At 45.5% G+C, this 72089-nt stretch overlaps 4 protein-coding genes across 5 annotated transcripts; 1 reads left to right on the top strand and 3 right to left on the bottom strand.

Annotated features, from left to right (window-relative positions):
* The first annotated feature begins 27668 nt into the window (after window positions 1–27668).
* On the top strand, window positions 27669–28584 carry LOC136538099 (protein MIZU-KUSSEI 1-like). Its single transcript, XM_066530087.1, has one exon. It carries the CDS (start codon window positions 27731–27733, stop codon window positions 28412–28414), a length of 684 nt encoding a protein of 227 aa, XP_066386184.1. The 5' UTR covers window positions 27669–27730; the 3' UTR covers window positions 28415–28584.
* A 3559-nt stretch (window positions 28585–32143) lies between these two features.
* On the bottom strand, window positions 32144–33119 carry LOC136538098 (pathogenesis-related protein PRMS-like). The gene has a single exon (XM_066530086.1). It carries the CDS (start codon window positions 32985–32987, stop codon window positions 32358–32360), a length of 630 nt encoding a protein of 209 aa, XP_066386183.1. The 5' UTR covers window positions 32988–33119; the 3' UTR covers window positions 32144–32357.
* Window positions 33120–38229: 5110 nt separating this feature from the next.
* Window positions 38230–42736, bottom strand: LOC136519025 (zinc finger BED domain-containing protein RICESLEEPER 2-like). Of its 2 annotated transcripts, none has more exons than XM_066512708.1 (2): window positions 42521–42736; window positions 38230–40844 (listed from the first exon to the last, which is right to left on the bottom strand). In XM_066512708.1, the coding sequence occupies exon 2, from the start codon at window positions 40808–40810 to the stop codon at window positions 38513–38515; it is 2298 nt and encodes a 765-aa protein (XP_066368805.1). In that variant the 5' UTR covers window positions 40811–40844; window positions 42521–42736; the 3' UTR covers window positions 38230–38512. The 2 variants fall into 2 exon arrangements, with proteins under 2 accessions (XP_066368805.1, XP_066368801.1); XM_066512704.1 differs by having other exon boundaries at window positions 42525–42736.
* A 3534-nt stretch (window positions 42737–46270) lies between these two features.
* LOC136538097 (GRF-interacting factor 1) lies at window positions 46271–49768 on the bottom strand. Its single transcript, XM_066530085.1, has 4 exons — window positions 49389–49768; window positions 47797–47873; window positions 47133–47217; window positions 46271–47025 (listed from the first exon to the last, which is right to left on the bottom strand). Exons 1-4 carry the CDS (start codon window positions 49476–49478, stop codon window positions 46600–46602), a joined length of 678 nt encoding a protein of 225 aa, XP_066386182.1. The 5' UTR covers window positions 49479–49768; the 3' UTR covers window positions 46271–46599.
* Window positions 49769–72089: the final 22321 nt, after the last annotated feature.

Raw genomic sequence — 72089 nt, 5'->3', positions numbered from 1 at the left:
GGATTTCCTTACGCTGTGATCGTAGTTTTTATTTATAACTCTCACTAAATGTTTTATAGATAAAAGTTTATAATCTGTTGTTCTAGTTTATTTATCAATACTTCATCATGTCATAAATAGATGTTTAATTCTGTTGTAACTCTGTTCACATGTTTATATTCCGATGTTCAATTAAATTGTTCATAAACTCTGATAAGATGATTACATTCCGCTATTATACAATAACTACTATACTCTGATGTTGTATTAAAAGTGATGTAAGAAATGGTTAAGAATGATATAAGCTTTATTCTCTCATTTGTGATCCTGATGAAAAAATGTAGATTTTCGGGTTCTCCCCTAGGGTGTGCCCGACGGAACCGAGTAATTTGGTGTTCTCTCTTGAGTGCTTAGTGTCTAATGGAAGACGAGCACTCTCGGAAGGCATTAGCTTAGGCGGTTCTGCCACACGACGCGACTGCGGAAGGGACAGCATAGCACAGGCAGACAGCAGACAAAGGCAAAGCAAGGAGACGTGTGCGGGTTCACCACCAATTTCAAGCACGCCAAGGGAAACAGGATGGGACGACACATCGTGGCCAGTAGTGCCGAGCATAGGAAGGTGAGAGGACACGGCGTGAGTAGGGGCAGAACCACGTGCTCTCACAAAAATTCAGATACGACGCAAGTGAGGGAGAGAAGATAGGAGCGCAGGCAAACCAAGGCGCCGGGATGCAGAGCCATGGCGGAAGACGAGACGGTGCATAATTGCAAAGCAACGAGTACGCTATACGTCAGGAAAAATAAACGAAGCTGCTGCGCTCTTTCTCTAGTTAGTTCATGCTTATCAAAATAAACCATGAGTATTTATATATATATATATATTAATGGATTTTATTTTATTTATAAAAGTTGCTTTTCATGCTTAATCTAACAAAACAAACCGTTCGCTAGCATCGTCGTTCGACATTCCTAAATATCTTTACGCACTGAGTAATTTAACTTGAGCGTTTATTTGAGTCCATGAAACTAAGTCACAGGATTCGCTTATGGCCTCAAGTACGTTTTACACTAAAAACCTAAGAACTCATTTCAAAAATCTCTCTTAGGCCTAAATCGCGGAGCTAAACAAGCTCGTAACACCAGGGGTGTTACAACCAACCCCCTAAAAAAGAATCTCGTCTCAAGATTCAAAGCTAGAACTAGAAGAGGGAAAACGCGATCACATTCCGTAGATTAGGGATTACACTAAATATTACATGACTTCGAATACTGACCACATGGAGATTAGGAATACATGGTTAAGAGCAACCTCATACAATCGAGACTTAATCCAGAAGTTGAGATAGACGAGGACAATGGAGAAACAACAAGATAATAAGTATCCAAAACATGGCATAGGTCCAATAAATCCAGAAATAGGACTCCCAGAACTCGAACATCGTGAACCCTAAGGCCAAACTACCCAAGGGAACTTGAACCTCTTCAATGAACCGGATCCTTTATTCTTCTCAATTTACACCATCACCTCAGACTGACAAACCTAGCTCCACAATGGCGATTGGATTTCATAGCTCTACTCTGAATGCTAGAGAAATGGGGATGAAGAAGAAGAGCAAGGACCAAGGGTATTTTTATAGAGGTGAATGGCGGTGGGGCACCACACCCCAGGATTGGAGGCGGCGTGAATGGAATACACAGACAGTTCATGCTGTGAAGATAAACACGGCCAAGGTACGCTCACTGCAGAAGAGAGCGGATAGAAAATAAATGAGATGAGATAAGAGGATGCGCTCGACGAGGGAGGCGTGCAGGCGACCATGTCCCCAAAAGAAGAAAGAAAGGAGAGGGAAGGGAGGGGGTCCAGTACGAGGGACGAGACGTGAGAGTCGAGAGCCGACTGGATGCTGGGGAAAAGGAAAAGTGCACAGTGCACAAGAACGGCGAGTGCAGCACGATGCCACGGCCACGCGAGAATGAGGAGCTAAGGGCCCGATACAGACAGCATTCGCAGGGCACGCAACGAAATGACCCAGCATGCGTAGCGTGGTCGACTAAACACAGGCTTGAGACATGACGTCCACTTAGACTTTTCCAAGCACTCCCTACTACCCGAGACTAACTTTCCTTACTACTCTTCTTTTTCTTTTCCTTCCTCGTCCACCATGTGTACCAACCTCTGTATGAACTGAGAGCATGACATACACAATTCCTCCAAAACCACGTTCTCTTGCTTTCTTTGAGAGAACACTATTTTATCAACCCGTTGTGGATTTCCCGTTTGAACACTTGAACATTTCCAAGGAAATTATTTGTAGCAAAAGTGGTATGACGATGTATCTTGGTAAAGGTACTTGGTTAACAACCTTGATACTTGGTAAACGGTAACCTCACACCACTCGGTGCCATGCTCCTCATACTCGGGAGGATCTTTGACTCTGAGCTTTTGCAGGGTGGCATGCAGGATTCTAGGAAAACCCTCAATGTTCAGGCAGTAACTACTAATCCAGGCCCCTGCCATTTCTGGCGGTGGTTGTGAGGAAGGCTGAGCGAAAAGCTAGCTCAAAGGAAAAGCTAAGCGAGCTAAAGTGCGCCGAGTGGTGGTACCAATGGCTAAGCCAGGCTCTGCTTATAAAGGCGGAGCAGTCAGTGGTCCTAGCACGGCCCGCCAGGGTCCCTATGTGGAGTCACTATGAACGAATCGACCAAATCCTTCACGCGTTCGAGGCGAGCGACGTGCGATGCCATTACTGACTAGTACGACTACAGGGCTAGGGTTCGACAAGAGTGCAAAAAAGGGGTACAGGGAGACATGGGTCACGACAGGCGTGAACCATGGGCGAACATGGAGCACAAAGCCATAGTGTAGACCTAACTCTAGAATAGGAACGAGTCTGTCGTGCACCTAGGGATGACATATCTGCAAGCAATACGAATGCTACAATGCACAAATAGGATATGCATGAATGCATGTCCTATACCTTCTTCCACTATTGCCAACATATAGGGCAACCGTTCTTATATTTTTGGCACCTTGTTCTTTCCCTGTAACTAGTCGATACTATCGGACTATGCTTAGGGTTAGTGTACCTACAGAAAAATTGATTAAGTCTACCTAAGTCAGCAGAGTGCCATCTATCCTGGATACATAACTATAGTAGTAGGGCTACTTATATAACTCCGCATACAGATGTCCTATTCTTTGAAAAGAATTTGTTGTTAAATTTTATTTTAGAAAAGGTTTTCGAAGCTTTATTTCCTCATTTGAGCTCTGATACCACCTGTGGTAGAATCGCCTAATCTAATGTCTCCCAGGAGTGCTCGTCTTCCATTAGACACTAAACACTCAGGGGAGAACACTAAATTACTCGGTTCCGTCGGGCACACCCCAGGGGAGAACCCGAAAATCCACATTTTTGCCATCAGGATCACAAATGAGAGAATAAAGCTTACATCATTCTTAACTATTTCTTACATCACTTTTAATATGACATCAGAGTATAATATTTATTGTTATAACAATGGAATGTAAGCATATTATCAGAGTTACAAACAATTTAAGTTACAGCGAAATATAAACATGTTATCAGAATTACAGCGAAAATAAATATCTATTCATGACATGACGAAGCATTGATATATAAACTATGACAACAGATTATAAAACTTTCCTTTATAAAATATTTGGTGAGAGTTATAAATAAAGACTATGATCACAGCGTAAAGGAAATCCTCTTTGAGCCCACTAGGAGGAATCCATACATAAGAGTCAGCTCTAGCATCCACCTGTCACCTGCAACAGGGAGAAATAAAACCCTGAGTACTCAATTATACTCAGCAAGACTTACCCGACAGGAGGAAAGAAAAGACTCTAAGAATATGCAAGGCTATATGGCTTGTGGGTTTATTGCATTTGCAGGACGTATTACTAACCGTGCGTCCTTATATTCGATTTTTATTAATAGTCGCATTGGTTCATTAACTAACCATTCTATGTAAGCATCTGTGCTACTTTCAAGCAGGTGGTAAGCAATCATATTTCTTTTTTCCATCTTCCATCTTTCATCTTTAGTTCTTACTACGGTGCTAGGCATGAAACAAGTCGTACCGGATTGCACGGTGATTCATGAATCAATGCCCCAGCTGGGTACCCCGAAAACACACGTCCCGCTTGTACCAAAGGCACAAGTAGGATAAACCCATCACCCTCCTCTCCTAGGGTCCTAGGTCCCTGTCTAAACTAGGACTCCAAGCCCTCGCCCCTAAGTCTCGGACTCAGTGCGGTGCAAGGACCTCCTCCATAAAAAAACCATAATAATCGGTCCAGAAAGATCTGGAACCCACGACAAGAGAGCAATAAGTCTTCCAAGCACCTATACCCAAGTATGTGCTTGGGATAATAAGTTTGTGACTTGCCTCGATGGCTTATGCAATGACCGGTCCTTAACCGACACAGACAGGGAAAGCAGTGTAACTAAGCCATGCCCCGCGTCCACGGCGACACAATCTCTGACACCCACCAATACCTAAACCATATCCCTGCCCGATCACCATTTTCCTTTCTACCATTTATATTTTTCCAAGTGATAATAATACTGTAATATATTTCCTATCTTTCACGAGTGACAGCCAATCACTCGACTTCTATCGGAGTCCTGAAGCATAGCAATCTACATGACCCTATCATACTAGTAAAACTCATAGGATAAAGATATTTATGCTAGTGGGTTTCAACAAACACCTTAAAACTTAATGCACAATTATAATTTAAACTGCAAAAGGGTAGGGGTTATGCACCGGGGCTTGCCTAGATAAGATATATATTAAAAAGTTAGTATCTGCATCTTCAGATCATCCACCATCAACTGAATAGAAAGCCCATTGCATTATCTGCTAGAGAGAATACCATTACACCATCTTCGAATTCCCAATCATCCTTCAATTGATCCATTGATCCAACATCGTACCTATATGATATGCATTGATGCAAATGTATAGATGCAAATAATCGACGACAGCCGAAATGCTTAGAAATCTGATCACACCTCACAAGCTAACGAGATAGCTCTAACGCTGGTCTACGTATCCTTGTTATCGAATAAGGTGTTACTTCCCAACCAATATTTTAGTTATACAAACCCAAGTTGTTTCTTTATTCTATTCTATCAATTTAATCCTTATTCGTAATAGGGCATCATTATCTATTTAGCAAACTAATTATTCTAGAGCTACAAAAATTACAGTGAGTATCTAATATTGCTAGGAGCCTACTGTAAAAATTTTAGATCCAACACTATTACTAATTTATCACAACAATTCCTATAAGTTTATATTTTTACAATATTAAGTACCTTAATTTAATTATATAGCTTCCAAGAATATTATAAAACTATATGAACAAAATATACTAACAAGTAGATCATGATTTTAGAAGACTAACAAAATTGGTTTTATCATTTTTGGACAACTACATAAATTTATATTGATTTTACAAGTTTCAGTCATTTAAACACAAACTAGAAAAAGAGATGGGCACTCGGGCCAGCCTCAGCCAGCGCGGCCCACGCGGGCGGCCAAGAGGCCTAGGCACCCGTAGCCTAGCCAACCAAGCAAACGGCCCACCGGCGCGCATGCGGCAGCGGCCCGTGGTCGGCTGCAGCCCACGACGCACGGCGCAGCGGCCCAGGCGTGGCGTGGAGCAAGCCGCTGTCGCGTAGTGCAGGGCGAGCGGCCCAACAGGCCCACCCCAGCAGCACTAGTGGCCTAGGCGGCAACGCAGGCTGGCCTAGGCGTGCAGGTGGCGTGGCCCATTTGCGAAGCAGCCCCTGTACTTTCCTTAAATTAACAAAGCCCTTATTTGTAGACCTATGAGTCTAGCGTTTTTACGAAATAAACCCGGTAAAGAATCCTATTTGCGCTTCCTCACCATTCTCACCTTGTCCTCTTCACAAAAGCAGAGCACCACAGGGGAATCCGGGCGGTGGCCAAATCTGGCCGTGAGGTCGTCGACGGCGGTGAGGAGGCGGCGTCGTGGCTCGACCGCTGCCGGGCGCACCTGCTGGTGGACACGGCTCATCCAGAGCTAGAGCATGGAGCTCCGGTGGCGAGGTGGTGGTGCGGGGTGACGCGGGATGGCCACTGCAGTGACGCGGCCATGGCGAGGACGGCGAACGACGCAGAGGAGGCTACGGCGGCTCTAGAGGGGCAGCGCCATGGGCTTCGGTCCAGTGCATCCGCAGGGGCAGGGCAACGGTAGACGCGAAACGCTGCGACGACGGCGCGGATGCGATGAAGACGCGGCGCGGGGAGGAAGAGGAAGGGGACTCGGACGCTGCACACAGAGGAGACAACACCATGGAGCGCAGCGGCTCGGACGTGCTCGAAAAGTGCCTTGGCGGCGACGAGGGCGTTGGCGCGTGGCCACGGGAGGAGCCTCGATGCGAGGAGGAAGGCGAAGCCCCACAGCAGTAGCAGCAGCAAGCCAGGCCAGGAGGCTCGCCCGCGTAGCGAGCCAGCCAAGGCAGGGCACTATAGTGCTTCAGGCAGCGCAGTCAGCAGCGGGGTCGAGGGACGCGACCTAGCGCGGACCAGGGCTGGCGCGGCGGTTGTGCAGCGGTGGTGCGTGCACGCGAGGAAGGCGTGGCCAGGGCGGATGAGCAGCGCGCGCGGGACACGGGCAACGCAGTGGGACTACGGCGCAGGGAGGCACGCGGGACGGAAGGCGCTGCGATGGCGAGGTACAGCGGCAGCGTGGGACCATGGGGCAGCAACCAACAATGGCGGCTAGGTGCAGCGGCAGAGGCGGTGGTCGAGCAGGCGCATGAGAGGGATGGCGCCTAGGAGCCGCAGGCCTAGCGTGGACCCGAGGAACGTGGGCGCGCTCACACGCGGTTAGCAGCAGGGCACGGTGCTCACGCGCGCTGTGGCCGGGCGACGGCGTCTGGAAGGCAGGGGGAAAAGAAAGGGAATGAGGGACAGGTCTGGCACGGCTTGGCCTCATCATTGGCGCGACACGACTACGGAAGGGACAACATAGCACATGCAGACAAATTTCCTCCTGTGTTGTATAAGGTGAAAATAGTATACATAGGCCGTAATCTGCTTATGGTAAATTGGACTAGTGCATACACAGCATACGAACTATCGTTCAAGACTCCACTAAAAGTTCTCCTGAAGCTCCATCAGAGGGGAGAATTCAACAGAATTGAACCCAGAGGGGCAGAAGTTTATGAACAGGGAGCCAAACTGTTCTTTGTTTCATTAATTCTAGGAAGCAAATAATGGCCCCTGGCCACTATGCACCAGCCATGAGCCATCCATATTAGCCAGTCATAGTCGCCCACAGCCAAGCCAGCGGCGGCTCATGCTTGCAGCCTGTTCGTTTCGGCTGAAACGATCGTGGATCGTAAGCCAGAAGTATTGCTGGTTGGTTTGGTGTGAGAGAAAAATATTGTTGCAGCTTATAATTCATGATCTTATAAGCCGAAATGAACAGGCTGTTGGTCGGTTGCTAGCTGTGGCGGGTCATTGGTGCCTACAAGTGGTGGCTAGGAGGAGTCTAGGGTACTCTAGTGTTGGTCAAAGCTTTGTTTTCATTGTTCTACTACTGTTGGCAGTATGAGCATTCACAATTCGCTTGTGAAAAGAATAGCTGATTTATTACCGGACGATGATGACTATGGGGTGTTTGGTCCGTGGATGTTCGGATACTAATTATGAGGATTAAATATGAGTTGATTATAAAACTAATTGCACAGATAGAGGCTAATTTGCGAGACAAATCTATTAAGCCTAATTAATTCATTTTTGTAAAATCATTTCTGTTGGTCTAGCGCTGCATAGTTGTAGGAAACACGCAAGAAAACAAGGTGGTTCTATCCGTAGACATATTATCATATATCAAAATATACAAGGATGGCACGAAAGGATGTTTTAGGATTATTTGGCTAATGATCCTAAGTACGGTCTAGCTTTATTCCATCGGAGGTTCGCATGTGTTCAGTTCATCAATAGTACTATGTGATATTTTTATAATGTGGTTCTATTAATTTCATTTATGTCTTTGTAGGTTTAGGATGAGTAGTGGACTTTTCCTACGCATAATGCATGTTATAGAAGTCCATGATTACTACTATCGCATGATTTTTCGTCCAACAAGTAGATCGGTGTTTTGTGCTAGAAAAAAAATAAGGTAACATACGGGACACGGATTTATACTACTTTAGATACATAGTACCCTATGTCCAGTGGAGAAAACTTTCTATGCGACGTGCGCTCGGACTACAGGGACATTGATGGTGTTTGTGGAGGATTTATAGGATGGGTTTGTCGAAGATATGGTTGTGACCAGGGGCTCCCTACTCCTCCTTGTATGGTCCAAAAGATAGGGTTATAGATGGGAGGCCTAATCGTCCAGCAAATATGATTTGTCTAGTTTGTTACAAGAAAATCTAGTTGAATTTCAGTGGATCTTTTACAAGTTACTCGGCTTATAAGTATATCTAGCCTATGACTAGGGCTCGATATAATGACACAACTACTTTATGTAAAAGAGGAATGTTGCCTATGAACAATGTTGGATCATTATATGCTACTAGGTATAGGCTTTTCAGGGGCAGCTGAGGACCCTTTTTTAGGAGCAGTTGGGTGCATCTGTCCCTACTAATCTGTCTCTATAAATCAACGATTTCTATAGAAATTGTTTGCAGGGGCGGTTGTGTATTTGTTGGGGGCGGCTGAGCTGCCCCTATAAATCGTTTTTTTTTTCAGAAATCACAAATTTAGGCCTAAAATAACAATAAAAATAGCAATTTTTTTTATCCAAGGACATCTTAACTGGGTAGCCCCACACGTGTGCAGCCACAGGCGCTCGAACTCACGACCTCCGTCCTCATGTGTTCCTCCTCTAGACAATCCACTCATAAGACAATTGTGTCTATTTGGGATATTTGTCCGTCTCACTTTATCTTGAACCAATTTTAAACTAAGTATTTGGGACCCTAAATGGATTCAAATGAAAAATCCATCAACTACAAAGTTGTATAACTTTTCAAGATCTGCAACTTTTATTTTGATCATTTCTCCATCTGAGGTCATTTGAAAAATTCAAATTTCAAATCTAAGAACTTCAAACGTAATTTCCTATAGATAGATGATTAAAAAAAGTTATCAACTATAAAGTTGCATAACTTTTCGAGATCTACAACTTTCATTTTGGTCATTTCTCCATTTGAGGTCGTTTGCAAAATTCGAATTTCAAATGTGAAAACTTCAAACGTAATTTCGATAGATAGATGATTTCAAATAAAAAAGTTGTCAAGCACAAAGTTGCATAACGTTTTAAGGTTTACAACTTTTATTCTAGTCGTTTCTCCATTCGAGATTGTTTGCAAAATTTGAATTTCAAATGTGAAAACTTCAAACATAATTTTTCATGGATAAATGATTTCAAATATAAAAGTTGTCAACTACAGAGTTGTATAACTTTTCGAGATCTAAAACTTTTGTTTTGGTCATTTCTCCATATAAAATAGTTTTAAAAAATTAATTTTTAATATGTAATTCTGTTGTTCGGCGCATATTTATAGGGGCAGCTAGATCTAGAGTCGCCCCTACAACTAGGGTCATTTGTATGTATTTGTAGAGGCGGCTCATTTTAGGAACCATTTTAGAGATAGTTTTAGATTGAGCTACACCTAAAAAAAGAGGTATTGCTACAAATATTTTTTTAGTAGTGATAGTTGTTTGTAAGAATATGAGGCCTATATTTTGGGGGCAGATATTGTGGCAGAACCGCCTAATCTAATGCTTTCTAGGAGTGCTTGTCTTCCATTAGACACTAAGCACTCAGGGGAGAACACTAAATTACTCGGTTCCTTTGGGCACACCCCAGGGGAGAACCCGAAAATCCATATTTTTACAATCAGAATCACAAATGAGAGAATAAAGCTTACATCATTCTTAACCATTTCTTACATCACTTTTAATATAACATCAGAGTATAATATTTATTGTTATAACAGTGGAATGTAAGCATATTATCAGAGTTACGAATAATTTAAGTTACAGCAGAATATAAACATGTTATCAGAATTATAGCGGAAATAAATATCTATTTATGACATGATGAAGCATTGATATATAAACTATGACAACAGATTATAAAACTTTCCTTTATAAAATATTTGGTGAGAGTTATAAATAAAGACTATGATCGCAGCGTAAGGACCAACCCATCACCCTCCTGTCCTGGGGTCCTAGGTCCCTGTCCAAACTAGGACTCCAAGCCCCCGCCCCTGAGTCCCGGACTCAGTGCGGTGTAAGGATCTCCTCCACAAAAAAAAACCTAACAGTCGGTCCAAAAAGAGCCAAAACCCACGACAAGAGAGCAACAAGTCTTCCAAGCGCCCATACCCAAGTCCTTAACCGACACAACCTCTTATGCAACGATGGCTTATGCAACGACCGGTCCTTAACCGACACAGACAGGGAAAGCAGTGTAACCAAGCCATGCCCTGCGTCCACGGCGACACAACCTCTTACACCCACCAATATCCAAACTATATCCCTGTCCGGTCACCATTTTCCTTTCCACCATTTATATTTTTCCAAGTGATAATAATACTGTAATATATTTCCTATCTCTCGCAAGTGACAGGCAATCACTCGACTTCTATCGAAGTCTTGAAGCATACCAATCTACACAATCCTATCATACTAGTAAAACTCATAGGATAAAGATATTTATGTAAGTGGGTTTCAACCAACTCCTTAAAACTTAATGCACAATTATAATTTAAACTGCAGAAGAGTAGGGGTTATGCACCGGGGCTTGCCTGGGTAAGATATATATTAAAAAGTTAGTATCTGCATCTTTAGATCATCCACCATCAACTGAATAGAAATCCCATTGCATTATCTGCTTGAGAGAATACCATTACACCATCTTCGAATTCTCAATCATCCTTCAATTGATCCATTGATCCATCATCGTACCTATATGATATGCATTGATGCAAATGCATAGATGTAAATAATCGACGATAGCCAAAATGCTTAGAAATCCGATCACACCTCATAAGCTAACGAGATAGCTCTAAGGCTGGTCTACGTATCCTTGTTGTCGAATAAGGCGTTACTTCCCAACCAACGTTTTAGTTATACAAACCCAAGTTGTTTCTTTATTCTATTCTATCAATTTAATCTTTATTCGCAATAGGACATCATTATCTATTTAGCAAACTAATTATTTCGGAGCTACAAAAATTACAGTAAGTACCTAATATTGCTAGGAGCCTACTGTAAAAATTTTAGATCCAACACTATTACCAATTTATCACAATAATTCCTACAAGTTTATATTTTTATAATATTAAGTACCTTAATTTAATTATATAGCTTCCAAGAATATTATAAAACTATGTGAACAAAATATACTAACAAGTATATCATGATTTTAGAAGACTAATAAAATTGGTTTCAAAATTTTTGGACAACTACACAAATTTATATTGATTTTACAAGTTTCAGTCATTTCAACACAAACTAGAAAAAGAAATGGGCACTCAGGCCGGCCTTGGCCAGCACGACCCACGCGGGCGGCCAAGAGGCCTAGGCACCCGCAGCCCAGCCAGGAAGGCAGACGGCCCATCGGCGCGCATGCGGCAGCGGCCCGTGGCCGGCTGCAGCCCACGGCGCACGGCGCAACGGCCTAGGCGCGGTGCGGAGCAGGCCGCTGTCGCGGAGTGTAGGGCGAGCGGCCCAACAGGCCCACACCAGCAGCACAGTGGCCTAGGCCACAACGTAGGTCGGCCCAGGCGGGCAGGTGGCATGGCACATTTGCGAAGCAGCCCCTGTACTTTCCTTAAATTAACGAAACCCTTATTTATAGACCTATGAGTCTAGTGTTTTTGCGAAATGAACCCGATAAAGAATCCTATTTGTGCTTCCTCGCCATTCTCACCTTCTCTTCACAAAAGTAGAGCACCGCAGGGGAATTCGGCCAGCGGCCAAATCCAGTCGTGAGGTCGTCGACGGCGGTGAGGAGGCGGCGTCGTGGCTCGATCGCTGCCGGGCGCACCCGCTGGTGGACATGGCTCATCCAGAGCTAGAGTGTGGAGCTCATGCGGTGAGGTGGTGGTGTGGGGTGACGCGGGATGGCCACTGTGGTGACGCGGCCAAGGCGAGGACGGTGGACGGCGCAGAGGAGGCTACGGTGGCTCCGAAGGTGCAGCGCCATGGGCTTCGGTCCAACACATCCGTAGGGGCAGGGTGATGGCAGGCGCGAGACGCTGCAATGGCGGCGCGAACACGATAGAGATGTGCCACGGGGAAGAAGAGGAAGGGGACTCCGACGCTGCACACGGAGGAGACAGCACCATGGAGCGCAGCGGCTCGGACACGCTCGGAAAGTGCCTTGGCGGCGGCGAGGGCATCGGCGTGCGGGCACAGGAGGCGCCGCGATGCAAGGAAGAAGGCGGAGCCATGGAGGCGGAGCCCCACGGCAGCAGCAGCAGCAAGCCAGGCTGGGAGGCTTACGCGTGCAGTAGGCTAGCCAAGGTAGGGCACTGCAGTGCTTTGGGCAGCGCGGTCAGCAGCGGGGTCGAGGGGCGCGGACCAGGGCGGGCGCGATGGTTGTGCAGCGGCGGCGTGCGCACGTGAGGAGGAAGGCATGACCGGGGCGGATGAGCAGCGCGCATGGTACACGAGCAACACAGTGGGACTACGGCACGGGGAGGCACGTAGGACGGAAGGTGCTATGACGGCGAGGTATGACAGTAGCACGAGACCATGGGGCAGCAACCGACAATGGTGGCCAGGTGCAGCGACAGAGGCGGTGGCTGAGCAGGCGCATGAAAGGGACAGCGCCTGAGAGCCACAGGCCCAACACGGACCTAAGGAACATGGGCGCACTTGCGCACGGTTAGCAGCAGGGCACGGTGCTCATGCGCGCTGTGGCCAGGCAACGGCGGCCGAAAGGCAGGGGAAAAAGGTAGGGAATGAGGGACAGGTCTGGCATGGCTTGGCCTCATCATTGGCGTGATGTGTAACACCTCTAGTGTTATGAGCTCATTTAGCACCGAGATTTAGACCTGGCAGGATTTTCGAAACAAGTTTTCTCGGATTTTAAAATTAAAAAAAATAGTTTCTTGCGTCCACAGCAAAAATCTGAAATTATATTTAAAAGTGTTGTTGTCCTTGCCGCACTGTTGTTCTGGACGTTTGAGTACAGTGGTGTGTCTCCCCTGCTCTGAATAAATCCATCATGTGAATTATTAAAGCCGCATCGTGTTGTCGGACCCCGTCGCCGTGTACGCGGGCTCGCTAGATATCGTCGATGGAGCAGTATCGATGTCTGCCTCCGTTGTCTCGTCGCGTTATTATGTTTATCATAGCATCGTTGCCTGCTTTCGCTATTATTATATTATCAGCATCAGCAGCATGTCGAGCGGCGACAGCTGCGATTGACGTGTCATCCGCCTTACAAAAACGCAGTGGCTCGTGAAGCTTTTAGTGCGTACATGCAACGCTTACCACTCATCAGGCTTAGCAGTACGGACATCTAGCCTTTAGCTACTGCAATGCCCAGTCTCTGTCTAGGCACATGATCGAGTTGCGCCGCGTTACGAGGCTGGTGGTGAACCACACGGCTCCTCGCGCTTGCTCTGTATTGTCTTCGTCCGCTCTCGTCCTTGCCTGCCTCAGTTGTCTGCCTTGGTGAGCAAAAACTACAAGTCATGGCGCGCCTTGGCAAGGGACAGGCCGGGTCACCTCTGTGTCGCTGCTGCTGCTCCCACTCTGTAGCATTGCCCTTCTTTTTCTTCCCCGCATAGCGTGCCTTGTCTGCAGCGTTGCCCATCGCCTCTTCCTCCCCCCACCCGCTCGCGATGCTTGTGCGCGCCCTCGGCCACATCCTGGGCCCACGTTGCCACGCTGTGTCACCACAGCCACCGTGTTCTGCCGGCGAACCACCCCTTCGCTCGGAGCCCTACACGCCCACACACCTTGGTCCCGCTGCTACCCGCAGTTGCGCGCCTAAAAGGTCCTAATATGGCTAGAGGAGGGGTGAATTGCCTATTTAAAAATCTACAAATCAACTAGAGCAATTTGATTAGTATGATAAATAGCGAAAAGCAAACTTGCTCTAGCTCTACAAGGGTCGCAAGCCACCTATCCAACAATTCTAGTTGCAATGATTCCTAGGCACACAACTTGCAAAGTTACTACTCACTAAGAGCTCTCAATCTTGCTACTCTAAAGAGCTCCACTAGATGAACTTAAAATAACAAAGCAAGCTCTAAATTCTAATTACACTAAAGAGCTCGCCACAACTAGTTTGCAAGAATATAAATGAGTGAGTAGGGTGATTATACCGCCGTGTAGAGGAGTGAACCAATCACAAGGTGAATATTAAATCAATCACCAGGAGAATACCAAATGGCAAGAGACAACCGATTTTCTCCCGAGGTTCACGTGCTTGCCAACACGCTACGTCCCCGTTGTGTCGACCAACAATTAGTGGTTCGGCGGCTAAGAGGTGTTGCACAAACCTCGTCCATACGATTGGACACCGCAAGAACCTACCCACAAGTGAGGTAACTCAATGACACGAGCAATCCACTAGAGTTACCTTTCGGCGCTCCACCGGGGAAGGTACAAATCCTCTCACAATCACCGGAGATGGCCACGAACAATCACCAACTCGTGCTAATCCTCCATCGCTGCACCAAGCCATCTAGGTGGTGGCAACCACCAAGAGCAACAAACGAAATCCGTAGCAAAACACGAACACCAAGTGCCTCTAGATGCAATCACTCAAGCAATGCACTTGGATCCTCTCCCAATCTCACAAAGATGATGAATCAATGATGAAGATGTGTGGGAGGGCTTTGGCTAAGCTCATAAGGTTGCTATGTCAATGCAAATGGCCAAGAGAGTGAGCTTGAGCCGTCCATGGGGCTTAAATAGAAGCCCCCACGAAATAGAGCCGTTGGGCTACTCACTGCACTGAACACGGGCCGACCGGACGCTCCAGTCAGATTGATCGGACGCTGGACCTTAGCGTCCGGTCATGCGATGTGCGCCACGTGTCATCGGCTTCAAACGCCGATCGCCCGATTACAACGGTCAATTGATGACTGGACACGTCAGTTAGAAAGTGACCGGATGCTAGACCTCAGCGTCCGGTTGTTTCTAGTAAGGTTCCAAACATGAATTTTCACGACCGGACACGTCCGGTCATGCTCGACCGGACTCACCCAGCGTCCGGTCACTCAATGTCTCCACTGTGCACCACACGTCTGCGTACGTCAGCATTGACCGGACGCACCCTACCAGCGTTCGGTCACTCTTCGCTCCAGCGTCCGGTCACAAGACTGAGATGCGTGCTCACTGCTGCTACTGATCAGACTCTGAACCCAGCGTCCGGTCACTACACCACCATCATCCGGTCACTCTGTGAACCCCTATCTTTTCTGTCTAGGGCACCGGTGGCACCGTCGAACTGTCCGCACTCTACGGGCGGACACTCCGCCGATAAAGTTTCTAACCCTTGCTCAAATGTGCCAACCACCAAGTGTATCACCTTGTGCACATGTGTTAGCTTATTTTCACAAACATTTTCAAGGCTGTTAGCACTCCACTAGATCCTAAATGCATATGCAATGAGTTAGAGCATCTAGTGGCACTTTGATAACCGCATTTCGATACGAGTTCCACCCCTCTTAATAGTACGGCTATCGATCCTAAATGTGATCACACTCGCTAAGTGTCTCGGTCACTAAAACAAAATGGCTCCTACAATTTTACCTTTGCCTTGAGCCTTTTGTTTTTCTCTTTCTTCTTTTCCAAGTTTAAGCATTTGATCATCACCATGCCATCACCATCATCATGGTCTTCGCCATTGCTTCATCACTTGGAGTAGTGCTACCTATCTCATAATCACTTTGATAAACTAGGTTAGCACTTAGGGTTTCATTAATTAACCAAAACCAAACTAGAGCTTTCAGCGCCGCACCACCACCACCGGGCTATCGTGCCACATCCGGTAGCCCACGCCCCATGTCCTGCTCACCCTTATCGCCTGTGCTGGTGCCATCCCTCCCCTATGCGAGTCCCCATGGTCGCCCACACCGGTGCTGCCCTCGCCTGGGACCCATGCCGCTCCACCACAGAGCACCATGCCGTTGTCGTGCCTCCCTCCACCGTCATGTGTGCGCGTGAGCGCATGGGCCCCTCGGTCACGCTGGGTCTCTATCTCCTCGGCGTTGCCCCTTTTTGTAGCGCCATGGCTGCTTCTACTGCCCCTACTATGCGTGAGCGCATCATGCTATCGATCCATCTCACCTCACCGGTCCGTCCACGTCGAGCTCGCCCACCACCTTGCCGCTACTCAGTCGCCCTGCTGCTGCTGCCGTCGTGGGCTATGCCTCCACGACACCATCGAACCAGGTGCGTGTTAGGTCCACTAGAGCCTAGGCACTTGCACCTCACCTCCCCGGTCCCCTCCGTCGCTACAGCGCCGCTGCCGCCTGTCGAGTCCACCTGCTACCGAGGTCGGGCCGCCACAGACTACTACAGACCGGATTAGGGTCGGGCGTGCGTGCGGTCGGTCACCGCCCTGCCGTGCGGCCAGCAAGCTCGCCCTCTCCGTCGTTGAACCGTGCATGGGCTGGCAGATTGCTCCGTGCTCTAGTTTTGGGAAGAGAGAGCAAGGTGAGAAATAGAAACAGGACTTTTCCTTGGATCCAGTTGCGCAACGCTAGACTCAAGTGAATAGTGCCAATGTCCTGTGGGTAGATTTAAGAAAAGTAAAGGCACCTTATCACAAATGTACCACTGGCCACGCGCCCGCCTGGGCCTCTGGCTGGCCTGCTTCCACGTGTTGGGCTCCCCCGCTGGGGCCAGCCGTTTCCAGCCTGTTGGCCCGTGCGCCCTTCGCATCCACGTCCTCGGCCTACTTGACACCAAGCCTGGGCGTTCCTGTGCGCGCCCCGCCTGGGCCGCCCTGGTTGCCGATGCACCGGGGCCGTGCTGAGCGCCTATGGGCCGGCGTGGTGCTGCACGCGTTGGGCCGCGCCTGCTGCACTTGGGCCGCTGGACCGAATGTGTGGCCGCTCGCCCTTTAGTCTTATAAAGCGATTGCTAATTTAGTCTCAGGAATAAAATTGTAAAATCAATATAAAATAGTATGGGGATCCAAAAATTATGAAACTAGTTTTGTTGAGTTCTTAAAATCATGATCTTTCTAGTAGTGTAATTAGTTCATCTAGTTTTAAAATGTTTCCAAGGTTGCTCTAATTATTTTTAACATGCTTAATATCGTTAAAATGTAAACCTGTAGGAATTTCAGTGATAAATCGGTGATAGTGTTGACTCTAAAACTTCACAGTAAATTACTAATGTTATTAGCTGCTCAAGGTAATTTCTGTAGCACCAGAATAATTAGTTTATTAGATAGATAATGGTGCCCTATGTCGAATAATGATTAAATCGATAGAATGGAATAAAGAAACAACTTAGGTTTGTATAACTAAAATAATTGTTGGCAAATAATGCTTTATTCGACGACATGGATACGTAGATAAGTACGGTTGTCGTTAGAACTAGCTCGTTGACTTGAGAGGCGTAAATCATATTGTACGAATCACGGTTGTAGTTGATTAATTACTTCTTGCATTGCATCACATTGCATATCATATAGGTACGATGATGGATCAATGGATCCATTGAAGGATGATTGGGAATTCGAAGATGGTGTAATGGTATTCTCTCTGGGAGATGATGCAATGGGTTTTCTATTCAATTGATGGTGGATGATCTGAAGATGCAGATACTAACTTTTGGTTATATGTTACCCAGGCAAGCCCCGGTGCATAACCCTACTTTTTTGCAGTTTAAATTATATTTGTGCATTAAGTTTTAAGGAGTTGAATGAAACCCACTTGCATATATATCTTATCCTATGAGTCTTACTAGTATGATAGGATCGTGTAGAATGCTATGCTACAGGACTTCGGTAGAAGTCGAGTGATTGCCTGTCACTCATGAGAGATAGGAAATATATTACCGCATTATTATCACTTGGAAAATATAAATGGCGGAAAGGAAAAATGGTGACTAGGCAGGGATATGGTTTGGGTATTGGTGGGTGTAAGAGGTTATGTCGCTATGGACGCGGGGCATGGCTTGGTTACACTACTTTCCCTGTCCGTGTCGGTTAAGGACCGGTCATTGCATAAGGCATTATGGGCAAGTCATGGATTTATTATCCCAAGCATATACTTGTGTATGGGCGCTTGGAAGACTTGTTGCTCTCTTGTCGTGGATCCGGCTCTTTTCGAACCGACTGTCAGGGCGGTTTTTGGGTTTGGAGGTCCTTGCACCGCACTGAGTCCGGTACTTAGGGGCGGGGGCTTGGAGTCCCAGTTTGAACGGGGACCTGGACACCCAAGATAGGAGGGTGATGGGTTGGTCCTGCTTGTGCTCGGGGTATAAGCAGGGCGTGTATTTTCGGGGTACCTAGCTGGGGGCATTGATTCGTGAATCGCCGGGTGATCCGGTACGGCTTGTTTCGTGTCTAGCATCGTAGTAAGAACTAAAAGATGAAAGATGGAATGGAAAAAGGAAATCTGATTGCTTACCACCTACTTGAAAGTAGCATAGGTGCTTACATAGGATGGTTAGTTAATGAACCAATGCGGCTATTAATAAAAATCGAATATAAGGACATACGCTTAGTAATGCTTCCTACAAATGCAATAAACCTATAAGCCAGATAGCCTTGTATATCTTTGGAGTCTTTTCTTTCCTCCTATCGGATAAGTCCTACTGAGTACAATTGAGTACTCATGGTTTTATTCCCCTAGTTGCAGGTGACAGGTGGATGATAGAGCTTACCCTTGTGTGCGGATTCCTCCTGGTGGGCTCAAAGAGGATTTCCTTACGCTGTGATCGTAGTTTTTATTTATAACTCTCACTAAATGTTTTATAGATAAAAGTTTATAATCTGTTGTTCTAGTTTATTTATCAATACTTCATCATGTCATAAATAGATGTTTAATTCTGTTGTAACTCTGTTCACATGTTTATATTCCGATGTTCAATTAAATTGTTCATAAACTCTGATAAGATGATTACATTCCGCTATTATACAATAACTACTATACTCTGATGTTGTATTAAAAGTGATGTAAGAAATGGTTAAGAATGATATAAGCTTTATTCTCTCATTTGTGATCCTGATGAAAAAATGTAGATTTTCGGGTTCTCCCCTAGGGTGTGCCCGACGGAACCGAGTAATTTGGTGTTCTCTCTTGAGTGCTTAGTGTCTAATGGAAGACGAGCACTCTCGGAAGGCATTAGCTTAGGCGGTTCTGCCACACGACGCGACTGCGGAAGGGACAGCATAGCACAGGCAGACAGCAGACAAAGGCAAAGCAAGGAGACGTGTGCGGGTTCACCACCAATTTCAAGCACGCCAAGGGAAACAGGATGGGACGACACATCGTGGCCAGTAGTGCCGAGCATAGGAAGGTGAGAGGACACGGCGTGAGTAGGGGCAGAACCACGTGCTCTCACAAAAATTCAGATACGACGCAAGTGAGGGAGAGAAGATAGGAGCGCAGGCAAACCAAGGCGCCGGGATGCAGAGCCATGGCGGAAGACGAGACGGTGCATAATTGCAAAGCAACGAGTACGCTATACGTCAGGAAAAATAAACGAAGCTGCTGCGCTCTTTCTCTAGTTAGTTCATGCTTATCAAAATAAACCATGAGTATTTATATATATATATATATTAATGGATTTTATTTTATTTATAAAAGTTGCTTTTCATGCTTAATCTAACAAAACAAACCGTTCGCTAGCATCGTCGTTCGACATTCCTAAATATCTTTACGCACTGAGTAATTTAACTTGAGCGTTTATTTGAGTCCATGAAACTAAGTCACAGGATTCGCTTATGGCCTCAAGTACGTTTTACACTAAAAACCTAAGAACTCATTTCAAAAATCTCTCTTAGGCCTAAATCGCGGAGCTAAACAAGCTCGTAACACCAGGGGTGTTACAACCAACCCCCTAAAAAAGAATCTCGTCTCAAGATTCAAAGCTAGAACTAGAAGAGGGAAAACGCGATCACATTCCGTAGATTAGGGATTACACTAAATATTACATGACTTCGAATACTGACCACATGGAGATTAGGAATACATGGTTAAGAGCAACCTCATACAATCGAGACTTAATCCAGAAGTTGAGATAGACGAGGACAATGGAGAAACAACAAGATAATAAGTATCCAAAACATGGCATAGGTCCAATAAATCCAGAAATAGGACTCCCAGAACTCGAACATCGTGAACCCTAAGGCCAAACTACCCAAGGGAACTTGAACCTCTTCAATGAACCGGATCCTTTATTCTTCTCAATTTACACCATCACCTCAGACTGACAAACCTAGCTCCACAATGGCGATTGGATTTCATAGCTCTACTCTGAATGCTAGAGAAATGGGGATGAAGAAGAAGAGCAAGGACCAAGGGTATTTTTATAGAGGTGAATGGCGGTGGGGCACCACACCCCAGGATTGGAGGCGGCGTGAATGGAATACACAGACAGTTCATGCTGTGAAGATAAACACGGCCAAGGTACGCTCACTGCAGAAGAGAGCGGATAGAAAATAAATGAGATGAGATAAGAGGATGCGCTCGACGAGGGAGGCGTGCAGGCGACCATGTCCCCAAAAGAAGAAAGAAAGGAGAGGGAAGGGAGGGGGTCCAGTACGAGGGACGAGACGTGAGAGTCGAGAGCCGACTGGATGCTGGGGAAAAGGAAAAGTGCACAGTGCACAAGAACGGCGAGTGCAGCACGATGCCACGGCCACGCGAGAATGAGGAGCTAAGGGCCCGATACAGACAGCATTCGCAGGGCACGCAACGAAATGACCCAGCATGCGTAGCGTGGTCGACTAAACACAGGCTTGAGACATGACGTCCACTTAGACTTTTCCAAGCACTCCCTACTACCCGAGACTAACTTTCCTTACTACTCTTCTTTTTCTTTTCCTTCCTCGTCCACCATGTGTACCAACCTCTGTATGAACTGAGAGCATGACATACACAATTCCTCCAAAACCACGTTCTCTTGCTTTCTTTGAGAGAACACTATTTTATCAACCCGTTGTGGATTTCCCGTTTGAACACTTGAACATTTCCAAGGAAATTATTTGTAGCAAAAGTGGTATGACGATGTATCTTGGTAAAGGTACTTGGTTAACAACCTTGATACTTGGTAAACGGTAACCTCACACCACTCGGTGCCATGCTCCTCATACTCGGGAGGATCTTTGACTCTGAGCTTTTGCAGGGTGGCATGCAGGATTCTAGGAAAACCCTCAATGTTCAGGCAGTAACTACTAATCCAGGCCCCTGCCATTTCTGGCGGTGGTTGTGAGGAAGGCTGAGCGAAAAGCTAGCTCAAAGGAAAAGCTAAGCGAGCTAAAGTGCGCCGAGTGGTGGTACCAATGGCTAAGCCAGGCTCTGCTTATAAAGGCGGAGCAGTCAGTGGTCCTAGCACGGCCCGCCAGGGTCCCTATGTGGAGTCACTATGAACGAATCGACCAAATCCTTCACGCGTTCGAGGCGAGCGACGTGCGATGCCATTACTGACTAGTACGACTACAGGGCTAGGGTTCGACAAGAGTGCAAAAAAGGGGTACAGGGAGACATGGGTCACGACAGGCGTGAACCATGGGCGAACATGGAGCACAAAGCCATAGTGTAGACCTAACTCTAGAATAGGAACGAGTCTGTCGTGCACCTAGGGATGACATATCTGCAAGCAATACGAATGCTACAATGCACAAATAGGATATGCATGAATGCATGTCCTATACCTTCTTCCACTATTGCCAACATATAGGGCAACCGTTCTTATATTTTTGGCACCTTGTTCTTTCCCTGTAACTAGTCGATACTATCGGACTATGCTTAGGGTTAGTGTACCTACAGAAAAATTGATTAAGTCTACCTAAGTCAGCAGAGTGCCATCTATCCTGGATACATAACTATAGTAGTAGGGCTACTTATATAACTCCGCATACAGATGTCCTATTCTTTGAAAAGAATTTGTTGTTAAATTTTATTTTAGAAAAGGTTTTCGAAGCTTTATTTCCTCATTTGAGCTCTGATACCACCTGTGGTAGAATCGCCTAATCTAATGTCTCCCAGGAGTGCTCGTCTTCCATTAGACACTAAACACTCAGGGGAGAACACTAAATTACTCGGTTCCGTCGGGCACACCCCAGGGGAGAACCCGAAAATCCACATTTTTGCCATCAGGATCACAAATGAGAGAATAAAGCTTACATCATTCTTAACTATTTCTTACATCACTTTTAATATGACATCAGAGTATAATATTTATTGTTATAACAATGGAATGTAAGCATATTATCAGAGTTACAAACAATTTAAGTTACAGCGAAATATAAACATGTTATCAGAATTACAGCGAAAATAAATATCTATTCATGACATGACGAAGCATTGATATATAAACTATGACAACAGATTATAAAACTTTCCTTTATAAAATATTTGGTGAGAGTTATAAATAAAGACTATGATCACAGCGTAAAGGAAATCCTCTTTGAGCCCACTAGGAGGAATCCATACATAAGAGTCAGCTCTAGCATCCACCTGTCACCTGCAACAGGGAGAAATAAAACCCTGAGTACTCAATTATACTCAGCAAGACTTACCCGACAGGAGGAAAGAAAAGACTCTAAGAATATGCAAGGCTATATGGCTTGTGGGTTTATTGCATTTGCAGGACGTATTACTAACCGTGCGTCCTTATATTCGATTTTTATTAATAGTCGCATTGGTTCATTAACTAACCATTCTATGTAAGCATCTGTGCTACTTTCAAGCAGGTGGTAAGCAATCATATTTCTTTTTTCCATCTTCCATCTTTCATCTTTAGTTCTTACTACGGTGCTAGGCATGAAACAAGTCGTACCGGATTGCACGGTGATTCATGAATCAATGCCCCAGCTGGGTACCCCGAAAACACACGTCCCGCTTGTACCAAAGGCACAAGTAGGATAAACCCATCACCCTCCTCTCCTAGGGTCCTAGGTCCCTGTCTAAACTAGGACTCCAAGCCCTCGCCCCTAAGTCTCGGACTCAGTGCGGTGCAAGGACCTCCTCCATAAAAAAACCATAATAATCGGTCCAGAAAGATCTGGAACCCACGACAAGAGAGCAATAAGTCTTCCAAGCACCTATACCCAAGTATGTGCTTGGGATAATAAGTTTGTGACTTGCCTCGATGGCTTATGCAATGACCGGTCCTTAACCGACACAGACAGGGAAAGCAGTGTAACTAAGCCATGCCCCGCGTCCACGGCGACACAATCTCTGACACCCACCAATACCTAAACCATATCCCTGCCCGATCACCATTTTCCTTTCTACCATTTATATTTTTCCAAGTGATAATAATACTGTAATATATTTCCTATCTTTCACGAGTGACAGCCAATCACTCGACTTCTATCGGAGTCCTGAAGCATAGCAATCTACATGACCCTATCATACTAGTAAAACTCATAGGATAAAGATATTTATGCTAGTGGGTTTCAACAAACACCTTAAAACTTAATGCACAATTATAATTTAAACTGCAAAAGGGTAGGGGTTATGCACCGGGGCTTGCCTAGATAAGATATATATTAAAAAGTTAGTATCTGCATCTTCAGATCATCCACCATCAACTGAATAGAAAGCCCATTGCATTATCTGCTAGAGAGAATACCATTACACCATCTTCGAATTCCCAATCATCCTTCAATTGATCCATTGATCCAACATCGTACCTATATGATATGCATTGATGCAAATGTATAGATGCAAATAATCGACGACAGCCGAAATGCTTAGAAATCTGATCACACCTCACAAGCTAACGAGATAGCTCTAACGCTGGTCTACGTATCCTTGTTATCGAATAAGGTGTTACTTCCCAACCAATATTTTAGTTATACAAACCCAAGTTGTTTCTTTATTCTATTCTATCAATTTAATCCTTATTCGTAATAGGGCATCATTATCTATTTAGCAAACTAATTATTCTAGAGCTACAAAAATTACAGTGAGTATCTAATATTGCTAGGAGCCTACTGTAAAAATTTTAGATCCAACACTATTACTAATTTATCACAACAATTCCTATAAGTTTATATTTTTACAATATTAAGTACCTTAATTTAATTATATAGCTTCCAAGAATATTATAAAACTATATGAACAAAATATACTAACAAGTAGATCATGATTTTAGAAGACTAACAAAATTGGTTTTATCATTTTTGGACAACTACATAAATTTATATTGATTTTACAAGTTTCAGTCATTTAAACACAAACTAGAAAAAGAGATGGGCACTCGGGCCAGCCTCAGCCAGCGCGGCCCACGCGGGCGGCCAAGAGGCCTAGGCACCCGTAGCCTAGCCAACCAAGCAAACGGCCCACCGGCGCGCATGCGGCAGCGGCCCGTGGTCGGCTGCAGCCCACGACGCACGGCGCAGCGGCCCAGGCGTGGCGTGGAGCAAGCCGCTGTCGCGTAGTGCAGGGCGAGCGGCCCAACAGGCCCACCCCAGCAGCACTAGTGGCCTAGGCGGCAACGCAGGCTGGCCTAGGCGTGCAGGTGGCGTGGCCCATTTGCGAAGCAGCCCCTGTACTTTCCTTAAATTAACAAAGCCCTTATTTGTAGACCTATGAGTCTAGCGTTTTTACGAAATAAACCCGGTAAAGAATCCTATTTGCGCTTCCTCACCATTCTCACCTTGTCCTCTTCACAAAAGCAGAGCACCACAGGGGAATCCGGGCGGTGGCCAAATCTGGCCGTGAGGTCGTCGACGGCGGTGAGGAGGCGGCGTCGTGGCTCGACCGCTGCCGGGCGCACCTGCTGGTGGACACGGCTCATCCAGAGCTAGAGCATGGAGCTCCGGTGGCGAGGTGGTGGTGCGGGGTGACGCGGGATGGCCACTGCAGTGACGCGGCCATGGCGAGGACGGCGAACGACGCAGAGGAGGCTACGGCGGCTCTAGAGGGGCAGCGCCATGGGCTTCGGTCCAGTGCATCCGCAGGGGCAGGGCAACGGTAGACGCGAAACGCTGCGACGACGGCGCGGATGCGATGAAGACGCGGCGCGGGGAGGAAGAGGAAGGGGACTCGGACGCTGCACACAGAGGAGACAACACCATGGAGCGCAGCGGCTCGGACGTGCTCGAAAAGTGCCTTGGCGGCGACGAGGGCGTTGGCGCGTGGCCACGGGAGGAGCCTCGATGCGAGGAGGAAGGCGAAGCCCCACAGCAGTAGCAGCAGCAAGCCAGGCCAGGAGGCTCGCCCGCGTAGCGAGCCAGCCAAGGCAGGGCACTATAGTGCTTCAGGCAGCGCAGTCAGCAGCGGGGTCGAGGGACGCGACCTAGCGCGGACCAGGGCTGGCGCGGCGGTTGTGCAGCGGTGGTGCGTGCACGCGAGGAAGGCGTGGCCAGGGCGGATGAGCAGCGCGCGCGGGACACGGGCAACGCAGTGGGACTACGGCGCAGGGAGGCACGCGGGACGGAAGGCGCTGCGATGGCGAGGTACAGCGGCAGCGTGGGACCATGGGGCAGCAACCAACAATGGCGGCTAGGTGCAGCGGCAGAGGCGGTGGTCGAGCAGGCGCATGAGAGGGATGGCGCCTAGGAGCCGCAGGCCTAGCGTGGACCCGAGGAACGTGGGCGCGCTCACACGCGGTTAGCAGCAGGGCACGGTGCTCACGCGCGCTGTGGCCGGGCGACGGCGTCTGGAAGGCAGGGGGAAAAGAAAGGGAATGAGGGACAGGTCTGGCACGGCTTGGCCTCATCATTGGCGCGACACGACTACGGAAGGGACAACATAGCACATGCAGACAGCAGACAGAGGCAAAGCAAGGAGACATGTGCGGGTTCGCCACCAATTTCAAGCACGCCAAGGGAAACTGGATGGGACGGCACAGCGCGGCCAGTAGTGGCTAGCGCAGGAAGGTGAGAGGACACGGCGTGAGCAGGGGCAGAACCACGTGCTCTCACAAAAATTCAGATACGACGCAAGCGAGGGAGAAAAGATAGGAGCGCAGGCAAACCGAGGCGCCGGGATGCAGAGCCATGGCGGGAGACGAGACGGTGCATAATTGCAAAGCAACGAGTACGCTGTACGTCAGAAAAAATAAATGAAACTGCTGCGCTCTTTCTCTAGTCTGTTCGTGCTTATCAAAATAAACCGTGAGTATTTATATATACCGTGTGTATTAATGGATTTTATTTTATTTATCAAAGTTGTTTTTTCATGCTTAATCTAACAGAACAAACCGTTCGCTAGCATCGTCGTTCGACATTCCTAAATATCTTTACGCACTGAGTAATTTAACTTGAGCGTTTATTTAAGTCCACGAAACTAAGTCACAGTATTCGCTTATCGCTTCAAATACATTTTAAATTAAAAATCCAAAAACTCATTTCGAAAATTTCTCTTAAGCCTAAATCACGGTGCTAAATAAACTGTAACACCATGGGGCTTACAGCCTTACAGGCATACATAGCCAAGTGTGGTCGGGCAAGGCTAGGCAGTGCCTAGAGTTGGCTAGGGCTTCGTACCTTCGGGGGCGACGACAACAGAGGTCCAGAAGCAGTGGGGAAGTCAGGAACTCCATGGATTCGTGCAAAAATAGAGAAAACCGTGGTCGAAGCAAAAAAATCTGGAGGCAGGGGAAGATGCGCGCCCTACCCATCAGCACAGAAAGTTACTAGTTGGGAGAGTTTTAGCACCTTGTTATTTTTTAAGGAGTTGTTTTACCAATTTGCTAGAGAGGTGTTTTTTTTTCCTTTTTTCAAAAACTCAAATGAAGAGTCCATTTACAGAGCTCATGAAATTACTCTCTGAGCAGCTCCAACCGTTTGGTAAATGCACTTTCAGTCTTTTTTTTTCTTTGAATGATAGAAAAAAATCTCACTCCAACAACTCCTCATCCCAACTTTCAATCAATCTACACAGGAAAAAAACAGAGGCATCCACTTGGCATTGTTTCTTTTTTTTTCTTGGCACTCCTCGTTGCTCCTGCATGCCTCCGTCTAAAGGTTCACCGGAATTAGAATCTTTGGACACTATTTTTAGATCTGAGAATACTGGGAGATAGAGTAGATAATGAAAATTGATTTTAGATGTTTGAGTGTCACTTATGATGCCAAGATGGCCCTGACACTTATGATGCCAGGATGGCCCACCAGGGCCTAGGTTTATTGAAATTGAATCTCTGACCATTATTTTCAAATATGAGAATACGTAGAGTAGACAGTGAAGATTTCATTTTAAAGGTTTTGTGTGAGCTAGGAAGCCGCGATGGCCAGCCATAGCGGCAAGTTATTCCGTCCATGTTTAGATGACTTTGGTTTTTTTTTTTTTTTGGGGGGGTTGGGGGGGGGGGGGGGGGGGGGGGGGTGGGCAAATAAAAGAGACGGTTGGTAGAGTATATGTTATTTGTTTTAACCAACAGCTTTTACATCAGTTACGAAACTAGGCTTAGATAACTCTCGCGTGAACCATATAGTTCCGATTTTCCTGAGACGAGTCCGAGAAGCCCTATTCGCATGCATCTAATAAAATAGTATACATCATAACTAACCACTCTTCGCGCCACGTCCCCGGAACGCGGGCGCACTACGTGATCCATGCCACCTGCAGTAGTGCCAGTTGAAGACGGCGGCGCTGGCGAGGCCGCCGGCGTGGAGGTGACATATTACAGCTGCCATGTCGCGTGGCTTGCGTGGTGGAACCACGTCCGGTGCGTCCTCGCGTCCACGTTCCTCCCGTGCCCCCCGGCGCCGACCACAAAATCGGCCATCGTTCGTGGCACGCTCTTCGTGCCCTCCGCCGGTGACCGCCGCGTCCGCCTCTTCCTGCAGGAGCACGGGCCCGCCGCCACTGACCAACCAGTGGACCACGACGAGCATTTCCTCGTCCTCGACCTGCCGGCTGGCCTCGGCGGTGCGGACATCGCCGCGGCGGGCAGGATCGTGCTCGAGTACCAGCGCCAGTGGGCGCCCAATGCCTCTCCCCGCGGCGCGCTCCTCGACTCGCCCAAGTGGCTGGTGTACTGCAAGGGCACGCGCGTCGGGTACGCGACGAGGCGGGAGCGGCCGTCGGATGCGGAGGGGTGGTTGCTGGAGAAGCTGCGGGCCGTGACCTCCGGCGCTGGCCGCCTGCCCGGCGGAGGGGTGGAATACCTGCGCGGGAGGTTCGAGAGGATCGTCGCCTCGCCGGACGCGGAGTCGTTCCACCTCACTGAATGGCCGGGAGTCCACGGCGGCGGCTTCGACGGCGGTCTTAGTATCTTCTTCCATCGGGTTTGTTAGACGTGCAAGACTTTCTTGTTAGTGTCAGCTGGTGTTGCGCACTTGCGTGTATATAATGCCCAAGTCCAAACAAATACTAGAAGCAATAGTACTAGTTTAGGGTATTATCGATCGTCTTAGCGCGTGTTTAGTTTTCACCCTAAATTCCAAAAAAGTGCTACAGTAGCCATCACATCAAATCTTACGATACATGCATGGAGCACTAAATGTAGACGAAAAAAAAACTAATTGCACAGTTTGGTTGGAAATTGCGAGACGAACGTTTTGAGCCTAATTAGTCTATGATTGAACACTATTTGCCAAATAAAAACGAAAGTGCTACAGTAGCCAAATTTCCAACTTCCACCCAACTAAACACGCGCTTAGTATAATCTAAATCCATTTCTTTGAGTCTTGGTTTGTCTACATTTTGATGATGAACTCACTGGGAAATGACCACACAGAAGAAACACCTGTGCTTTTTGGAATATAGAGTTCTTTCTGAACATATTCTCGTTCAAGTAAATTTTCTGCCGGATGCTGCTTAGTAGCATAAGCAATTATAGGGTATTTGGTTTGAGTACTCGCAAAAAAAGGTATTTGGTTTGAGGAATTAGTTAGTGTATTATCACTCCTCTTTCTTTTTGTTTTGTTGGATAAAATTTGTTGACCCATGTCGCCTCAATTTCTCACAAGCTAATATAGTATTATTATGAGGAATAGAGTCATTCCACTAAATTTGTGGAGTGTTTGGTTTAGAGAATCAATCCATTATATCGTGAGTTCATTCTTCAAATTTGTGTGGAATGATTTTATTTTATACTAGTATTAATTATAAGCCTACGACGAATAAAGTGACGATGCATTAACTCATTTTATTTCACAAATAAAAAAATTAAGGAGTGAGATGATGATAGACCCAAGAGACTCTTTATATCTTCTCTAGTTTACAGGAATAGCAATTTTTTGTGAAAAAAAATTCTCTAAGAGTCTCTTTAATTGGATATCTAAATATAGACATCCTCTATTTCGGATTTCTCGTTAGTCAAAGATGAAGAACGAGAATGGCTCTCTAGCTAGACTATATAAGATATAGAAAAGCTATCGGAGAGTATAAAGACATAGAAAACGATTTTTACTCAAATAAATCTCTAAATAATGATTTAAAGAGTAGATTTTAGAAAGGCTCTCGGAGATGCTCTTATTCTACAAACTAAACACCCTATCAAAGAATGGACTCAAATACACCACTTTATCTAGAATGGAGTCATTTCTTAAACAATCACCCTATTTTGTAGTGGCCGACGTGACACGTGACCCATGTCCCCGTTTACCTATCTACTTAAAAATACTATTTTTTATATGAATCTAGATCCAAGTAAAATGGTTTGCGCTTGATTTTAGGTATCAACTTAAAAAATTCACAAGAAGGGTCATCCAAAGTTTCTTAGCAACGGACATGATCAAAATGAAGTTCCAATTCAAATTTAAAATCATTGAGCTTGTTTAGAATTATTTTAAATAATTTTGAATTTAAATTTTCTCTTGAGCATGTCCTTCGTTAGAAAAAAAGCTTTGGATTTCACCTAAGTATATGTATACAAAAATTACATGAAAAATACTACTTTCCAAACCTTGAATTTAGATGATTTTTTTCAGATTTTTAGAGACTTTTTTTTGCAGCTACTCCCTTTGATCCAATTTATAAGACATAGTCCGATATGGCACAATCTCCAAATCTTAGGTTATTTATAATTATATCATTAGAATATTATACTATTTTATAAGCATATCTAAATTAACTTGCTACACTTTGACCATTTATTTATTTTATATTAGAATATTTATGATTGTATAATTATGATTATTAGATAGTACATTTAATTAAAAATCTAATTGTTTTAAGTTTATATTAGAATAGTTAAAAATTATTGGATAAATTATTACTCAAATATAGTGGTATAGGAATAATTTTAATTTTAAAAGTATAAAATCAATGATGCTAGATCCAAGAAAAATAGGTTACGTTCGATTTATAACATCTACATAAAAAATTGCAACAAGGGACATCCAAAGTTTCTTAATAAGGGAGATGCTTTATTCTCACAAAATAAGGGAGATTATTTTAAATTCAATTTTGAATTAAAACTTAATTTTGAGTATGTCCTTGGTTAAAAAAATGGATTTCACCTAAGCACATATATAGAAAAAATACATGAAAAATACCAGTTTTTTAACCATTAATTTATAAGTTTTTCGCATTTTTAGAAACTATTTTACAGCTAAACAATTAAAGTGTAAAGTCAAATATAGTATTATGGGAAGAATTTTAATTTCCAAATTATAAAATCAATTATGCTGGATCCAAATAAAATGGACTATGCTTTATCTTTACCATCTGCTTAAAAACTTACAATATTTTTAGAGATCCCTAAATACCTTGTTTGGAATGGACAAACAAAATCTGGAAAATCAAAAGGGCCAGAGAAGGGAAACATGCCTTGCTATTGGCTTCTAAGGGTGTCTCCAGTAGGAGCCTCAAATTAGGTCTCTAATTTTGATTTAAGGGTTCTTCTTACTTTTGAGAGTCATGTTTTTTAGGTTGTACTCTAGCAGTGGCTCTCAAAATATGGTCCTCAAATTTATTCTAATAGGGAATAACAGTGGGGCCCATTTGTCATCCTCTTTCTTATCTTATTCCTCATTGACTAATTAACTTGGCCATATCTCGAGAACTAGCCGGAGAAGCTAGCAAGGGGGAGAAGAGGGGCTTGCTGAAGCACGAGAAGATGTAGCGCTAGATCCGAGAGAGCATGAGCCATGCCCGTGTAGAGGGAGAGCGGAGCCGCTCACCGATGCTAGATCTGGACAAGGGGCGTGCCATCGAGGGAAGGGAGACACTGAGGAGGGCAGTGGCGGCCACGCCAGGGAGGGGTGTCGCTAGGGAGAGAACTCATCACGAAGGTAGCCAGACAGAGAAGTGCTAGTGAGGAATTTAGGGAAGGGCACGCCGCCAAGAGAGGGGAGCTGCCGAGGAGGACGATGGAGGTGCGGTAAGTTGTTGGGAGGGGGCGTGCCGAGGGAGTCGTGCTAGCGAAGGGCCTTGCCGGAGGCAGAGGGGGCAATGGCGCGGGGTCGAATGCAAATAGACAGTCATGTTTCTGTGTGCGCACGGGGAGAGGAACAAGGGGTGGGAGGGGGATTTGACGGCCCTCTCAAATTTGAGGTCCCTAGTAGGGCCCTGTTGAAGCTCAATTTTTGGCTTGGGCTCTCAAATTCAATTTTGACAGTTCAAATAGAGACCATGCTAGAGTTGCTATAACTGCACGACACAATCTACACTATTGATAAATGTCTATTGATCTTTGGTTCGCCGATTAGGATCATGTTGGCCATACAATTGCCTGACATATCCTATATCTGCAATATTTTCATTCCAACTCTTAGTTCTGCAATTCTTTAGCAAAGTAGTGCTATTTCAAAAAAAAACTATATGTTTACAAGCATCACCAAAGGAACTGTATATTTTTCCGGAGATTTGATTTTGGCTCTAATTTGGAGTCTTGGTAGTGCTAGAACTTTCATTGTTTCCTTAGATGTTAGGTCAATAATCTTTCATAGCAAATCTCCTTGGTCGTAGTGTCCAATTTTTTTCTAGTAGAAGTTTAAGTATGCAGCGAATCAAGACAGCCAAAACGCATCCACAGCACAGTCCACAAGGATGAAGCATCACATCACAGCTCACAGGCGTTTTTACCCGGCAACACAAGCGCTGATACGCCAAACCAAAGCAGTTCTGAACAGCAAGAACACCACCGGATCACACCGCAACACAAAGCAAAGCATCCATGACCGAACCAGAGAAGACTGCACCTACGTAGTACTCCGCTGCCGTCGCCGGCAGTGGGGGCTCCGACCTGATGACCTCATCGGTCGGTCGCCGCTGAGGTAGCTATCTATCTAGCTAGTAGGGGCTCTGGCCCTGCACGTTGCCGTGCGGGTTGTACAGGCAGAGCGTGAGCGTGGCGCCCGTGGCGCAGCTGGCCTGCGCGCACCCGACCTCGGCGGTGCGGCGCCACACCACCTGCGTGTACGTGCCGCACTGCCGCCCCGCGGCGCACGTGTTGTTGGCGTGGGTGTAGTACCGCCCCTCCGCCACCCACAACGCCACCACCTCGGCGGGGAGCGCGCGGTAGCTGGCCCACCCCTGGTTCGCGCCGTAGGGGCTGGCCCCCATGTCCGCGAACGCGCACCCGCCCTGCCGCTGCTGCTGCGCCACCGTCTTCGCGGCCGCCGAGGCCAGGTCCGCGCTCCACCGCAGGGGGGCCACGCCCACCGCCGCGCGCACCTGGTTGTGCGGCGCCAGGTACTCGTCCGCCGCCGTCGCGTTGCTGCTGCTGCTGCTGGTGGTGCCGCCCTGCTGCTGCGCCTTGGTGACCGCGCCCGCGCCCGCGCCGCCCGGCGTGAGGACGCGCGCGCCGTGGGCCGGCGCCGGCGCGGCGCAGAGCGCGAGGAGGGTGACGAGGAGGAAGCACGCCGTGGCCATGGCCCTGGGGAGGAGGAGGTGGTGGTGGTGACAGCTCGAGTGCGCCATTGAGATCTGGAGTTGGTGAGCTGAGTAATGGCTCAGTGAGTGAGCGTTGAGTGCGAGTGTGCGCACAGGATTGTTCGATGTGTTGTCGATAGCGAGTTAAGAAGAGAGCTCGGCCCGGCACAGGCAGATGGCGACGGCTGCCCGCGTGCAGCGCGGGCGATAGCGTATTTGTACTTGGTGCCGGCTGCCACGGCGTCGGCGCGTCTCGGCTGTCTCGTGATGCCACGGCGCGTCCCGTTCGTTCCGATCGATCGATCTCGCAAGTGGCACTGGCACGCGGGACCTGGCGAGATCCAGCGGGTTGTTGGTGTGCATGTCAGTGCCGATCTCCATGGCTCGTTGCCTCGTGGATGCGATTTTCCTGTCCCTGAAAAGATCCGGATCAGGTGGAAGCCTGAGACGCCGCGGCCGCCGAAGCGTGAGGCATAGCGATGGGAATGGACCGACCTTGGATCTGGCTCAGTGGCTCCAAGGCTAGTTTTAGGGGATGCGGGTTAACGCTATGGTCTCAGTCAGAGGCGGAACTGTCTACCTCCATAGACACCTTGGTTAGCATTGGTAACTTCACCGAGTTGAACCAATGGTGAGACGACAGAGTACAAACAAAAGCATTGATTACCAAAGTCATCACAACCAAAGTTGTGAACCTTAAACAGATGACACTATCAGATAACTTGCGACAAGCACACAAAAAAATGAGGCTAAATTTATACAGATACAAATATAAATAGATACCAATCCACGGCATCTAACACACTACCACAGAACAGAGGTTACGCATTAAGAAAGGGAAATAAACAGCAGCACCAACAATAACCAAAATCTAGAAATAAGTTTAGCACCTGAATACCTGAGCCAACAATAGCCAGAATCTGGAAATAAGTTTACCACCTCAATCCCTGAGACATCCCTCAGACCACTGCTAAACTCAGTACACACTGCAGTGAGTTAAACTGAGTTCGACATGACAAATTACAACTATGAGATAAACTCTAGAAGAGATACATGACAAATTATTAGCCATGGTACAACGTGTTTCTCTCACAATAAGTCAGCGAACAATATTTTTCAGCCTGTCTTTTCAGCGAAACGAACAGGCCCCTAGCAGGGGCCAAGCTCCCCACCCCCCCTATGATCTGAAATTTCTTTATATGTTCCTGCTTCAGCCATAGTAATAGTAGGTATTTCAAAGGGAATGAGTTCTTGAAGGTATTGTATCTATGCATTTCCTTCATCTTGGCCCCCTTAGATTTTTCTCTGGTTCCACCTCTAGTCTCATTGATTTAATGGGTAATATAGATCAATAAAATTTTTCTGATCGCGATCCGTGCTCATACGAGTTATTATAACAACACAGGTGCAGTGATGGTACAAAGTCCGATGCGAAAATACATCTAGCGGTAAAATGGAAATTACTGCCCATATATGACCTAGACTCACGACACATGATCATATGATTGTGCATTTTATGTGTAAAAACAAATGATTATCTTTGCGAATGCATTTGACGCAACAAAAAGTATGCGTTGTGTTTGCTGAACTTTATTTTGTATACTTCTGTTGATCTACCTCCTATTGTATGTATCATTGTATAAGAGAGCTTTCATTCTTAGGTCTTCTTCGAAACGTAGGAATTTTTCTATTTCGCGAACTAATTTCCTATGATTTTCTTTATAATTCTTATGAAATCTCTGTAATATAAATGGGCCTAGTTCATGTGGATAAGTTTTGGGCCTGCCTTGAGTCAACCAAATAGTTTCTGCTGTTCTGCGGCTTTCATGTTCCTTTACCAAACATATTCATACATACTTTATTCATTCTTGTGCAAAAAAAAAAAAAAAAAAAGACGGCTGGCTACATCGTGGGCTCGCTGGTGGGATCCTTTGCCACTGCGTACTTTTGCGATACAATTGTTTCGGACAAGAAGGCATTAGCAAGTTTTCCTCTAATCAGGTTCATTCTTTTGGAAACAGGTAGCAATCCTAGGGCCCTGTTTGGTTGAGCTATGGATTTTGGAAAAGTAGTTGTGAGCTGTGGCTTTTTGAAAAGCTGCTGGGGATCGAGGGCTGTGGCTTTTCGAAAAGTCCATTTGGTTGAATAGCTGTGGCTTTTAGAAAACTTCTCACACTGACAGGCGCGCCCCACATGTCATACACACACTGCTTCTTCATCCTCTAGCCACCATGGGGATGGCCGTGCTCGCCGGAGCTGGCCGCACCCACCACGGGGACGTACGAATCCGCTCATGCCTACGCCGGGGAGGGCCGGATCCACTCGCGCCTACGCCGGGAGGGGCGGAGCTTGTCCGCGCCGCGTTGGGGAGGGCCGTGGAGGGGCGGAGCCTCCTGTGCCGCGACGAGGAGGGCCGGAGCCACCTGCGCCACGCGGGGAGGGTCGGGAGGGGCGGAGGGAAGGGCCGAGGGAGGGAGGTGCCGGCCACCGATGAGGAGCTGAGGGAAGGCCGCGGCCGTCGGGCCTCCCGCGCGCGCGCCCAAGGCGGCAGCGGCGGAGCTCCCGCACGCCCTGTGTTGGCCGCCGGTGGCAGGGTGGCGCTCGCTCTGGTTGTCGAGGGAGGGAGGTGCCGGCCGCCGGGGAGGAGCTGAGGGAGGGCCGCTGGTGTTGGATTGCCGGCATTCGGGGCTCCCGCGCGCGCGCCCGAGGCGTCAGCGGCGGAGCTCCCGCATGCCCCGTGCTGGCCGCCGGAGGCAGGGTGGCGCTCGCTCTGGTCGTCGGGGAACGAGCCTGCGCGCCGACGAGGTAGCTGGGCGGCGCGGCACGGAGGAATCGCGGCGGCGCGGAGCGGAGGAAGTCGCGGCGGCGGGGGAAAGAACAAACCGTTTTCTTCATAATGGATGGCATTGCGGGTAATTTTGATAAAAATGAGGAAGCTACAGCCGGTGAAAGCAGCCTCCCCCCTGCTGTGAAAATTGAACTAGGCAAAAGCTAGCTTTTGGAGAAGCTGTTGGTCTATCCAAACCCCTTTGATTAGCTTTTTGACTTCTGGAGAAGCTACAGCCGGTTGGAAGCTGAACCAAACACCCCCTAAGACTGTTTCTAACAAAACCGCAAACCATGGACACAAGTTCCAGGCCGCCTCGAACAGCTGGGCCAGCGGTGTCCACTGAATAGGCGAGAGAAGCTGGTCCAGGGTCTTGTTTGCACCATGGAATTGAGTCTTTTTTTCCCCTTTATTTATAGGCCTTAAAATAATAACATGAACTAAGGCATGATAATTGATATTATTGCTTTATCAGTTGAAAAAGAAGAAGATATTTTTGCTTCATCTGGAAGTAGACTTTGAGGCTTTCACCTTTCAGCTTACTTGTCTTCTGATGAATTATGTTCCTTGGTAAAAATTTTCACCAGGAAGTGGAGAACCACATTGTTTTCTTACCACTATACGGTGTTCCTTTCATATACAGCTTTCTTGCATTCTTAATACAATTTCGTTGGTGATCGTTTCCACCAGGCAGTGAAGACATTCCCTATCGTGCTATGATAAATCGGGGTTTTTTTTTGTGGTATTTTTCTGCTGTCAGTGAGCACTTTGTAGGCAGTGGCACTGCTTAAAAGTTCAAAATACTCCTTCTGTCCCTAAATGTTAGTCGCCACGAATTGCGTGCTGATAACTTTAACTCAATTAATAGAAAATACGTGCAACATTTCTATCTCTAATTAAATTTATTAAAAATTTAGATTCAAATATCTATCAATGATATTAATTATGTATCATAAATATTAATATTTTTTAATATATATTTAGTTAAAATTATTTTTCGAAAAACAAAAATGATAGATATTTAGGGACGGAGACGGTACATTGTTTCCAGTGTTTGCAAGACATTGGCGACAATTTGTCAGGTCCTGTAAGAGCAGTTGTTCGTGATATCTGTGGGGAGCATTGGAAGTCCCATCCAATTTCAAAGCAGTTCGACATGATCGTCTGTGTGACAAGTGCGCAGACGCCTCGTTTGATGAAAGGAAAAGCATAGGAAACATATAGGAAACTCATTCGAGAGGAATTATCTTCTCTCTCATCATTTAGAATAAGGGAGCCACATAAATCCCACATAAATCTTTCCAAAGGAACGGTAGCTACACCTAGAAAATGAGCTCTGAGCTCATTGGAAACTTTACTACGTCTGTTCAACACCTCTCGCTTGTTTACTACTCCCTTCGTTCACAAAAGAATACAATTATCACATTTCAAGAAGTCAAACAATTTTAACTTTAATTAAAATTATATTAAAATATACTAACACTCATGAGACAAAATAAGTATTATTATATTAGTTATAGAATATATTTTCATAATAAGTTTATTTCAAGACATAAATGCTAATACTACTTACTATAAACTTGGTCAAAATTGAACAAATTTGACTGACATGTTTTCTATGATTATATTCTTTTCTGGATGGAGCGAGTATACTACTATGCAACTTATTAGTCAAGTGGAATTTTGATGAATGATGAGCTGCATATGTACGGAGAATAGAGAGAGAGAGTTAATGCACACGGGGTAGGAGGCACATATGTAACAGTTGCACGCTATTAAATGCCACAAGTTAATTATAAAATACATGCAAGTTGATCCACTATTATTAGAGACGCTAACTTTAGTTTATCACCCCCATGTTTTTATTCGTGTGTCATGGATTCCTGCGTTCTAAACACTACTTTTTATCTCCTTCCTACGTTTTATATTCCTCTGTTTTGCAATATCATTTCTATTCCTTCCATTGTTTTTATACATTCCTTTATTTTCGATTCCTACGTTCCAAGCAGACCCTTCTATCTTCTGTCCAAAACTGGATGCAGCTATCTTCTGTCCAAAACTGGATGCAGCTATCTTCTGTCCAAAACTGGATGCAGCAACAATAAACACCATGCAGCAACAATAAACACCGACACCTTTGGAGGCCATTAACGATGGCCAGTGGCCACCAAGAGTCCCAAGACTGCAACGGAGCTGTCTACCTCCACAGACACCTTGGTTAGCATTGGTAACTTCACCGAGTTGAACCAATGGTGAGACGACAGAGTACAAACAAAAGCATTGATTACCAAAGTCACCAAAGTTGTGTACCTTAAACAGATGACACTATCAGATAACTTGCGACAAGCACACAAAAAAATGAGGCTAAATTTATACAGATACAAATATAAATAGATACCAATCCACGGCATCTAACACACTAGCACACAACAGAGGTTACGCCTTAAGAAAGGGCACCAACAATAACCAAAATCTGGAAATAAGTTTAGCACCTGAATACCTGAGCAAACAATAGCCTGGAAATAAGTTCACCACCTCAATCCCTGAGACATCCCTCAGACAACAGCTAAACTCAGTACACACTGCAGTGAGTTAAACTGAGTTCGACACGACAAATTACAACTATGAGATAAACTCCAGAAGAGATATATGTCTGCAATTGCTGCCTAAAATATGCCTACGCTTAACTACACTCGAAGATACCACAATATTATTTGTGCTTCAACAGGGAAGCAGTATCGGCAATCTACAATGCTTCTGCCTTGATCATCTCAGAACCTGGCCCCTCAGTTGCAGCCGGTGGTGAATACTGGAGCCAGTCTTTTGCACAGACAAGTGCCTCCACAGTCTCCGGGCGAAGAGAGCTTCTGTAGTCATCAAGCATGCGGTTCCCAGTTCCAGCAGAGAATATGGAGCTGCCACTGCTAACCATCGACATTGGGATGGCCAAGATATCCTGGGCCATCTTGGACAGAGTTGGAAACTTGACTGTGTTAAGCTTCCACCAGTTAAGGATATCAAACTCCTGGATACGTGGAGTGAGGGATTCCTCCAGGTACTGCTCCAGTTCACATTTTGCAGGCTGGCTACTTTGAATCTCAGAAAGGTACATATCAAAGTCAAGAAGACCATCACTAGTGGAAGGAGGATTTCCCTGGTTAACATTCGCGTTGGCAGCCACATTGTTAGCATCAACATAGGCAGGGGTCAAGGGGAGCGGCTGTGCCACATACTCCTTATACAGCTCATGCAGAGAGTCATTGACAACCTTAACATATTTCGCAGCCTCAGCACCATAAATTTTAGAGTAACTGAACTCAACAAGCTTCATCTTGAAACGTGGATCCATAACAACAGCAACGGCTAACACCAGGCTGCAATCTTTCCAGTATTTGTCAAATCTCTCATGCATATCCTTGGCAATACTGCTGAAAAAGGGACTTTCATGTTCTGTGCCATTGGCTAGCTCAAGCTGAATTTTCCAAGCTTCATGGAAAAAGATGTTTGCAGTAGGGTTTGCTGAAGCCATCACACTATGTGCAGAGTCATATAGCAGTTTCAGGTAATTACAGCTAGCCTCAACTTTCTTCCAGTCCTCTGCTGAAGGAGATTCATTGTAATTATCATCACATGTCTCCAGTGTAGCAAAAGCCTGCTTATAGTCCAAGGCAGCCAGCAGCATCAGATAAGTTGTGTTCCACTGGGTTGTGACATCTAAACAAAGGGTCTTGGCACTGGGAATCTCCAGCTGCAGAGCAATCTCAGCAAACTTCTCCTCACGGCTTGGAGAAGCTTTTATGAACTTGATACTCTCACGGATGTTGTAAATCACGCCGTGAATCGAAGCAATTACATCCTGAGCAACTACATTCAGGATATGAGCATAGCACCTCACAACAAAGAGCTGTCCCTTAAGCATGAGGTTGTTCTTATTGGAGAGGTGATCCCTAAGATTTGCACTGTAAATATCATGGGAAGAGCAATCGTTATCCAATGTGATAGTGAACAGCTTGTCCTTCATATTCCACTCCGAAAGGCTCGAGCTAATAGCTTCACTAAGTGCATTCTCTGAATGAGGAGAAGACACCATCATGAAGTTGAGCATTCTTCGGTGCACTTTCCAATCAGAGTCAATAAACTGCCCAGCAAGAGAAACATAGCCAAGAGTCTGACTGGTTGTCCAGAGTCCTATAGTGAGGCTGATCCTTCCTGGCATAGTGCTGAATGCTTGCAACAGGTTCTCTTTTGCTTTCTGGAAAACAGCATACACCTCTCCTTCCATTGTCTCCACATCTACAACCTTGAAACGAGGCTGCAGACTCTCAATAAAATTAGTAAAGGATGACTGTTGAACAATGTGAAGTGGGTAGTCATGCAAAATGATCATCTTCGCCAGATAAGAGGAGCTCCGTTCCTGATCAAAAGTAGCATTTGCATAACCAGTGTATCTGTAACGCCTCTTAGTAGGACGTTCCACAGAAGCCTCACCATCATTATCAGTGACATGCCCCCCTGCAAGTGGCAGTGTTAGCTTCCTGTCTTGGTCTTTCATAACAGGACAGGAGCCCAGGGTGATGTGCCTCTTGAGATGGCTAGTGCCTGCAATTTTTGAGCCAGAACTATACGCAAAGGTTTGCTTGCATAAATTGCAGCATGCTCTTGAGTTTCCTCCTGGCATGGGTTCTATAGTGAAGTGCTCCCAAACTAACGACTTCTTCTTCCGACGTCTTGATGTTCGCGGGGTCATCTCAGCATTGACCAATTCATTACCATGGGCCATCTCGTCACCATTGACCATGTCGTTAACTGGAACCATCTCATTACCGTGGATGAGATCATTAACCTGAACCATATCATGACCATGGATCATCTCACTGCCTTCAACCATCTCAGTCCCATGAATCATCTCATTGCCATGGATCATCTCATCGCCATGGATCATCTCACTACCATGAATCATCTCACTATCATGGATCACACCATTGCCATCAACCATCTCACTGTCATGCACCATTGCATTATCATTGCTGTTTGGCTCACCCATGCTGAAGATACAAGCCAATGGAATCCAAGAATGCCTGTCAATTACAATCGTGTTAGGTGCAATTCAGTCACATCATATCACTTGATTGTTTCATGAAAAAGGGACTCCAAACAAATAAAATAGAGTTAAATGCATCAGCTTCCCCTGAATTTGTTATACAGTGTCACTTAGGTCCAAGAACTTTAAAAATGCATTTCTGAGTCCCTAAACTTGTTAAGTGGTGCACCGCACATCCTTAAACTTGTAAAATAGTGCATAGCAGGTCCATTTGAGGACCATAAAGACCACCGCGGTGCACCACTTAACAAGTTTAGGGGCCTTGAAATGCAATTTCAAAGTCCATGGACCTAAGTGGCACCCCATGACAAGTTCAGGGGCCGCTCATGGATTTAACTCAATAAAATTTCATAAGGTACACCATCAAAGTTTTCATGACAAAATAGACAGACAGCAGATATTCTACAGAGTTCCATTATTCACAAGATCTGGTTGTTTATGGCAGCAGTGCCCAGGAACAAATTTTCATGTCAAGGTTCAGAGGCCACCAACATTGCTGACGTTTTCCAAAAGCTACACATGGAATATATTTTGTAGTAGATAGACTAGATGACATAATGATGACTTCTCAATCGTGATGGTATCCAAAAGTGCAAAAATTTTAAAACATTGTACCTATGAGAGATGTCAGCAATGAAGGTATGTTTTCACACATGTGAATATAGCATGAGCAAGACAATAGAAAAGTGACAAATGTCACCAAGCCAGGCAAAGTAATGCTGAATGCAAGTAGTTAAACATGCAGCTGTAACAGAAAATAAAATACGAAGTTCAAGGGTAGGCCCTTCACCGAAGTTCAAGGGTAGGCCCTTCACCAGAACCATATGGGGCTACACGTGAATAGCTAAAGAATAAAATGCCACCGGCAACCTAGCCTTTGAGCAGAAACTCAACCATGCTCATCGTTTACTTAAGGTCCTGTCAGAAACAAGCCATGGTTGCTGGAACTTCCTATCAAAAAGATAATTACAGTCATCAAACCTAGCAGGCTATTGGACTTCGAAATCATACTCAACTACTCCAGTATGACTACCTTGGTGTAGGTACAAAATTCACAAAGATACAGGCATGCAGCACTATGCAATGAATCATTTTTTTTAAGCTCCAAACACTGGAGTAACATGTACTAGTAATTCTATAGCTAATAAGACTGATACCCGAACGGGTTATTGTTTCCCAAAGAACAAAATCAAACTGTTTCCTATAAACTCTTCATCTTCACAGACGACAGCTACGTCCTACTTCAACAAAAATCTTAGTAATTCCCTCGGAAAACTGAACCACTCCCAAAAACACACGCCACAATTTGTTCGTACCAGAATACGCTAAAAAAGGCAACAATATTGAATATAGTGCACATAATCTACAGCGCCCTGACGCCCACCGAAAAAGAAAATTTTACTACGAAAAATTTCGCACCAAAACAAAACAAATTCCAAGCAACGCTCCCAGCGAAGCGCTTGACCCCTACAGATCCGACGAACCGAGCCCACTAAAACGGAGCCCAACGGACCAACTCGAACGGCGCACCTAAATCTAAACCACGAAACAATCCAATCCGAAAGCTACGAGCAGCGCGGATTTAGGAGAAGACGGAACACGCGGGAGGAGCAGAGGAGGGCCAGGAGAGGGGTTTGGAGTTTGGGGGCTTACGTACGGGGAGGAAGCGGGGCGCAGCGGAGGCGAACCAAACCGGGGGCTCGGCTTGCTTGGTGGCGGGGCGGTGCAGACGAATTAGGGCTCGGCCCAAGAAGGACGAAGGCCGAGCGAGCAAACCCTAGATCCTGTGGGGGAGAGGGAGACGAGCCGGGGAGAGAGGAGAGGAGGGCTTCGACCCGTAGAGAGAGAGAACCCGGAGAGGGGTCTGGTGGCTGCGGACGCGGAGCCGCCCGGTGCGGGGATTTAATGGGCTAGCGGCCCATGGCGATGGGCCTCGTGAGCTGGCGCGACCTGTGAGGCTGCCGGTGGACCAGGTGGGGGCCTCTCCGCGCGTGGGACAGGCTGGGACGCTAGGTTTTGGGCGGTTTCCTCGTCTCGTGAGGAGTTTTTTTTTTGTTCACGCAAAATATGGATCGGAGTGTGGTGGGGCTTGGACCGCTTGGTGTTGATGGATGGATCGCGGCCGCAGCACGGCGCTGCATTGGATGTCGCCTTGGGTTGGGCCTTCGGCCGGATCGCCGGACGCAGCGATGGTTTCATCTCATCTGGACGGCTCGTAACCCGACCCAGAGGGTAGAGGACCCAGCTCTGCAATCGAAAAGCAGGGCCACTCTCCAAAGGCCAGCGGCTGCTGGCCTCTCGAGCGTGCTGTGCCGTTGCCCCTTTACGGCGCCCGCGTCAGCTACGGTTTAGGTGTTGCTCAAAAAAAAAAAAAAGCTACGGTTTAGGTGGCTTGTTGAGGGGGAAAAAATTCCCTGCAGCGCGTCGCATCCACTGCATACGTACCATTTGCGTTGCGACACGTGGACAAGAAACGAATCGGACGCTTCCTCTCTACGTACGTGCTGCTTGCCTCGCTGCGTAGGAGCCGAGGACCTTACGACTGGTAAAGCCGAGCGTGATACCGTGCCTGGTCTCCTCGCGAGCGTCTGCCGCCCGATTCCTTTGGCGTCTCACAGATGGTACGTAAGCACTGGATGCGGTTTACATAGGCTTCGTCCCGGGAAATTTGGGTGCTCCGAGCGAAAATCTCTTTTCAGGCGACTAAAAGAAAATACCCGATAAAACACATGCAGTCGTTCAGTAAAACTGGCCACAGGGAGCACGCACTTGAATTAGACAATTCCTACAGGTATGCACAAACATTTTTTTAAAAGAATATATTAATATCACAGCTTCCGCATCAACCATTGCATATGGTTGTTAAATCCACGGTACAAAACAAATCGAATCAAAACGGGGGTTCAAACAAAATACGTACACAGCAACCAGCTGATGCATCCCACGCCTTGTACACGCACATAGCAGCCTGCGCGCGTCCGGTCGTCCACAGCTGTGGGCGCGTCCGGTCGTCAACAACTGTTGCGTCTGGTCTCAGTGAGTTGTTGCCGCGACGATGAACAGTAAAGTCCGTGTGTCTGGTCACTGCCTTACTCAGAGTCCGGTCGCTGCTGTTGCTGAGCAACTGATCGGACGCGTCCGGTCCTCATAGGGCCGCGTTCGGTCACCTCTGCCGAGCTCGGTTTCTTCGCGATCTTGCGTCCGGCTTGATTCACATATTCGTGCTTGGACTTTGCTTAATATTTTGGGTCTTCTCTTGTGCTTCTAGGGTCTTGCTTATGGTGTTGATCGTTGGATCATCATGTCGCCTTCGTCCAAGTCACGTCTTGCACCCTATTGAACTACAAAACAATTACTTATAAATTTATTAGTCCAATTTGATTGTGTTGGTCATCAAACATCAAAATCCAAAATAAATGAATTTAGGGTCCATTTTTCTTACAGGCACGACGTTGAATGTAGTAGTAACAACTAAGACTATCTCCAACAGTCCATACCCAAACACAACACCCATTCTAGGTTTTGGGTCACGTACAACGAGAAAGTCACGCACCCAAATCTTATCTTCTCCCATAGCGAACCCAAAACTCGTGAAGCTAGAGCCGCACTCGGCTCTGCCCGCCAAGGTCCCTAGCGCCGCCGCTGTCGAAGCCTCCTTTGCCCCGCGCGACCGTCGGACCTCGAAGCCGCCGCTGCCCTCCCTCTCCTTCTTTCCCTTTCCTCCTCCTCCTCCACTCTTCCTGCTTCCCTCTCCCTGCCCACGCCGCCACACGTGCACCTTAGGGGTCAGGGTCGGATTCCCGTCGGCCACGGACCGCGCGCCACCAGGGCTGCGCGGTTTGCCGGAGTGGAGCACGGCCGGCGCCTGTTCATCGGAGTCGAGCACGTCCGCTGCTGCCACTCCAGTGCTTGCCGAAGTGGTGCGCAGATCTCGTCGGATGTGGGAGGGAGAGGGGAGGGGGGCTCGCGCGGAGTCAGATGGGGGCTCACCTGAGTGGGGAGACCGGCCTCCAGCAGGATGCGCCGCCGCACGTAGCATGCACAAGCGGAGAAGCGCCGACATGCCATCGGAGATGGGGGAGCAGCGACTGGAAGGGGATTGGGGAGCAGTGGCTGGAAGAAGAGGAGCAGCGGTCAGACCTGGGACCTCATGCGGCGGAGGGAACAGCGGAGCCTGCGGTCGCGCCGGCCATGGAGGCACTCGTGAAGCTACCTGCGCCGGATCCATGGAGGAGGAGGTGTGCCGGACGTCGGCCATGGAGGAGGCCGGAGCAGGGGCGCAGGCACCCGCGCCGCCGGGGGAGGCTCGAGCAGGGGCCGTCGCCGGTGCACCTCAGCACGCCACCCGCCCCGCCCGTCGTCTCCTCGCCGCTGCGCCCCGCGGCCGTGCCCTCCGCGCCAGAGATTGGGTCGTGCGTCAGGAGGATGCTTATTTGCCTCCCCTCCCTCCTCCCACGCAAAATGGGTAGTCAGATTCATAGACTGTTGGAGACAGTCTAAGGAGGAGGCCACCTCGATGACGACGCAGCCGAGCCCGACCTCAGAAGCTTTAGTAGATGGACGATGAGAACCGACAGAGGAAGCATAACACTAGAGACTAGGGTGGCCGAAGGGAGATGTGGCAGCGAAGGCCCAAGCTGAGTCACCTCCACAACACCAACCCCCGCCATCAAGCTTCCAAGTGAAAAACTAGCCTCAATGATCCATGAATCGATAGATCCACGTGAGGAGAAGTCAAATCTGAAGTTTACTTGGAGTGGAAGGAAATGGGTCAGATTTGGTTGTTGGGGGCGAGTCCTCTAAGGGTGTGTTTGATTTGACGGCAATGTTGGATTGGATACGACCATCTATAAATTTCAGGTGTTTGGTTCAATGGATAGAACAAATATTTTTTTGTTCGGTTGGATGGATAGTAGTTCACTAATTATATTTTTTAATAGAAATGATAACAAATAATCATACACAAATAAATATGCACGGACACTATTTTTTCAAGATAATTACTAATTAAAAATAAAATATGTTAATTGGCACACAAGTCATGCGCTAGCTAACATAGAAGCACTAATCAAAACTAATCTTACCATCATAATTAAGTACTAATATAACCTTTTTATTAATAATGACAAAAATTAGAACATACGAACAATCCTTAATTTATTAATAATGACCAAGATTAGAAAATATAGATGAGCACATCAGGTCTTTTCTTGTAGCCTCATCCACCATATAGAGAGAATATTCTCTCATACTTTCAAAATATGAATTGTTATCTCCATCCGTGAATATCTTTCAAACCAAACATCCTAAGTCGCCATGATCGGACACTCCTTGCATCCTCATAACGTGTCCAGTGCTTCTTCGAAACTGAAGTGTTCCAACAACAATCACAAGATCAAAAAGGCAGTAGTGAAAAGGTTTTCTTTTTGGTGTCAAGATCATCAACAGTGCATAGAGTGTTCGCGCAAAGAGGTCACCAGTAACGTTCTACACTACATCTTGGGGGAGAACCTGCAACGTACATTCAAAACAAGTGACCATCATGCATGCATGCTGGTCACTACCACCTCCAGGTTCTATGGAACAACCCAACCTTACCGACTACATACTAGCTAGCTAGTGCTACCATTACTACACTACTAACCCTCCTCGTTCCTCAAAGCTACCTGCTAATCCTGCTGCTATGCCATGCCGGTCGTCACCGAGCCGATGCCAGTGCTAGTGACATCGTCTTAACTGCCTTCTTCCTCGGTGCCTGCTTTCAGGTACTCGCCATCCCCGCTCTGCGCGCCGGAGCTGGTGCCACCCCGGACGTCAACCGACAGCGAGGTCGACCCCTCCTTGGCGCCACTGCTGCTGCGGCCAAAGCCTGAGAACATGCCGGCGTTCATCATGCTGTTGCCGGCGCCAGCGCCAGCAGCACCGCCCATGCTGGCCTCACCGTGGAGGATACTGAACCCACTGGTCGTGCCACCGCCGCCCCCTGAAGCCATGCCCAGCTGGCCGTGCGCCGCCTGCTGCTGCTGGAGCGGTGACATGGATGGGTGCGCGTACATCATGGAGGACCGCGCCGCCATTAGCGACTGCGGGCTCATCATCTGCCCGGACTGCGGTGGCATGTACCGAGGGCCCGGCTGCATCATCAAGTTGGACGGGTACTGCAGACATGCCAAGTGAGATGAGCGACGCAACCCTTGATTCGCTATTGAAAATGCTTGGTTGTTAGAGCAGCAAGGGCCAAGCCGACGAGCAGCATTAGCAGTACCTGTGATAGTGGTGCGGTCTGTGGTGGCTGGCTGTCGGCGATGGCGGCCAGGTACATGAGGTTGTGCTGGAGCTTAGCTTGGTGCCTGCAAGACAGCATCAGGTGGCAAACACGAGAACACTCAGCTGACGAGGATATCTATAGTTCATTGCACTACATAATCATGCATGGTGGTCGACAGATATGTATAAACTAAAGAAGTCTCTTTTATCAGTTGTCACAAGTAAGCAGTGAACAGATGAACATGCTTGCTATTACTTGGAACGATGATTGAGAAAGGAACATCAGAAGTTGCTTCAGTTATGGAAAAACTATATAAGGTGTGATATGACATTAACATAATGCCATTACAGGCCACAAAAACAGTAGACTGAACAAAACAGTACATGGTTGGTGCTACAGGACTAATCACTTGTTTTTTATCACGTGAACATTTGCCAAATATATTAATCAAATATGGGAATCATTCATCGCGAAAGGAGCATTTTAGCAAGAAACATATTTTAACAGTCAACAAATTAGGCTTGTTTGTTTGACGCTAGACTGAACAAAGGGGAATTCTTGTCCATGTTAACACAGGTGTTGATAGACTACAGCTGCTACTACATCCATAACCATCCATAACAATCGTGCAGGGAGATGAACATGAAACTCAGTAACTCACCGTTCGCACTCCTCCACCTTGCCATTGTTCTGGTTGTCGAGGATGGCTAGGATCAGCTGCTTGTTCTCATCCAGGTACTGCACAGTTCAGGGTCGAAAACGTATTAGCATGTCAATACATTCCAGTAGACGCTTGTATCTATCATGTCAATACATTCCAGTAGACGCTTGTGTCTATCATCGCTGACCACAGACGGAGCATTTACTTTCTCATCTATCTACTGCTAACGAAGAAATGAAAGTAAGTCTCAAATACAAATACTTTGCAGACCAGTGAACAATACTTGTACGACTGACCAACACGGCAGTTCGTCCCCAATGAACTGCCTTGTAGATTCAATGATTGATACCCTGGTTTCTCACTCAAACGTACGCCTCTCCCAATCTAAAGATCAATCATTGACTGACACGGGAGCATGCAAACATAGGCATCAGGCAAGGTCAGGACATGCAGTCCGCAGTCCGGGCCCCTGGCTGTTAGCATTTCGGCATTTGGCTGTGAAGCTGGAGCTTTTTAAGGGTCTAACAGTCAAACTCCAATGGGCGTCCGGCAGTACAGCGCACGCGAGCCTACATTCGCTCCTACCCACATGAATTTCAGAGTATGGTCCAGATCATGCTCTCCCACAGCACGGCCAATAAGGGCCTGCCTGTGAGCTTGTGACCACTCAGTGTCTGCAAAATTACTTTCAAAAAGAAAGAAAAACAAGCAAGTAATAAGATATTTGATACTACTAGTCCTTTTATATGTTATTACCTATCCAAACATTTGATATCTATGCAAATCTCACAGCTTTTATATGTTTCCTTCGATGCAAATATCCCACATGATGCCGCCTGGCCAGGCTTTAAAGATTGCTAGGCAGGAGACAGGTGCAGGGTGCAGGCCTGGCATCGTTACTGCTTGCGAAAAACAGCAGGGGGATGTATGATCATTCACAGCAGGCCACCAACCAAACCGAGCTACAAAGGGTTGGGGACTTGGGGTTTAGATGCGGAGATAAAGGAGGTATTCAAATCATGTGGGCGACAACAGCTAAAGAATAGGACCAAATAGACTGCGGCAGTTTGAACTGCAGAGGAAATCAGAAGCGAGGGACCATCTGAAACCACGTCAATATAAAATAGCACAGGGACATGGGATGAATCGAAAGATGAAAAAAGAAAAAGGAAATCAACACGAAGAACAGAAGAGAAGGGGAAAAACTGAAAGCCCTCTCTTTTTTACAACTATTTCGAATATCATGCAAGAATGATAAAAAGAGAGGGGGGTATTTTCCAGTCGCCAAAAAGAATATTTGCATTTACAGATTAAAAAAATGCAAGTAAATGTGAAGATACTAGTGCAGAGAAAAATCAAGAAAGCAAGAGATTGGGGAAAAAATCAGGGAGGGGGAAAAGAACGAATAAAGAGAGAACTTTGACTCAAATCTGATACTCTGACGAGCAAAGAGGAAGGGAGAAAGAAAGCCAGAATCCAAAAGGCGACAGCGAAGGCAAGATCACGGCACAAACAAAGAAGAAAAAGATTCAAAGACACGAGGATAGAGCAGGGACGAGGAGGGATGGGGGGATTTGGGTTAGGATCAGGACCTGCTGGATGAGATCGGTGGTCACAGCGGCAGGTGAGGTGTAGCCCCCAATCATGTTCTGGTTCATCTGCATCAGGTGTTGCTGCTGCATTCCAAGACCACCACTGCCAAAAGCTTACGATCCCTCGCTGCCTCTCTCTGCGCAGCCTACACACCGCCGCCGCTTCCTCTTCTACTGCGCAGCTTCTTCTCCTTTCCCTCCTCAGCGGTTGCTTGCGAACAGGCCGCTGGCGAAAAAGCTGGAGAGGAGGACAGAGGGGGGTTCCGTTCCCTTGCGGCTTCTTAGGGTTTTGGCGAGAGATGAGGAGAGCGGGGTTTTGCGCAGGTCAGGCCGCTGCCCGTTTCCTCTTGCCCTGCTTTGGTTCCCTTCTTTAAAAAGAGGAGAACTAGGCTTTGACGTGTCTCTCGGTTGCCTCTCTACTCTTTAGCCATGGAGTGGCAAATAGTTTTGAAATCGAGTAAAACTTTTTACTATGCCATTGCCATGTAGAAAAGCTCGGTAACTTTTGATACCAGGCCTACAGAAAAGCTCGGTAACTTTCGGCCTGGGGCAGCACCTGTGCGAAAGGATTGGGGATTGATTCTCTGGGCTTGGTTAAGGCCTTGTTTAGTTCCACCCCAATTTCTAAAAAGTTGTTACAGTACCTGTCACATCGAATGTTTGCGGCCCGTGCATGGAACATTAAATGTAGACGAAAAGAAAAACTAATTGCACAGTTTGGTGGGAAATTACGAGACGAACGTTTTGAGCCTAATTAGTCCATGTTTGAATACTATTTGTCAAATAAAAACGAACGTGCTACAGTAGTCCCAAAATCCAAATTCATGGAACTAAACAAGGCCTAAATACATGGCGTAAAGTGTTAGAGTCTGACATCAGATATCACAAATGGTTCATAAACTAATAAAAAAAATAAATTATAGAATCCGACACGAATTTATATTCTATTTAGTTCTTTAGGTGCTGCTAAAATTCCTGTCACATCGAATGTTTGAACACATATATGAAGTATTAAATATAGATTAATTATAAAACTAATTGCATAACTTACGACTAATTTGGGAGACGAATCTTTTAAGTCTAATTAGTCCATGATTTGACAACGTGGTGCTACAGTAACATGTGCTAAAGATAGATTAATTAGGCTTAAAAAATCGTCTCGCAAATTAGCCTCCATCTATGTTATTGGTTTTGTAATTAATCTATATTTAATGCTCCTTATTAGTATCTAAACATTCGATGTGACATGAATTTTAGGAGCGACTAAAGAACCAAACACCCCCTTATCAAGTCTAATTAATTCATCATTAGTGCATGTGTTACTGTAGCACCGCGTTGTCAAATCATGGATTAATTATGTTTAAAAGATTCATCTTGTAAATTAGTCCCAAACTATGTAATTAGTTATTTTTTTAATCTATATTTAATACTCTATACATGTGTCTAAATATTCGATGGATATAAATTACAAGCCCTTAACAATGGCAGCTACTGACCATGGAGGGCGAAAACAAAGCTCATATGCAATGGTTGCCTTGTCCGCATAATTTATGTGCGTCTGCACGCCCGGAGAGTATTTATGTCTGGGGGTGGCAGCACTGGCTTCACAGTAATATTGGCCTTATTTGATATAGTTTATCTGGAAAGCATTTTTCAAATAAGCTACACAAATAAAGTAAAAACAACCGTTAAAATAAGTTGATATGATCTTTTTAGTACAAATTGAAGCCGTGAAAATAAACGTGACCAAAATAAGCTACTAAAAAGTGTAGTGTTTGGCCGTTGATTTTAGCTTATTTTGACTAAGCTCATGTTTAGTTCCAATCCAAAATCCTAAAAAGTGCTACAGTAGCCATCACATCGAATGTTTGCGGCCCGTGCATGGAGCATTAAATGTAGACGCAAAAAAAACTAATTGTACAGTTTGGTGGGAATTTGCGAGACAAACGTTTTGAGCCTAATTAGTCTATGTTTGAACACTAATTATTAAATAAAAACGAAAGTGCTACAATAGCCTAAAATTCCAACTTCCTGAAACAAAACACGCCTTAAAAGCAGCTTATAAGCTGTACAAACATGCCCATTGTTCGTCAACAAAAGCAGCCGTTCTAGGTTCAGGGACTGCGTAATCTAGGCAATTTGTGGGCAGGCTAGATTTCGTGATACAGCGCCGTGTCCAATGCCCGTTCGTAATATAATAGTCCAATATACTACTCGTATAGTACATCGGTTTAGTAGTCCTAGGCCATGTTTAGTTTCACTCTAAAACGTTAAATTTTTCAAGATTTTCCATCACATCGAATCTTTGGACACATGCATGAAGCATTAAATATAAATAAAAAATAAAACTAATTACACAGTTTAGACGAAATTCACGAGACGAATCTTTTAAGCCTAATTAGACTATGATTGGACACTAATTGCCAAATAACAACGAAAGTGCTACAGTGACATTTCGCTAAAAATTTTGCCAACTAAACGGTACCCAAACCCTCCTACCATATAGACTCCGAACCAGATGCTACCTCGGCCGAAAAAATATTTTCTGGTTTCCCCAAATCAAACAATCCTAAATTTAACTAAATTTATAAAAATAATAACAACATTCATATTTTTAAATAGGATGATTATGTAAAATAGATATTTCAAGATTACTTTTATTATTTCATATATATTTAGTCAAACTTAGGATGATTTAACTCCTCATTATAAAGTAAGATTCTCATTCTTTTGAGACCCACAAGAAGTAAGCATTAAATGGCTACCATATAAACAAATTGCTGACTAGATAAGAAAATTAAATAAGAGAGAGGTAAGTTGTTTCATGCCTGAGAAACCATTTAGGCTTGTGAACTCGAAGGGTATGAAACTTCTGGTTTCAGAGATGGGGTGTCGCCCATTTCCTTTCGAGTGGAGCCCGCCCTGTAGCCACTGAGGGCTGCGCTTGCACACTGCATCCTCGCCACACCTCCCGCTTCGTTGTCGGTCGCATCCGTGCGAGTGGTCCACCCACCTCGCCATTGACCACATGCGCCGCCTCTAGGATGCCCGCGCGCCATCCCTCACCAAGAGTTCCGCCGTTGGTAGCTCCCTTGACTGAGAGATGCTTGGATCTAGGGAGAGAGAGTATTAGGGGGGATAGAGAGAGAAGCACATAGGCAAAAATATGTCGTGCTTTACCAATAGAGTTTTTGGCCCTACTATATAAAAATCTTGTGTTGTAGGGTGGTTTACAGATGGAGTGTCTTGAAGATATGGCTAGTATAGAAACGAATATGTGGGTTTGGGAAGTGGCGGAGCCAGGTGTCGCAGGATCGAAACAACGGTAAGCATTGTTGTTCGAGTTAGTGTTAGAGTCCGGGTCTCTGGTGGCTCGAGTGGACTCAGGAACACAAGAATCATGCAGAGAAGACGCAATGGTTTATCCCGGTTCAAGCCAATTCGGTCCCTACGTTCAGCAGCTGATGATCCTTATAATCAAGAGCACCCAAAATCGAGGGGTTACAACAGAGTGTAGAGAGATTTGGTAGGGGGTTAGCTCGGTGCTAATCCTAAGGTTGCCTCACCGCCGGTGGAGCCTTCCCCCTCGTCGGAGAGGAGGAAGACGATGGGAAGCAGAGGAGGAGCTCTCGGTGCCCCTCTCGGGGTTGCCTTGCTCCCTGTGCGGAGTGGAGGCGGATGGAATGGAATGGAGTGTCTGGTGATCGATCTGGGATCCACCCCCTTCCTTGGTCTGACCTTATCCTTTATATAACGAGATATGTTGGGTACATGGCGGTTTGGGGGAACTAGTCTACGTGTGCCAGAGTCCAGGTGGGTCTTGCAGCGGTGCGCCTTGGACCGTGGCGATGTCTTGGTGCCAAAGAAGCCTTGGGCGTCATCCGACTGCTCTGTTCTGATACTCTGCGTGTCAGGTTGTGTTGGCTTGGACCGGCCTCCCCCGGGTGGACCTTCTAGGGTCTTCTTGGTGGCGAACGAGGTCAGCTTCAGGGGCTGACGTGTGAGCCCGAAGCCCCTGAGCCCTTAGGAGGCCGAGGGAGAGCTTTGTCTTCTTGTGTCACGCCCTGGACGTGACCCTATCTGGGGAGCAGTTGGTAGGGCCTCGCCTTGGGAGCGGCCCTAGGGAGCCTTCGAGCATCGGTAGCCGGGGCTTGTCTTCTTGCATCTGGGCCTCGGCTGGTATCATTAGTCGGCCAGGAGCCAAGGGTCGGGCCTAGATTGTAACACCCCGGGTGTTTAAAATACTAAAACTGCCATATCATCATATGCATTGCAAGGCAATTGGTCATATTAAAAAAACTTTGAGATGCATACACTAAAACAAGTTTATATTCATGTGGTAGGTGTTGAATTGTATTGTTTGACTCAAGTTCAAAGTTTGTTTGGATTTTGAATTTTTCGAGAAAACCCTGATTTTCAGCATTTAAATCATACCCTAAAAAATCCATTTCAAAATCTAAGTATATTTTGGGGTTGAGCCTAAAAGCAAAAGTGTAGAGCTTGGCAAGTTATACAAAGTTTGTTTTTGGAGTTTTTTTAAGTTGTTATGAAAATTTGTGAGTAATTTGTGAATTTTGGCGTATGGCAATTTTTTAATTTCTGTGAACAGTGTTCACCGCCTAAGCTACATTGCCGTCAGACCTTCTTCGGCGTTCCAGGCGTGTCGTGGCCGTCCTTGATGTCGCACTGGCGCGGAAACGGCTCCGTCGTGGCTTCCTTGAGCTTCTGCGCCGCGCTATAAGTACCAAGACGTCGTTGTCGTCGTTTTTCTTCTTCCTTTGTTTTCACCACCGCCGTTGTCATCGCTCCAACAAGCTCGCATCGTCTCCCCAGCGTCGTTGCCATCTCGGTAAAGGCCGTCCTAGTTCCGTCTTTTCCTTGCGAATCCAGCCAGCTAACATTGGTCGCCTGAAATTGCCAAGAATCCGTTGTCCACGTCTTTCTTCCTCGCGGTCGGCAACTTCACCGCCGCGGGTGTGTCATCGTGGCCAGAGCCCTCCGGTGAGCCATTGTCCGTAATCAGTGTACTTATGGCTTCGTCTCGATGCTATAGTACTTAGTCAGTTGTTGTTTACTCATTTTGATCACTACAGTCGCCGGTTCTCCCTCACCGACGATCTTTGCTTCGCCGTGATCACCGTAGTCATCGTCACGCCTCTCCGTTGCTCCTCCGACCCTGCTCGTTGCTCAGTCGTGTTCGGGGTGAGGTGCTGAACCATTCTGTGCTTAGTGTTTAACCTCTATCGTGCTTATGTCACCGGTGTAGTGCGGTCGTGCCGTCGTGCCGCCATGGTCATCGCAGTGCTCGGTCCAGTATGGAATTGGAGTGGTGTATCAACTAGTGTAGTGGTCGGAGAGTTCGCCGTAGTGGTCGGAGAGTTCACCGTAGTGGTCGGAGAGTTCACCGTAGTGGTCGGAGAGTTCACCGTAGTGGTCAGAGAGTTCACCAAAGTGGTCGGAGAGCTCGCCAAAGTGATCGGTGCTGGCGTGGTCACATCAGTTACGAATATGGTTTGGTTAGTTTGGTTTGTAACTGTACTGCGAAGGAAAATTTTATCCAATTTATTAATTTTTGCATCCATCATCGAGCATCATGTTTCATATTCCGCATCATGTTAAACATGGCAATGTTACTACGTGTAGTAAACGAAGGTGAACACGTGGTAGTTAATCAAGTTGCGGAGGAGGTTGATCCGTCTGTTGTGGTCGGATCGAATACTTGTGTAACGTCGCAGGAACCAGACTTTTCCGTCAACGAAGGCAAGCCCCGGATGCATACAACCCTACCTTGTGTTTTACAAATTAATTTCGCTTTTGCTTTCCGTTACTGCATTAAGTGATTAGGAGTTAAGTAAGAGCCTAATTGGTGCATTACCAACCTTGTTATTCCATATTTACCATATTACCTGTTTTAAATTCGTATGTGCCTAGTCTTGCTTAGCTATGCGTAGAACAATGAAGTCGGGTGACTACCTGCCACCTGCAAGTTTTAAATGGAACATTGGTTACTTATGTTATCATGTGATATGGGAATGTGGAGTAATAATTCTAGATCGGGCGGACTCGGTGTGTGTGAGCCACAAGACATGGAGGTCTTGTGAGCGGGTTCTTTCTGCCTGTGTCGATTAAGGCACGTCCGTTGTTGAATTGCATGAGGTGAGAATTTGTAGTACTAACCACATACTCCGATAAGCCTGAACTCGGCTATTCTATTACGAGAATGGCTACTCGCGCACTGGGAGTGGAGAGATGGCGGGAATAGCGTGTACCCACGTGGCAATGGGCTGGATTGGTAGAGTACTGTATTCTCGGGTGGCGTGGACCCGTTCTTGCCTTAGAGGATCCGGGAGTAGGTTGATATATGTAGGTCGGGGACCTGCATATGTCGTGTGGTCTGGAATCCCCAGCTGGGTTTTTAATCGGTTTGAATCGTCGTTGCTCCTCGATTATGGAGACTCAACTCACTATTCATCATCGTAGTAATAATAACTGGAATTTGAGTAAGGTTTGAGAAAGTGTTGGTTATGAAGTTTCATGATCTCATTACAGATCATGTCAGCTTTGTATATGATCTTTTGAAGACAAATATGTTAATAAAAAGAATCTTGTTAAAGAGCTTTTACGCAAAAGAACTTTGATTATTGCTAAAGTCATACCTTGAATCCCTAAGCCTGCATTCCTAAGTTCTATCAGTTTTATTTCGGTTAAGTCTTGTTGAGTACTTTTGTACTCAGGGTTCGTTGACCCCTTGTTGTAGGTGAGCCTCATGAGCAGGTCTGTTTTGGATCGTGCTGCATGACTATTGTTCGATCTGACGATGAGAAGTAAATGTGTGATCCTTGGGCAGGATGTTTATTTTGGGTGTTATGTATATGTTAATTATGCCACTCCACTACTACTATGGTTTGTAATAATTGTCGAACTTAGTTTGTAAGGTTTGAAACAACTGGTTTGTAAACTATGTTATCGTAAGACTTCCGCTGTTTTTACTCTGGTATTGATATTTGAATAAATGTTGTAATACTGCAATGACTCTGTAACGTGATCCTGCTCGGAAATCATGGATGATTCGGGGTTCCCCGAGGACACCCGACGGTCTTTTTAAGTTAATGAAAACATATGCATAAATGTCAAAGGTCGTCGGACAGTGACAGGTGCATGTGGGCCCTATAACTTAGAAGGTTCTGCCACAGAATGGTATCAGAGCATCGTTACAAAGTTTTTGTTGTATTGTTTTACAAAAACTTCAAAATGATTTGGGATGACTAAATTTAACTTGATAATTTGGTCCAAATTGCTTCTGACTTATCTTATTTCTTTCTCACCATTCCTTATTTGATTTAAAAGGTTTTGTGTGGTGGAGTAGTAATTTTACTATGCCCTATATAAAAACAAATGTCGTTTATGTGTATTATAAACTTTGATGTTTTTGTTCGTAAGAACGATTCATGCATCATTATTAATTCACTCGTTACTTCCTTCTCCTCTTAGTCTAGAGTTGAGTAGTGAGTTTGGTTTGAGTAATGTAATCCATCATAAGCTGCTCTTTAGACTTTGATCAAATGGTCTTACTTGGATTAACTTGGCTTCCTACAGTATGGCCCGTACCAAGATGACGTCCCGTAAGTCCACTGGACCCAAAGGAGTTCCTCGTCACCAACTTGCCCCTAGAAATGATGGTGCTAGCAGTAGCAGTTCTAGGCCTGATCCCCAAACAGAGATACAGAGGATTTCTACAGAGTTAGCACAAGCTACTAGAGATAGGGCTTTGGATGCTATACAGGTAGGAGAATTACAGGATCAATTGAGGCGTCTCACCACCGCACACAGGAACTGCGAAAGCATGTTAGTTCGTACGGTGGAGGGACGAAATGAGGCTTGGCATAGGGAAAATGTAGCTAGAGCTAGAACTCATGAGCTAGAATTCTATGTAGAAGATTTAGAAGAGCATAATACCTAACTACATGAGGAAGTTCATAGGCTTAACAATCTACTAAACCCGAATTATGAGCCTCAAGCTGATGCCATGGACCCCGGTGTCATCCTTGCCGATGATAACGAATCAGAAGAGGAAGAAGAAGAAGATTCTGAAGAATTAGTAATGATCAATGAAAGTGATGATGAAGGCGGTAATAATTCCGGAATGGATACCGAGCCTGAAGTTTGAAGTAATCACGGAAAGGAGTAGAGTTGTATAAGAGTTAGTTATAGTTAAGTTAGGTAGTTTTGTTTTGGTACTTACAGGTTCTGGTGTTATATTAGTAAACCCTATGTAATGTGTCTAGAGTAAGCTCTTATGCAATTCAATAAAGGCTTGTGAATAAAGTTTGGTTTGTTATGAGCAGATGCGTCGTACGCGGGGTTCGTATATTCCTAGAACTTCATAAGATGAGGATGGTATTTTAGATCCGCCACCAGTTCCAACAAATCTGGCTGATGCTATAACCACACTTGTCAATGTGACGGCCGAAAATTCTCGTTTGCTTCATGAGATAGCTCAGAGTAATCAGAATCTGATGCACGGAAACCGTGGTCGCCACCATAATAGACAGGAGGCTACATATGTTGATTTTACAGACACAAGACCACCGGTGTTCACCAAGGCAGATGAACCATTGGAGGTTGATGACTGGCTTCGAACCATGGAGCAGAAATTTGATCTTATTCCATGCATGGAGTATCAGAAACCTACGTTTGCCGCCCAGCAACTTAGAGGAGCAGCAAGTGCTTGGTGGGCGAACTTAGTGGCTATGCAACCAGCTGGCATTCCAATAACTTGGGCTGAGTTCCGTATTGCCTTCAAAGCTCATTATATCCCTAAAGGAGTGATGGCTATGAAGCTAGATGAATTTCTTGCTTTAAAGCAAGGAGATCAAACCATGATGCAGTATGTGGGAAGATTCAATCACCTGTCACAATATGCATCTGAACATGTCAATACAGATGCCAAGAAGAAGAGGTGGTTTATGAGAGGTTTGAATACCAAGCTGCAAACAATGATGACAACTTGCACCAATGTCACTTATCATGAGGCCGTAAATATTGCAATTGCTTCAGAGTCAAAGTATCGGCAGCATAAGGAGCTCAAAAAGAAAAAGAATATGCCGTCCGGATCTTTTGGGGGAAATCAGAAGAGGCAGAGGGTGATTTATCATCCAGTACATCATAATCATCCTCCTTACCGTCTGCCACAATCTCAAGCCGGGCAATAGTTAAATGTCCGTCCTGCTATAACCTATCCAAGTTCACAATCGACCAATGCTCCTAGTGGCAATGCTCCAACGTCCTAGGGTCACAACTATCCATGTTACAATTGTGGAAGGACTGGTCATTTCTCCAGGGAATATCCATATCCTAGGCAGGCTAATCAAAATTATCAGAAGACCCCTGCCAATCAACAACAGAGTCAGGCACCAAACAAGAACCCCAATCAGAATGCTCAGAAGGGCAAAGATGAGAGGAAGATAGGATGAGTGTTCTATATTCAAGCTGGAGAAATTCCAGAAGGGGAGCCAGTGATGATGGGTATGTTTCCTGTTGCCAATCACCCTGTAGTTCTACTTTTTGATTCTGGCACATCGCATTCATTCATCAATGGAACATTTGTCGTGAAGCATGAAATTTCAATTGGGGCAACCAAGGAAAGTTTCTTTATACAGTCGCCCGGGGGACGTCTGTGTACTAAGGAAATGGTATACCAGGTACCCGTAAACCTGGGTGGGCATATTTTTCCCACTACCATGATTATCCTTAAGGATCAGGATATAGATGTAATCTTGGGAATGAATTGGATGTATCAGCATAAGGCTGTTATAGATGCTTTGAATAGGACTTTAAGAGTAAGTTTGCCTGATAGTAATTCTCAACTTCTCATCCAACTTCCAACCCTAAGAAGATCAGTGGGTAAGATTTGTGCAACTACTATCAAAGAGATTAGAGATATTCCGGTAGTGTGTGAATTTCCGAATGTGTTTCCTAAAGATTTACCCGGTCTACCACCTGATAGGGATGTACAATTTAACATAGAGTTACAACCTGGAACAGCTCTGATTTCTCAGAGAGCTTATAGGATGCCACCCAAGGAATTGGCCGAGTTGAAGACTCAGTTACAAGAATTGATTGAGAAAGGATTTATTCAACCTAGTTCATCACCTTGGGGATGTCTGGCAATTTTTATGAAAAAGAAAGATGAGACCCTAAGGTTATGTGTTGACTATCGTCCGTTGAATGAAGTGACCATCAAGAATAAGTATCCATTACCTCGGATAGATTTGCTTTTTGATCAATTAGCCGGAGCCAAAGTTTTCTCCAAGATAGATTTGAGATTAGGGTATCACCAAATTAAGATAAAGCCTGAAGATATTCCCAAAACGGCATTTACCACAAGATATGGATTATATGAATACTTGGTGATGTCTTTTGGTTTGACAAATGCTCCCACTCATTTCATGTATCTGATGAACTTAGTATTCATGCCTGAGCTAGACAAGTTTGTAGTGGTATTTATTGATGACATTCTAGTATATTCCAAGAATAAGAAAGAACATGCGGAACATCTCAGAATTGTTCTGACCCGCTTGAGAGAACATCAACTATATGCCAAGTTCAGCAAGTGTGATTTTTGGCTTAAGGAAGTGCAATTTCTTGGACATGTCTTGTCAGCCGAAGGAGTTGTAGTTGATCCCGGCAAAGTGAGTGATGTACTTGATTGGAAACCGCCAACCACAGTTCGTCAAGTTTAGAGTTTTCTAGGATTGACGGGGTATTACCGTCGGTTTATTCCAGAATTCTCTAAAGTATCAAAGCCTATAACTAAAATGTTGAAGAACCAAGTCAAGTTTGTCTGGTCATCAGATTGTGAAGAGGCTTTCCAGACCTTGAAGAGATTGTTGACTACTGCACCAGTATTAGCCCAACCTGATATTGAGAAGCCGTTTGATGTGTATTGTGATGCTTCAGGTATTGGTATTGGATGTGTGTTGATGCAAGAAGGCCGAGTCATTGCCTATGCGTCTAGGCAACTTAAGCAGCATGAAGAACACTATCCGACTCATGATTTGGAGTTAGCAGCTGTGGTTCATGCTCTGAAGATTTGGCGGCATTACCTGCTTGGTAATACGTGCCATATGTATACAGACCACAAGAGCTTAAAGTATATCTTTACTCAGTCAGAATTGAACATGCGACAAATAAGATGGTTAGAACTGATTAAGGATTATGATTTGGAAGTATATTATCACCCGGGTAAAGCAAATGTGGTTGCAGATGCCCTTAGTCGCAAAAGTTATTGCAATTGTCTGACAGTGAGAACAATGGGTTTGAATTTATGCCAAGAAATGGAGAAGTTGAATGTAGAAGTAATTCAACAAGGAAGTTTGACCAACATAATTGTTGAAGCTACTATTCAAGATCAAGTTATTGCTGCTCAGAAGGAAAACAAGGGTATAGCCCATATCAAGGAAAAAGTCAAGAATGGAAAAGCGGAATGCTTTAGCATAGATGATGAAGGTGTGTTATGGTTTAAGGATCGCCTGGTGGTACCAAAGGTTCCTGAGTTGCGGCAGTCAATTCTAGATGAGGCACATGCTACTAGGTTATCTATCCATCCGGGAAGCAACAAGATGTACCATGATTTGAAGCAAAGATTCTGGTGGACTAAAATGAAAATAGAGATTGCTAGATATATAGCGAAGTGTGATACTTGTCAAAAGGTGAAAGCTATACATTTGAGGTCTGCTGGTGAATTACAACCATTGCCTATTCCATCTTGGAAGTGGGAGGATATAAGTATGGATTTTATTGTTGGTCTACCCAAGACATCAAAGGGATTTGACTTAGTGTGGGTTATTGTAGATCGACTCACTAAGTCAGCACATTTTCTTCCAGTCAAGACAATATATCTCATGATCCAATATGCCAAGATGTACTTAGCAAGAATCATGAGTTTGCATGGGGTACCAAAAACCATAGTGTCAGATAGGGGTACACAGTTTGTCTCCAGCTTTTGGAAACACTTACATGCTTCGTTAGGTACCAAACTTCTGTATAGTACAGCTTATCATCCGCAGACTGATGGGCAGACTGAAAGAGTCAATCAAGTACTTGAAGACATGTTAAGATGTTATGTCCTTAACTATTCCAATAAGTGGGATGAGTGCTTACCTTTGGCCGAGTTCTCATACAACAATAGTTATCAGGAAAGCATTAGAATGGCTCCATTTGAAGCACTCTATGGTCGTAGATGCAGAACATCGTTGAGTTGGTCTAAGCCTGGAGAGAGAAGATTCTTTGGAGTTGACATTGTGAAAGAAACAGAAGACAAGGTTAGGCAAATACAGAGTAATCTAAAGATAGCTCAGTCCTACCAAAAGAGTTATGTAGATAGAAGACGGAGACCATTGGTATTTAACAAAGGAGATTTTGTATATCTGAAAGTATCACCAATGAAAGGAGTTACCCATTTTGGTGTTAAAGGAAAATTGGCGCCCCGATACATTGGACCGTATCAAATTTTGGAGAGGTATGGAAAAGTAGCATATCGCTTGAAATTACCTGAACATCTCGCAGCTGTGCATGATGTGTTCCATGTTTCTCAATTGAAGAAGTGTCTCCGAGTGCCTGAACAGAATGTTGAAGTTGAAGGAGTGGAACTAGAACTGGATTTAACTTATTCCGAATATCCTATCCGAGTGTTAGATCAGAAAGATCGTGTTACTCGAAGACGGACAATCAAGTTCTATAAAATACAATGGAATCAACATTCAGAAGAGGAAGCTACTTGGGAATCAAAAGATTACTTGTTAGAAAAATTTCCAGAGTTTCTTGCGTCGATATAGCATAATGTTAGTTTGCTCTGTTGTGGCGAACCCTGTTTATATAGGGACCTCAGCTGTTTTATGGACAGATTTGGTATGTGTTCTCGTGACACATTTCCTTTTCCATTACTTACTCTATGGCTTTGAATCTCGGGGCGAGATTTCTTTTAGGGGAAAGGATTGTAACACCCTGGGTGTTTAAAATACTAAAACTGCCATATCATCATATGCATTGCAAGGCAATTGGTCATATTAAAAAAACTTTGAGATGCATACACTAAAACAAGTTTATATTCATGTGGTAGGTGTTGAATTGTATTGTTTGACTCAAGTTCAAAGTTTGTTTGGATTTTGAATTTTTTGAGAAAACCCTGATTTTCAGCATTTAAATCATACCCTAAAAAATCCATTTCAAAATCTAAGTATATTTTGGGGTTGAGCCTAAAAGCAAAAGTGTAGAGCTTGGCAAGTTATACAAAGTTTGTTTTTGGAGTTTTTTTAAGTTGTTATGAAAATTTGTGAGTAATTTGTGAATTTTGGCGTATGGCAATTTTTTAATTTCTGTGAACAGTGTTCACCGCCTAAGCTACATTGCCGTCGGACCTTCTTCGGCGTTCCAGGCACGTCGTGGCCGTCCTTGATGTAGCACTGGCGTGGAAACGGCTCCGTCGTGGCTTCCTTGAGCTTCTGCGCCGCGCTATAAGTACCAAGACGCCGTTGTCGTCGTTTTTCTTCTTCCTTTGTTTTCACCACCGCCGTTGTCATCGCTCCAACAAGCTCGCATCGTCTCCCCAGCGCCATTGCCATCTCAGTAAAGGCCGTCCTAGTTCCGTCTTTTCCTTGCGAATCCAGCCAGCTAACATTGGTCGCCTGAAATTGCCGAGAATCCACTGTCCACGTCTTTCTTCCTCGCGGTCGGCAACTTCACCGCCGCGGGCGTGTCATCATGGCCAGAGCCCTCCAGTGAGCCATTGTCCATAATCAGTGTACTTACGGCTTCGTCTCGATGCTGTAGTACTTAGTCAGTTGTTGTTTACTCATTTTGATCACTGCAATAGCCGGTTCTCCCTCACCGACAATCTTTGCTCCGCCGTGATCACCGTAGTCGTCGTCACGCCTCTCCGTTGCTCCTCCGACCCTGCTCGTTGCTCAGTCGTGTTCGGGGTGAGGTGCTGAACCCTTCTGTGCTTAGTGTTTAACCTCTATCGTGCTTGTGTCACTGGTGTAGTGCGGTTGTGCCGTCGTGCCGCCATGGTCATCGCTGTGCTCGGTCCAGTATGGAATTGGAGTGGTGTATCAGCTAGTGTAGTGGTCGGAGAGTTCACCATAGTGGTCGGAGAATTCGCCGTAGTGGTCGGAGAGTTCACCGTAGTGGTCGGAGAGTTCACCGTAGTGGTCGGAGAGTTCACCGTAGTGGTTAGAGAGCTCGCTAAAGTGATCGGTGCTAGCGTGGTCACATCAGTTACGAATATGGTTTGGTTAGTTTGGTTTGTAACTATACTGCGAAGGAAAATTTTATCCAATTTATTAATTTTTGCATCCATCATCGAGCATCATGTTTCATATTCCGCATCATGTTAAACATGGCAATTTTACTAAGTGTAGTAAACGAAGGTGAACACGTGGTAGTTAATCAAGTTGCGGAGGAGGTTGATCCGTCTGTTGTGGTCGGATCGAATACTTGTGTAACGTCGCAGTAACCAGACTTTTCCATCAACGAAGGCAAGCCCCAGATGCATACAACCCTACCTTGTGTTTTACAAATTAATTTCGCTTTTGCTTTCCGTTACTGCATTAAGTGATTAGGAGTTAAGTAAGAGCCTAATTGGTGCATTACCAACCTTGTTATTCCATATTTACCATATTACCAGTTTTAAATTCGTATATGCCTAGTCTTGCTTAGCTATGCGTAGAACGATGAAGTCGGGCGACTACCTGCCACCTGCAAGTTTTAAATGGAACCTTGGTTACTTATGTTATCATGTGATATGGGAATGTGGAGTAATAATTCTAGACCGGGCGGACTCGGTGTGTGTGAGCCATAAGACATGGAGGTCTTGTGAGCGGGTTCTTTCCGCCTGTGTCGATTAAGGCACGTCCGTTGTTGAATTGCATGAGATGAGAATTTGTAGTACTAACCACATACTCCGGTAAGCCTGTGTCGATTAAGGCACGTCCGTTTTATTTCGGTTAAGTCTTGTTGAGTACTTTTGTACTCAGGGTTCGTTGACCCCTTGTTGCAGGTGAGCCTCATGAGCAGATCTGTTTTGGATCGTGCTGCATGACTATTGTTCGATCTGATGATGAGAAGTAAATGTGTGATCCTTGGGCAAGATGTTTATTTTGGGTGTTATGTATATGTTAATTATGCCACTCCACTACTACTATGGTTTGTAATAATTGTCGAACTTAGTTTGTAAGGTTTGAAACAACTAGTTTGTAAACTATGTTATCGTAAGACTTCCGCTGTTTTTACTCTGGTATTGATATTTGAATAAATGTTGTAATACTGCAATGACTCTGTAACGTGATCCTGCTCGGAAATCGTGGATGATTCAGGGTTCCCCGAGGACACCCGATGGTCTTTTTAAGTTAATGGAAACATATGCATAAATGTCAAAGGTCGTCGGACAGTGACAGGTGCATGTGGGCCCTATAACTTAGGAGGTTCTGCCACATAGATGCACCATAGATCGGGTGCCTGGGGGTCAAGCATGCCCCCATGCCCGTGGCAAAGTCAGGCTTGGCTAGGTCTCTTTGCTAGAGGGTGCGCACGACCGTGCATGATGGGCATAGCCCCCGAGCCCCTAGGCAATCCTAAAGGGGTCGATCAGGGGTCTTCTTTGGTTAGGAACCTTTGGACCCAAGGCTTAACATACCCATATGTTAGGATCTCATCAAGAGCCCCCGAGCCCATCGTGGCCTCACCTGGCATCATGGCGATGAAGGGCTAAATTCGATCTTATGATGACCAAACCCTCGTTAGCCAGGACAGCTTTAGCTGACAAGAGTGTCGTGCCCTGCTTGGGGCCTTCTTCTTCATTATGATGCGTGTTGCCTGGCTGTTGGGGCCGAGCGGAGATGGTGTCGATCCCTTCACGAGTCTATGTTGCATGGGTCTTTAACTCAAGCGAGGGCTCGGCAAACTTGTCTAGGAGTTGCCGACTTCAGGCTTGGGGGTGCCCCCTTTTTGATTAGAGCCTACCATGGGTCGGGTGATCAAGAGCGCTGCGCTCTAGCTCGGGGCCATCTGATCATCCGAAGCGTCACGCCCTTCTAAGGGCTACGGTTGTAGGCCTCAATCCTCTCGAGCTGGCCTTCCAGGGCTAGCCTCCTGTGGCCATAGATCAGGGAGCGGGATCGCGCCGAGCCTTGGACGGGGGTTCTCGTTGGGCCCACTGCTCAACAACTCCCAACCCAACTCCGGGGAGTTGGTTGGTTTTTGGGGGATGCGCCAACTGAGCGCCCGTCGATCGAGGGGTCGAGCTGCTCTATCTAGGAAGTCAGCGCAGCCCCTAAGGCCATAGTGGGGCCCCCTTGCCAGCGGAAGGGGTGGTTCTAGGCATGTCCCATTCGTTGATGCCTTGCTTAGGTGGTTGATGGCATATGGACCGTCGTGCCTGGTGGAGGAGTTATGGCGTGCACCCCTGCGCCATCCTGTCTCATCTGGGAGATGGGACGTTAGAGCCACGTGGAGCAGATCTGGTGGAGGAGGAGCTGCTATAGTTAATGTGGGCGGATCCAGGCTATTGATGGTAGCCGATGGGCCCGGGGGGAGTCGGATCCCCCAAGTACTATGAGGAGGTGTGTGTGGAGTAGGCGGCGCGCGTGGTGGAAAGTGGAGCGGGGACTTGCCTCTTTGTCTACGGTTCCTTGACTCTGCCTTTACTACGGCCATAATGATGCAACCGCCCGATGGCGTGCGGCGGGGATTGAAGGTGTGCCTAGCCAGTTCCCCAGGGCCCCTTCTAGCCGCTGATGGCCAATCGAAGGGCCCGAAGCCACTCATGGCACATCATATGGGCTATAAAGGGGGGCCCTTAGGGGACGTGGCACCCTTAATCCCTTCCTCTGCCCCCTTCTCTTCTTTTTCTTTAGATCCGTCTTCTCGGCGATGATGGCGGCGGCGATGGAGTACGACGCTTCCCTCTAGGTGAGCTTGGTCTTAGCCGATGGGCATCTTCTTCTTTGAGGGTGGAAAGACGTCAGTGAACCAAGGGGCATAGGCTGAGGCTACGGGGCCTGTTGCCTAGTGGTTCACTGCTGGGGTGGTGAAAGGTCCTAATGGCTAGAGGGGGTGAATAGCCTAATAAAAATTTCTACAACAACACTTAACAAAATGGTTAGACAATTATGAGGCGAAGCAAGTGTTGCACTAGCCTACTCAAAATGCAAGTCACCTACCACAATTCTAGTTTAGATAGTATTTATTCACACAATAGCTATGACACTAATCTATGTTAGTGTGCTCTCAAAGGCTAACTAAAGAGCCACACCAACCAAGCAAGCAAGCTCTCACAACTAGCTACACTAAAGAGCTTGACAACTAGTTTGCGGTAATGTAAAGAGAGTGATCAAGAGGGTTATACCACCATGTAGATGAAGGAAACAATCAATCACAAGAATGAATAACAATAAAGACCAATCACCTCGGTATCAATAATGAACACAATGATTTTTACCGAGGTTCACTTGCTTGCCGGCAAGCTAGTCCTCATTGTGGCGATTCACTCACTTGGAGGTTCATGCGCTAATTGGCTTCACACGCCAAACCCTCAATAGGGTGCCGTACAACCAACACAAGATGAGGATCACACAAGCCATAAGCAATCCACTAGAGTACCTTTTGGCTCTCCGCCGAGGAAAGGTCAAGAACCCCTCACAATCACCACGATCGGAGCCGGAGACAATCACCACTCTCCGCTCAACGATCCTCGCTGCTCCAAGCTGTCTAGGTGGTGGCAACCACCAAGAGTAACAAGCGAAATCCGCAGTGAAACACGAACACCAAGTGCCTCTAGATGCAATCACTCAAGCAATGCACTTGGATTCACTCTCAATCTCACAAAGATGATGAATCAATGATGGAGATGAGTGAGAGGGCTTTGGCTAAGCTCACAAGGTTGCTATGCCAATGTAAATGGTCAAAGGTGTGAGCTTCAACTGGCCATGGGGCTTAAATAGAAGCCCCCACAAAATAGAGCCATTGTACCCCTTCACTAGGCACAACGCGGGCTGACCGGACGCTCCGGTCATGTTGACCGGACACTAGACCCCAGCGTCTGGTCGTCCGACAATAGCCACGTGTCCCGAAATCAACGATCACTTGAGTTGACCGAACGCTGCGCTATAACTGACCGGCCACTAAGCCACCAGCGTCCGATCGTTTCCAGTAAGGTTCTAGAAACGCATTTTACCCATCGGACGCGTCCGGTCAAGAACGACCGGACCCTGCCATCGTCCGATCAGAGACCCTAGCCTCTGTGCGCTGCCTGACAATAGGACTGGACACACCCTTCCAGCGTCCGATTGTTCAAGACCTAGCGTCCGGTCGCTTGATCGACGCCAGCATCTCTACTGTTACAATTGACCGAACGTGCCGGTTCCACTAGGACCAGCGTCCGGTCACCTTGTGACCAACGAGACTAACTCCTTTCACCTCTAACTTCTTCACCCTTGCTCAAATGTGCCAACCACCAAGTGTATCACCTTGTGCACATGTTGTTAGCATGTTTTTCACAAACATTTTCAAGGGTGTTAGCATTCCACTAGATTCTAAATGCATATACAATGAGTTAGAGCATCTAGTGGCACTTTGACAACCGCATTCTGATACGAGTTTCACCCCTTTTAATAGTACGGCTATCAAACCTAAATATGATCACACTCTCTAAGTGTCTTGATCACCAAAACAAAATAGCTCCTATGGTTTATACCTTTGCCTTAAGCTTTTTGTTTTTCTCTTTCTTCTTTCCAAGTCCGAGCACTTGAACATCACCATGGCATCATCATCATCATGCTATGATCTTCATTTGCTTCACCACTTGGAGTGTGCTACCTATCTCATAATCACTTGATAAACTAGGTTAACACTTAGGGTTTTATCAATTCACCAAAACCAAACTAGAGCTTTCAATCTCCCCCTTTTTGGTAATTGATGACAACCCTTTCATAAATATATGAATTGAAATTCAATTGAATCCATGTTGTTTGCCCAAGCATATTTACCATGTGTAAAAGAATATGGACAAGTTTCATGAACCCTAAATAGTAGCAATTGCTCCTCCTACATATGTGCTAAGAGTTTGGATTGTAGCTTGCACATATGCTTAGATAGGAAATATAGGAGTCAATGTCTACCAAGTGATGCTAAAGTATAAAAGATGGACCTTTGAAGCGTGATACCAATCGGAGTGCACCATTATACCATCCTAAGCACCATGGTTAGCTTTATATCACTTGGAAACATACTTTGAGAAGATACCACTTGTAACACTTACTTGGAAATGAAAGTTATCTAGTGATCTCATTTCATCATTCAATCTTACAACTAGCATACATCACACAGGCATGGATATCAAAATTTAAAACTTGTGCCATGCAAGCAAACAAATGAAATGCACATTCAAATGCACCATACAAGTTCATGAGCTTGCTCCCCCTACTTGTGTGCTCAAAATTTTAATTGATCCCTTTCCTTTGTCATATTTCTCCCCTTTTGTCAAGTTCTCCCCCTATCACTTGTATCTTTATTGTATCTTTATTTCTCTTCCCCTTTGTGTTGTCTTTTCACTTATCTTTGTGCACTATCTCTCCCCCTTTGTCACTTATGTCTTTGTTTCACTTATATCTTTGTTTCTCTCCCCCTTTGTCATCGATGACCACAAAGGCTTAAAAGATAGATATGTTGAGATTATCAATATCAATCAATGGGATGAGGATTATTTTCTCAAATTTGGCCTAATCTAGATCATTTACCAAAGATATTTAACTCGGTTTGATCCAAGGACAAGCTTCTTCACACCTCCAAATAAGGGTTATCTTGTACCATGTTGAGTTAAACACTTAGAGTTCATTTTCTAGATTAAACACTTAGTTTACAAGCCCATAAACATGTCATATGCTATCACTAGATCAAGTCAAGCATAGAAGCAATAGTGATACACTTAGTTTACATGGTTGGGCTTCTTATCATCTTCAAAACTGGGAGGTTGCTTAACATATACTTCTTCCTTGATGTAGCCATTGTGAAATGCACTCTTGACATCCATTTGATAGAGCTTGATGTTGTGGGCACAAGCATAGGCTAGCAAGATTCTTATTGCTTCCAATCTAGTAACCGAGGCATATGTTTCTCCAAAGTCAAGACCTTCAACTTGTGTATAGCCTTGTGCTACCAATCTTGCTTTGTTCCTTACCACTATTCCATCTTGATCTTGCTTGTTTCTAAAGACCCATTTGGTTCCAATCACATTGTGTCCCTTTGGTTTATCTACTAATTCCCATAATTGATTTCTTATAAAATTATTCAATTCTTCATGCATAGCATTTACCCAATCAACATCCTTCAATGCTTCTTCTATCTTTTTTAGTTCAATAGATGACACAAATGAGAAATGCTCACAAAATGATGCCAATCTTGATCTTGTTTGTACACCTCTAAAAATATCACCAATGATAGTGTCCAATGGATGATCCCTTGCAACATTGGTTGGTTGGAGGATTGGAACTTGATTGCTTGCACTTGCTTGATCATTGGATTGAGATGATGTACTAGCCACTTGATCATGTTCATTATCATGAGATCCACTTGCACTAACTTGATTTATATCATCTTGCACATTTGAGTTAGAGAGCACTTGCACTTAATCATCTTCATCATCATTCACTTGTCTAGGCCTCAATTCACCAACATCCAAGTTCTTCATGGCATTTGAAAGTTGAATGCCTCTAACATCTTCCAAGTTCTTATTCTCTACTTGTGAACCCTTGGTTTCATCAAATTCAACATCATGAACTTTCTCAAAAGTATCACTATCCAAATTCCAAACTCTATATGCTTTGCTTGTAGTGGAATAAACAAGTAGGAATCATTCGTCACATTTCTTGTCAAACTTGCCCAATCTAGTGCCTTTCTTCAAGATATAGCATTTGCAACCAAAGACCCGAAAATATGCAATGTTGGGCTTTCTACCATTTAAGAGCTCATATAGTGTCTTCTCTTTTAATGGGTGACAATAGAGGCGGTTGCTACAATAACAAGCCGTGTTGATAGCTTTCGCCCAAAAATATTGACTAACATTATACTCACTAAGCATAGACCTTGTCATATCAATGAGTGTTCTATTTTTCCTCTCAACAAGGCCATTTGATTGAGGTGTGTACTTAGCCGAGAATTGATGTCTAATTCCAAATTCATCACAACTCATCAATTCTAGTGTTCTTGAACTCACTACCATTGTCACTTCTAACTCTCTTGATGGTTGTTTCAAACTCATTGTGAATGCCCTTGACAAATGATTTGAATGTTGCAAACACATCACTTTTATCCACTAGAAAGAATACCCATGTGTATCTAGTGTAGTCATTCACTATCACAAAGCCATATTTGTTACCACCAATGCTAGTGTATTGTGTTGGCCCAAACAAATCTATATGCAATAACTCAAATGCTTTACTAGTGCTCATCATGATTTTTTTGGGATAGGTGTTTCCAACTTGTTTTCTGGCTTGACAAGAGCTACAAAGCTTATTCTTTTCAAACACAACATCTTTCAAGCCTCTAACCAAGTCATGCTTAACCAATCTATTCAATTGTTTCATTCTAACATGACCAAGCCTTCTATGCCATAACCAACCCATGCTAGACTTAGTGAACAAGCATGTAGATAATCTAGCTTCACTAGCATTGAAATCAACCAAGTATAGATTCTCATATCTAAAGCCTTTGAAGATCAAGTTAGAGCCATCTACACTTATGATCTCTACATCATCTACCCCAAATATGCATTTGAATCCAAGATCACACAACTGAGCCACGGATAGCAAATTGAAGTTCAAGCTCTCTACTAGCAACAAATTGGATATGCTCATATCATTGGATATTGTAATCTTACCAAGCCCTTTGACCTTGCCTTTGCCATTATCACCAAAAGTAATACTATCATAACCATCATTGCCATTGGTGTTGATTGAGTTGAACATTCTTGCATCACTGGTCATGTGTTGAGTGCACCCACTATCAAGAACCCAATGCCTTCCTTCAGCTTTGTAATTGACCTACAAAAGAAGATCAATTCTTTTTAGGTACCCAAACTTGCTTGGGTCCTTGAAGGTTAGTTATTAAGCTCTTTGGTACCCAAATGATTTTCTTCTTTGAGCCCATCCATGGTTTACAAATGAACTTAGCCTTCACACCATTTGTACCCTTAGTAAGCACATAGAAGCTTAATGGAGGATACATTAGCATTTTTGGTCTTGGTGTTGCATTCTTGCTCTTTATGACCCACTTGCTTGCAACTAGTGCAAAATCGACCATTGTTCTTCACAAAACTAGTCTTGTGAGGAGCAAAGGCCGCCTTGCCTCTCTTGGGGGTATAGCCCAATCCCTCTTTGTAGAGAGAAGCTCTTTGGCTACCCAAGCACATAAGCAAGCGGTCCTCACCACCATAGGCCTTAGCCAAGGTGTGAGTGAGCTTGTTGACCTCCTTCTTGAGGTTTTCATTCTCAACCACTAGTGAGGCATCACAAGTGAGACCATCACTACTAGATGAGGTAGAAGTGAAAGTGCTACAAGAAGAGTTAGTAGGAGCAATAATGATAGGCATAGATAGTGATTCATCAATTATATCACAAGTTAAACCTACATTATAAGTTTCAACATGCT

This window comes from Miscanthus floridulus, chromosome 2 (assembly GCF_019320115.1).
Source record: "Miscanthus floridulus cultivar M001 chromosome 2, ASM1932011v1, whole genome shotgun sequence".
NCBI lineage: Eukaryota > Viridiplantae > Streptophyta > Magnoliopsida > Poales > Poaceae > Miscanthus > Miscanthus floridulus.
This window is presented reverse-complemented; position numbering and strand designations above follow the sequence as displayed.

Excerpts from the sequence above, each read along its gene's own strand:
- LOC136538099 (XM_066530087.1), top strand. The coding sequence starts at position 27,731 with ATGCCACCTGCAGTAGTGCCAGTTGAAGACGGCGGCGCTGGCGAGGCC.
- LOC136538098 (XM_066530086.1), bottom strand. The coding sequence starts at position 32,987 with ATGGCGCACTCGAGCTGTCACCACCACCACCTCCTCCTCCCCAGGGCC.
- LOC136519025 (XM_066512708.1), bottom strand. The coding sequence starts at position 40,810 with ATGGGTGAGCCAAACAGCAATGATAATGCAATGGTGCATGACAGTGAG.
- LOC136538097 (XM_066530085.1), bottom strand. The coding sequence starts at position 49,478 with ATGCAGCAGCAACACCTGATGCAGATGAACCAGAACATGATTGGGGGC. Across the intron at positions 47,874-49,388 it reads CCACCGATCTCATCCAGCAG|TACCTGGATGAGAACAAGCA; the intron begins GTCCTGATCCTA and ends TGAACTGTGCAG. Across the intron at positions 47,218-47,796 it reads AAGGTGGAGGAGTGCGAACG|GCACCAAGCTAAGCTCCAGC; the intron begins GTGAGTTACTGA and ends GCTGTCTTGCAG.